Source organism: Rattus norvegicus, chromosome 2, assembly GCF_036323735.1.
Source record: "Rattus norvegicus strain BN/NHsdMcwi chromosome 2, GRCr8, whole genome shotgun sequence".
Lineage (NCBI taxonomy): Eukaryota > Metazoa > Chordata > Mammalia > Rodentia > Muridae > Rattus > Rattus norvegicus.
This window is the reverse complement of record NC_086020.1, coordinates 204028463-204100551: the sequence shown is the minus strand read 5'-3', so window position 1 is coordinate 204100551 and position 72089 is coordinate 204028463. Positions and strand designations below refer to the sequence as shown.

General features: G+C 36.7%; 2 protein-coding genes across 2 annotated transcripts; both read left to right on the top strand.

Moving 5' to 3' along the window:
- Window positions 1-14641: 14641 nt before the first annotated feature.
- On the top strand, window positions 14642-29451 carry Amy1 (amylase alpha 1). The gene is made up of 11 exons (NM_001010970.1): window positions 14642-14690; window positions 19348-19542; window positions 19867-20013; window positions 21693-21890; window positions 23083-23313; window positions 24018-24151; window positions 24788-24910; window positions 25004-25103; window positions 27158-27276; window positions 27379-27504; window positions 29235-29451. The coding sequence occupies exons 1-11, from the start codon at window positions 14688-14690 to the stop codon at window positions 29422-29424; spliced, it is 1566 nt and encodes a 521-aa protein (NP_001010970.1). The 5' UTR covers window positions 14642-14687; the 3' UTR covers window positions 29425-29451.
- A 29177-nt stretch (window positions 29452-58628) lies between these two features.
- LOC103689940 (pancreatic alpha-amylase-like) lies at window positions 58629-67219 on the top strand. The gene is made up of 10 exons (NM_001402073.1): window positions 58629-58813; window positions 59146-59292; window positions 60047-60235; window positions 60930-61160; window positions 62783-62916; window positions 63557-63679; window positions 63772-63871; window positions 65008-65126; window positions 65234-65359; window positions 66998-67219. The coding sequence occupies exons 1-10, from the start codon at window positions 58646-58648 to the stop codon at window positions 67185-67187; spliced, it is 1527 nt and encodes a 508-aa protein (NP_001389002.1). The 5' UTR covers window positions 58629-58645; the 3' UTR covers window positions 67188-67219.
- Window positions 67220-72089: the final 4870 nt, after the last annotated feature.

Below are 72089 nucleotides of genomic sequence, written 5' to 3'. Positions count from 1 at the left end.
CAGGGCTTCAGTCCTTTTCCACAACCCAATACCAGATCATGTTCCCCTCTTCACCCATCCCCATCCCCTTTCCTTCTCCTGTCCTTCCCTTCCTCCCCCCATGTGGTTGTTTTCTTCTCCCTCCCAGGTGGGACTGAGACATCCTCACTTGTCTATCTTTTAGAGTTCTGTGGATTATATCTTGGGTATTCCGGACTTTTTGAGGGGAGGGGGGCTAATATCCATTTATTATTGAGAACATACCATGCATGTCCTTTTGGGTCTGAGTTACCACAATCAGGATGATATTCTCTAGTTTCATCCATTTGCCTGGGAAACTGAAGGTATCCTTGTTCTTAATAGCTGAGTAGTACTCTATTGTTCAAATGAACCACAGGTTTTGAGTCCATTTGTCTGTTGTGGGACACCTGGGTTGTTTCCAGCTTCTGGCTATCACAAATAAGACTGCTATGAACATAGTGGACTATGTGTGCCTGTGGCATGGTGGGACATCTTTTGGGTATATTCCCAAGGGTGGTATTGCTGGGTCTTTAGATAGGTCATTAGATAGATAATTTCCAGTTTTCTGAGGAACCCCCAAATTGATTTCCAGAGTGGTTGTACCAGTTTGCAATCCCACCACAATGGAGGAGTGTTCCTCTTTCTCCACATCCTTGACAACATGTGTTGTTACCTGAAGTTTTGATCTTAGCCATTCTGTTTGTTGTAAGATAGAAACTCGGGGTTATTTTGATTTGCATTTCTCTGATCACTAAGGACTTTGAACATTTCTTTAGGTGCTTCTCAGTCATTTGAGATTCCTCTGTTCTTCCTCCTCTTCTACTTCTCCTTCCTCCCCCTCCTCCTTCTTTCTTTTTCTTAGCTTGACATGTCCTCATAAGGACATGGGTGAGGGGTTGTTTCTTTTTGTTTCTTTTAAAAATTTGAAAATCTCATATAATATTAATATAATTATGTCAATTATGCCCTCCTCCATGCTCCCACCTTTTTCTTCTAACATTCATGGCCTCTTATTTAATTATTGTTACACTCCTGCATGCGTATGCATGCACATGTGCACACACATTTGTTCATGTGAGTGTGACTTAAAACTAAGCACTTGGCATTGGATAACCTATCGGGACCCTTGTCACAAGAGAAGACATATTCTTTTTCTCTCAGTAATCATTAATTGCCTGTAGCTCTTCATCTAAGGGTGACCTTATGCAAATTTCCCCATCCATATTGAGCCTGTACAGTAAACAAAGAGATGCCTTTGGAAACTGTGTGGTTTCTAAAATAGATGGTGAGCATTTATCACTCAAACAATGAGTGAATTACTCATATAAAGTACAGACTTTGATTATTTTAATTTAATGAATAAATATGAGACATCAACTACATTAGAGTTTTCTTGCTAAACTTTTATTTCTTTAAAATTATTCCCAGGTGCATATTGCCTTGTGGTGTTTCCTGTTATAAGTGTCCTAAAGTAGTAACATATTAAATAATAAGTGTGTGCTAAAGATGGTGCTCAACTACAACTCTCTGTTACTTAGAGAATAACAAAATACATGTCCTCTTGATTGATCCATGAGGAGGAAGAATCATTAATTTACTCTAGTCTCCAAATAGATCCCAAACTTTAAATAGCTGTGGGCTTATGCTTTGGGTAATGTGCTAATTATTTTTGTTGTTGTTGTTGTTGATATTTTTTCATCTTTATTAACTTGAGTATTTCTTATTTACAATTCAATTGTTATTCCCCTTCCCGGTTTCCGGGCAAACATCCCCCTCCCCCCTCCCCTTCCTTATGGGTGTTCCCCTCCCAACCCTCTCCCCATTGCCGCCCTCCCCCCATAGTCTAGTTCACTGGGGGTTCAGTCTTAGCAGGACCCAGGGCTTCCCCTTCCACTGGTGCTCTTACTAGGATATTCATTGCTACCTATGAGGTCAGAGTCCAGGGTCAGTCCATGTATAGTCTTTAGGTAGTGGCTTAGTCCCTGGAAGCTCTGGTTGCTTGGCATTGTTGTACATATGGGGTCTCGAGCCCCTTCAAGCTCTTCCAGTTCTTTCTCTGATTCCTTCAATAGGGGACCTATTCTCAGTTCAGTGGTTTGCTGCTGGCATTCGCCTCTGTATTTGCTGTATTCTGGCTGTGTCTCTCAGGAGCGATCTACATCCGGCTCCTGTCGGCCTGCACTTCTTTGCTTCATCCATCTTGTCTAATTGGGTGGCTGTATATGTATGGGCCACATGTGGGGCAGGCTCTGAATGGGTGTTCCTTCTGTGTCTGTTTTAATCTTTGCCTCCCTATATTTTTAACCAGAAACATCTTTACCTACTGAATGAGAAGATCATGATTTTCCCCCATCCACACCTCTATTCCATTAGGAAGCCAAGGTTTGGCAAAATGATGTGCTGCTTAGTATTTTGTGCTGCATTAGTTCTGTTTCTCCGTACTTCTCTGATGTCTTATTATCCCATTTCTGAATTCTGGTGCTCTTTCAACCTTTGTCCCTTTAGAATAAAATCTCTATTCACCCTTTTTTAAAAATATCATCCATCCCGTGTGCTGGCGCTCGTCTTCCATCTTCATCCACTATAATAGTGATCGCTAAAACCAGCGACATATCCTCCCCCTCAGGAGAATATGATATGCCAGTCACAGAACAGGCAAACGTGGTGGAGGCTGAAGAATGTTAAGACTTAATGTTCAAAACCAAACACAGTAGATACCGATGCAAAAAGGTGACACATGAACCAATGAAGAGTTAAAAACACAGATACAGAACTGCCAAGGAGTAGAACTTCCAGGCACAAATCCAGCTGGCAGGAAGCTTTGAATGTCAGTTTGCAGTATCGTCGTGAAGTGGACCATGTATCCTGGTCAGGAGAAATTATGCTTGACTTGAGACCCAGGGACAATCAGAAGTTCACCCTCAGGTGACCTTCCTGAAAACGCTCCCTAACTAATGACAGTTTAACCATGTGACATGAAATCTACTGGAGGCCAATTATTCTTTTATAGTATTATGTTCACATTCTAGAGTTTCAGATATGACTTGAAGTATTCAGAGCCAGACTTTTTATGGAAATGATATTACTCCTGTGGTATACTGGCAAATTATGGTTATAACTTTTATATAAAATGCAGTAGAATCCACAAATGGGACTACATTTAAATGGGACTAAATTTAAAAATTTTATATACAGGAAAAAAATTTCCAGTAGATAAAAAAGATCAAGAAAGTCAAAAAACTTTATTAGCTCTATTTCAGATAGGGAACTAACATTCAGAATTTATAAATAATAGGGATAATTAAGCGCCAAGGAAATGAAATTGACAATGGGCAAAGGGGCTGAGGAAATGTAGCAGAGCATATACAGAAAAGACGACCTTGTTTGCTCTTTGCAGAATTGTAAATTAATAAAGCTAGTGTGGAAATTAACTTGGAAATACTTCAAAAATTAAAAATAGAAATGCTATGCAATAGAGCTATGCTACTTATGGGCATGTAATTAATAGTCCACGAAGTTACCCCATCAACAGCTGAATGGATAATAAAAATGCAGGGCAATATACATCATGGAGTATTATTCAACTATAAAAAAGTACAACACTGAAATGCACAGGAAAATGAATGGGCATAGAAAGCATAATCTTAAAAGATATGCTCCAAACTTGAAAGAAATAAAACCCAACATATTCTCTCTTAAGTGTATTCCTAGCCCAGAATGTATATATCCATATATGTAACAGGGCATACACATAGATAATGCCTAAAAATTTAGAAAGCATATATGGATAGGTGATGAGAAAGGATAGAATATATTCAAAATCATATATGAATTATAAAAGAGTATAAAGGTATTTGCTCCTAAGTTCAATTCCATTGCAGTCACCCTCCATGGTGGATTGTGAGTTTAACTTTCTGTGTACTTATGAAGTAACTATTTTTCACATTCTAAAGAATGCAGCATGAGTTATTATTTTGAGAAAGTGGTTGAAAGCTGGGTTTTCTTTTTAATTCCATTGTTGATTAATGCAATAATCAACTAGACACACAAGACATAAAAGTATATAAAGTTATTTTCCCTAATTTCAATTCCATTGTAGTCACCCCCTCTCCATGATGGATATGGGAATTCAGCTTCACTGAGTTACTGAGTATATTTGTCACTTTGCTCCATTAGAACAAATGATTGTTTTTTTCAAAATGTTGCAAGGTGAGGATTTTTAAAATTTTCCCATTTTGAGTTCTGTTTAAAACCATATCAAGTCATTCTATTACCATGTTATTTAATATGTAAGTTTTATTGCTCTACATAAAATATGGCTAAAAGATTCCAGTAATTTTTGAACATGTCTCAGTTTACTTTCTGTGTTGTGTTTAAGATGCATACAAAGAAACTTCTGGTTTATTCATTAGAAAAAAACAAGGCAGCACTTAGTTTGAAAGCTGCTATTCAATACATAGTACTTCAGGACATAATAGTGCTCCCTGTCAGTCTAGGTAGCAGGAGCTGAAAGGTTCCCTGGTGAGAAAAGAACACCCATTATTCTTTCTACATGATGCACTGCAGAGGGTGGTGCCACATGTCTTACGGATATAGAATCCAAATACAATTTCCATTAAGAAAGGTGTATTAGTAATTTTCCATCTCTGTGACAAAAATACCAGAGACAATGGGAGGAAGGATTTACTTGTCTCATGGTTTGAGAGATTTCATCACATATCAGCTTTCTTCTTTACTTGTAAGCTGTGGTGAAGCAGAACGTCATGACAGGGATCACAAGTTGGAACAAAACTTTTCATCTCATGTTCAGGAAATAGAAAAAGACAGGAGGGAGCTGGGGACAAAACATTCCTTCAAAGGCATGCTCCCAAGTGACTTTCTTCTCCAACAACATACTTCCTTCTGATATCTCTGTCAATAATAACTTATGAATAGATAATTCATGAATTCAGTTCTTGAGATGAATGCAGTAAGCATCCTAATTATCCTCTCACTTTTTACTATGTTCATAAATTGGGGATCAAACGTTCACTATATGAGTATATTTTTGACGATGCTGGCCCCACAAATTCGTGTATATATCAAAATCAAAGTACATTTAGTCATTAATTATGAATTAAAAATTAATTATGAAATTAAAAGCTATGAGCTTTTACTGTAAAAAGTGCCTTGGGGCAAAAGGCTCACTATCAAGATAAAGAACAGAAAGATAGTGAGAGTAAGATCAATAAAAGAACAGAACCCCATAAGAAAATATCAGATTTGGTGTGTCCATACTCAGCAATCTGACCACATTGCATTGTGATGTGAACTTGAGTTCTGGAAATTCCCTTCTTGATCTCCTTGGCAGCTGCAACAGGTATGATCTATTTCTTATTCTGGCTCTGTTCATGACCTGCGGCTCTCCTCAATAGATATTCCACATCTATTATATCTTAAAACTCTTGTATAACAACTTAGCATTAGCTTCATTTTCACTGTTTCCTGAATCATACTTTGGAATCATGATTTTGGTCCTACTGGCCTCCCGCATTTTGTAAAATATGGCAGAAGCTTGCATGACTCTAAAAACCTCCATCCTTACTTCTGAAAACTACCATTAGGGCATGAATGTCTACTAATGGTGTCTACTGTGCCCTCTTCAATCATTGCCGCGGTAGTCACTGAGAACCAGGATAGCTAATTGTGCAAATGTATAGTTGTTTGTTCCAGGCACTCTGGAGATATCTTCTTTAAAAATCAGCATATTTCCAATAATTCTACGTATCTTCATAGTTTAGCTTCCATGGATATGATCTGGTCAAGTCCTGAGATACCCTCAAGGCAGGCACATTTATTATTATTTTAAGATGAATTTCTTTGTGAGTTTGTATGTTGCTTTCTTTCTTTTCCTTCCTTCTTTTCTTCTCTACTCCCTCTGTCTTCCCCCCTCTTTCTTTTTCCTTCCTTCCTTCTTTCCTTTCCCTCTCCTTGTACTTCTCCTCCTTCCTCCTTGTGTAATCAGGAAAGAAAATAGCTAGTGTAAATAAAATTAACATATGTGTCATTAAAATGTACACATATACCCTTTCCATATATGTGTATATGTACATATATATATGTATATATTTATACTTTAAAATAATTTAAATTATATTTAATATAGTATGCCAGTGACCATTTTATTTATTCTATTCCTTATTTAATGAATAAACTCCTTCAAACTCTACCAATCATCAGGAGGGAGTATGTTAACTTAAATGAATATTTTTTATAAACTGTGTTGCCAGTTATTGAATTAAAGCTATTCTTATCTCAGCTTCAGCATCTTTAGTCTTCCTGTACGCTTGAATTGTTTGACAATAAGTACTATAGCAATCAAAAGTTCTGTATCATTGAATTTTAATAACTAAATTCAGTAATAATAATCTCACGTTATACTTCACAAAATAATACATGTATTAGATGTATGATATGCACATAACATAAATGCTACATAATAACTAAGAAAGTTTTTGAAGAGACCATGGAGTAATAGTTTGTTCTGAAATCATATGTAGTGAAAGTTACTGGAACAGAAGGCTGATGATTGTTACAAGATGAAAGATAAATTCAGCCACAAAGATGCTAAGGCACAAATCAATCAGCCACGGGTCTACAAAACAGGTACTTTTCAGTGACAGTTTAGACTGTCTTCCTGAAGCTGGTCATATACCATTGACAAGAGACTTCATGCTTGAGGTGAAACCTGGAAAACGTAAGTTCTATCTCTAGTGCTCCCCCCAGGAGAATTCCCTGAGCCGTGACCGGGTGGAATGCTGCCGTGTCATCATTTAGTACTACTTCCTTTATGATCTTATGGAGGAAAGCTAGATGTGTCTGGTATTTTGAACAATCCCAAATAGAATTTTATATTATCATGAATAATTAATCAGTTTGTCTTCTGACTTGCAGGTGGGTAGATGGTAGCTTGTTTCTTGTTTAAACATGATATAGGACTGTACTACTTTATTCCTTGTGCCCGTAATGGAGTAGCTCTTTAAAAACTCCCTTTTCCTCAAGTAGAGAACTCAGAGTAGTGCATAACTTGAAAGCTGCTATTTTGTTCAGCATTGAACAACTCATGTCATAGCACAGCCTGTTCTCCCCAATCTACCTTGTGACTCTGACAGCAGAAGTGCAATGGCTCTCGGTCCAGAGGAAACACACATTGTTCTTCCTACATGATGCATTACAGAGATTACCGGTTAAAGACTCATGGAAATATATTCCCAACCTAATGGCCAAAAATAAGAACAATGTTTTTCTTAGATGAAAATAAATTGCTCAGGTTAGAGCAGTCATTCTCAATCCAAATCAGAAGATTCCACCCTCAGTGGGAGGCAGCACATGGTATGTAGTCTTAAAGGATATGCTAGTTTGAGTATGGATTTTATGTGCATGTCTTCATGTTATTTTGTCAATGAAACTGAGTTTATTTTTCACATTACGGCTGCATGTTTGTTGAAATCCATAGATATGTTTGCTTATTGTTAGTGGAAGACATTGAGTGTTATTTTGAATGGAATTAGATGATATTCAGAAATTACTTGGCAGCATGTGAAAATAGCTAAACTTGCTCATATCTGAATATATCTGAGTATCTATATCATGTCACCAAGTAATTAGTTAAGGAAAATGTATCAATGACTGTTGCATGAGCTATGAAATTGTTACTAAATTTTAAAATTCTCTCTCAAAAATTTACATATAAATATATATCATCAGTAAACCAGAAGCCTGCAAGATGAGTAAAATGATGTTACAGTTAAAACAGATGCTTTTTATGAAAATAAGGCTACATCCATGGTCTGATGTATGATTCTTTTCTTAAAGATGCTTAGAGTATGTCCTTTAATAATCATGAGAATAACACTCTTCCCTTTGAAAGTGTGTGACTACTAAGCTCATTCAGCATGAGCTCTAGAGCTTTATTGGTTGACATTATGCTGCTTTGCAGCACTGTGGTCAAGTATAACAAAGAAGGATATAGTGTTACATTGCAGTCATTGGGTTACCAGAGTGAACTTTTAGTCATTGATTACTAATCTCTATAGGCCTTTGCTTGTATTACGGTAGGGTTAATTTGTTTGAAAAATTGGATGACTTCATATATTCTTCACTAGTAATTTTGATTTTATTTGTTGAATTTCAGTGAAATCATGATAAATACTAAATTTCTCATTAGTGTAATCAGATATATTGACCTCTTTTCACCAACTTTAAGCTGCCAAAATACTTTTGAGTTAATTGGGTAAACATGACTATGGCAACCATAGTGCTTTATTCCCTACAATTTTTTTTTTTGTTTTTGGTTTTTTTTTTTGTTTGTTTGTTTGCTTGTTTTTGGAGCTGAGGACCGAACCCAGGGCCTTGCACTTGCTAGGCAAGCGCTCTACCACTGAGCTAAATCCCCAACCCCTCCCTATGAATTTTGATTGCTAAATAACTTGTCACACATTACAGATCACACAATGACATATGGGTTACAGACCAGCAAGAAAATATAAGAAGAAGCATGGGATACAAAGTATCAGTACTGAAAGCAAACTCAGAGAGCAAATCCTGGTGTGGAACCTTGATGTTACTGGCTGAGTGAATGATTATAAATCCATCTCAGCCCTGCCAAAACACAGAGTAATTATGCACTGGATTACAGGGCAGGTAGTTTTGAGTGTTAGTTGATGTCTTACCCTGAGGTGGACCACACAGCATTGGAAGGCAAACCTACACTTAAACTGAAATCAGAGAAGGACTATAAATTTTCTTGTGGATTCACCTGAATAATTCCCTGACAAATGACTGCATGATACGTAGGCAGTTGTCATTGTCTTGGACTGCCTTTGCTTATAGTCTTTAGTTATGGGACACAGAACTGGTGTTCTATTAGCTCATGTTTCTGATACTCCTGAAATATCCATGGGTGGGAATTTTTATATTTTCTCTGTGTATATTTAACGAGATTCCATAAAATCTAAATTTGATAGTTTAAAAAATGAAAAAAAAAATGGGCCACATGTAAATGATTTATCAGAAGTTTTAGTAGAAATGATAACTTTTATATACTTCATTTAAGTAATAAAATGTGTGAAGAAAGTACCCAAAACAAAGCTCTAGTGTGTCAAGCATAGGTGAAGGTTCCAACTTTTATGGCTTACATTTCTGATAAATATACCAGACCATACTAAAAAAATAAGCAGGATTTACTCATTTTCATGTATGCATGTGGCTGAATGTATGTGTATGCACCATGTGTGTTGTGGAGCCCATGAAAGTCAGATAAGGGCACTGGATTCCCTGACTGGGAATTGGAATTACAGGCAAATGTAAACTATCACGTGGGTGCTGAAAACTAAACCTGGGTCCTCTTCAAGAGCAGCTATCACTTTTGGCCACTGAGTTATCTCTTCAGCTTCATAAATATACATTTAAAAAATCATTCATTTGATACATACTCGTAATTGCATCTAGTTATAATGACAAAATATTTTACAGTAAAATATTTATATGGAGAATAATTCTGTGGAAGACATTTTTGCACAGAATAGTTATGAAATAGAAGAGAAATATATCCAGCTGTCCCCAGGATATATTAAACTGCTGAAAAAAATTACTTTGAAAATTCTATTTTTGTAAAATATTTTAAACAGTGAAAGTAAAGAACAAATAGAGTTCCCTTTAGATAACCAAGTAACAGAGTAACACAATTTGTCTGAAGAAACAGTCACCAAGGAATACTTTACAGTGTTTTAAATGTGTAAAGAAATTGTAGATAGAATTTCTGAACTATAATATACATAAGTAGAAAGCAAAGAAAGAACTGGAAGAGCTTGAAGGGGCTCGAGACCCCATAGGTACAACAATGCCAAGCAACCAGAGCTACCAGGGACTAAGCCACTACCTAAAGACTATACATGGACTGACCCTGGAATCTGACCTCATAGGTAGCAATGAATATCCTAGTAAGAGCACCAGTGGAAGGGGAAGCCCTGGGTCCTGCTAAGACTGAACCCCCAGTGAACTAGACTGTTGGGGGGAGGGGGACAATGGGGGGAGGGTGGGGAGGGGAACACCGATAAGAAAGGGGAGGGGGGAGGGGGATGTTTGCCCGGAAACTGGGAAAGGGAATAACACTCGAAATGTATATAAGAAATACTCAAGTTAATAATAATAAAAAAAAAAAAGAAAAAAAAAAAGAAAGCAAAGTGTCAGGCTTCTGGACAAACCTACATTATTTTTCCCTATTTCAAAAGATACTGCCTTCCAGATTTAAATGTGAGGATGATTTGAGAATGAACAAAGTGACTATAAACTTAGAAGAAATGTTCATTTGTTCTAATGTCATGTTAATTTCTCTGGCAAATAGCCTCAATGCTTCTTTGAACTTTGAAATCTGCATGACTTAATTTCCATTAACAGAAAAGAAACAGAGTACATAATTTCTACTATGGCAAAGAAGAAATTATACTGATGAAAAGAAAATGTGTAGGTAGGCAAGACATTAAACAAATTAACAATTCAGTAAGAACATGTATTGAAATGGAATTATATATTAACAGTTTAACCCATTATAAGAAAATTGTTTATATTAAAAGCACAAGCAGAGGGGTTGGGGATTTAGCTCAGTGGTAGAGCGCTTGCCTAGGAAGCGCAAGGCCCTGGGTTCGGTCCCCAGCTCTGAAAAAAAAAAAAAACCAAAAAAAAAAAAAAAAAAAAAGCACAAGCATTTTCAGGAATGATTAAAAACATTAATAAAAATAATTGATAAAAATAAAAGGCTATAACAAAAATTACTCATGCAAACTGTAACCCCCAAAATGATAAAAATATGTATATAATATGCAATTTTTACACAAAATAATTAGATACCAAGTAAATAGCCATGGTAAATATTATATACTTCAAAATATTTTACATTGCCTCTAAACTTGGGAGTGGAGAGATGACTCATAGCCTTAGATCACTGGTTGTTTTTCTAGAGGTCCTGAGTTCAATTCCTAGCACCCACATGTCAGTTCGTAACTTTCTATAATGTGATCTGACACCCTCTTCTGATGTGCAGGTGTACATACAGACAAAGCACTCATATGAACTAATAAAGGAAAACCACAAAGTACCCATAGAAACTCAACAATTTCAGAATCTTTGTACAATTTTTATGTTTTAATAGACTAAGATTAAGAGGAGAAAAAGGGAATTAAGAATATTAAGAAAAAGGCAAATTGGGAGATATTTAAAGTACTGCCATAAGTAATAAAGGTCAAATGGACGTATACATAAATGTTCATGTACTTTTCCTAGTTGTCTACATGTGAGTCTTCTAAAGAATTTGAACAAGACAGCATTCTACTCTCTGTGGGACTGAGATCACATAAGAGATAGTTACTTTTGTATTTGGTTCATTTCTTGTACAGCGGACAATTGTTACTAGAGTATACTGTTACAAGAAGTATCCTAATAAACATGTGTGCACGTGTTCCTCTTTATGCATAGGTCAGTTATATCTGCAACACAAATATACATGGAGAACATTTAGGAAATTTTGAACTATAATGTACAAATTTTTCTTTAAAAACATAGTGCTTTGTATTATCTTTTTCCAGTATAGTGTATAATTGAAAATATTTTCACACTCTAACAGAAAATGTAGACTATAGTCTGTAACTTTAATTTTGCCTTTTTGATTGAAAAATAAACATTTTGTGTTAGTTAAGCTGTGTGCCTTCTGACCACTGCTACTTTGGTAACAAATTCTTTTCTATTTTCCCCTTCTATTTAGGACTCTTATATCTTCAATACTTTTCTAATATATTGCTAAAACACTCTCCTAGTTTATTGCTTATTTTTCAATATTTATTTAGGTGCAAATTTAAGTAATCATAAAGTTGTAATTAAAGTAGTACCATCGATATTCTAGAATTATTTTTTCAAGCATTTATTTTGTAAAATTGTTAAATTTAAAATTTGCTATTTAAGCATATGCTATTTGTCTATTTCTACATCTTATCTTCTATAGATGTTAAATAACATCTTTAAATAACAAAACAAAGACAAAAACAAACCCAAAATTTAAGGTAAAGTAATGCACTAAAGGTAGTTTTATTAATGTGGAAAATATTTTTTCAAATTTTTTAAAAATGGGCTAGAGATGTATTTCAATCCTAGCATTCAAAAAGTCCTAGGAAAAACTCCAGGACGATAAAGACAGGGAGGAGGGGCAGTTTAATAAATGTGGACAATTGCATTGGTTCTCTATTTCAGCCTGGAAATAAATGATTGAATTTATTTATTCCAAGACTTTCTTTCATAATTAAAATTTTACAACAATGATTTATTCTCATTTGAGCACCATACAGCTCATAAAAAATGAATGCTATAAGAACACGTGAATTGAATTATGCACAGAAACAAGATATCTTTGTAAATCAGTAGAGAAAATATGTTTTAGTCATTTAAAAAAGTCCTGAAAATAATCCAGTGACTTACAAATGTCAAATTTGATTTTCATGTTCATTTAAGATCAAAAGTCTCTCTGTAATAATAATGAAACGATCATTTTGTATCTCTGCTCTGGCAAATCCAGTCCTATTGGCTAGCACTACAATGGAACACCACCTTCAGCCTTCCTCCCTCCTGCCCACATCTGTGGATATCACATACTATCACCTCCTAATTCCCTCCCCCCTCACTCACTGCTATGACAGCAAGTCCAGCAGGCACTACCTGCTAAGCTAAGGCACTCTCCACTAAGGAAAAGTAGTTTGAAGGCAGATTTACGCCTCTCCTATTCCTGAAATCCAATGCCGCAAGTCTCCTCTTCAGGTCTGTAGCTGGAAACCTGCTAAAATCTCCTCCCTCACTCCATGCCCAGGATCCCAAAGACCTTAGCCTTCAACTTTTCTTCCTCCAACTCATTCCAATTACCCAGTCTCCAGGATTAGCACATGTTCCTTGTGAACACACCAGCTAAATAGGCCAGGAGAACAGACCACCATGCAGCCATCAGATTCTCTGAAAAGCCAGAGAGGAAACAGAAACTACAGAACAAAACATGCACCCAAGAAAGACAAATCTAGATATTAACACCTAGGCGTACATAATCATCCCAAACCCACGTATCTAGATGCCAGCATCAAAGCACAATCAACAATAACAAAGGGCCATATGTCTCCACTAGAGCCCAGCTATCTTACCATAGTAGACCCTGAATATTCCACCATAACTGAAGCAGAAGGAAAAGATCTTAAAATAACCTTTATGAATATGATACAGATCCTTAAAGAGGAAACAAATACATTCCTTGACAAAATCCAGGAAAACACAGAAAAACAGCATAAGGAAATAAGTATAATTTTTCAAATCATTGTAAATAGAATCAATAAAGAAACAAAAGTGAGGGAATTCTGCCAGTGAAAAATTTAGGAATTTGAACAGGAACTACAGAGGCAAGTTTCACCAACAGAACACAAGGAAAAGCTAGTAAGATTACATTTCAATTTTTAGCATCTGTGCTCCAAACACACAGCTCAACTAAGTTTATATTTAAAAAAAAACCACAACCACAGCTTAAATCACATATTGCCCTTCACACACTGAGAGTGAGGAGGCTATAATGCCACACTCTCATCAATGAACAAGTCATCCAGACAAAGTCTAAACAGAGAAATACTGGAGCTCACAGATATTGTAAACCAAATGAGCCTTACAAATATTTATAGGACATTTTACTGAAATACAAAAGAATATGCTTTCTGCTCTCACCTTATGGAAATTTCTCCAAAATTGACCATGGATACAAAGCAAGCCTCAGTAGGTACAAGAGTTTTGAAATCACTCCCTGCACCCTATCTGAAAACCACTTATTGAAGCAACAGAACCAGCAGAAATGTTACAAAGTCATGGAAACTGAATATCTCTCTATTGACTGGAAACTGGGTCAAGACTTAAAAAAAGAAATGGAGAACTTTTTAGAACCCAGTGAATACACAGCATACCAAAAATTGTGGGACACAATGAAAGTGTTGCTAGGAGGAAAGTTCATAGCACTAAGTGCCTACATAAAATCCCATACTAGCAACTTAAGAGCACACCTGAAAGTTATATAACAAAACAAGAAATTACCCTGAACAGAAGTAGCAGATGACAAACTCAGACCTAACAGCAGACCTTTGATTCAGTGAATCTGTTCCCATTATGCTCTCATTTATTTTATTGATTCAATTTGGCTCAATGATAAACTAGTGTGACCTTTAAACTTATTCTGCCAGACTTTTACCCCTATATTGTATATCAGTGATTTGGAGGAATAGTTGAAGGTAGGAGAAGACGGTGTGTATGGAGAAAGCAGACTGGTGAATTGTGCTGTAATAGAGGTGGTGATAGCAGCAGCGGAGGGAAGGCAGTGGCTTCTAAGGACACGAGGGTGAGGATGCCCGGTCCATCATAGGTCACCGTGGAGCTCAGATCACAGTGCTGACAGAATGCATATTTGGAGAATTACATAAGATTTGAAAGAGAGAATAGTGAAAGGAAACAACTTTATAAATTTCTAATCAGGCCTTTTGTTTGAACTGAAGAGTAGTTGAAATGAAAATAGTGAGATTTCTATAGTTTTCTATTTGACAAAAGCTATACTCTAGATTTGGATGGTTGCTGGTTGATACAAGTTGATGGTAAGTTACTCTTAAATTATGTTTGTCTGTTTGTTTTTACTTTCCTCCCGTTTTGTACTTAATTAGAGATTTATTTTTATTTCTTTATGGGTTGATCGCTGTCATTTAGGGTTTCAGGGTTTCATGGTCATGTTTCGGTTTGTTGACAGTTCGTGTTTGCTTGCCCAGCAGTACAGCCTGGACTATTTGTTTTGGAAATGCTACTGAGCCTTGGCTCCAAACTTACCTTTATTTTTAGAGATGTGGTAGGCAGACTTGCTCAACTTTGTCTTTCTCTAACCTTCATGTGCAACTTATGCTAAGCCTGTCTGTATTTTTTTTCTTGTGGATGTTATTGTTGGGTAAATGACTACTGTTGTGAGACAGAATGTAAAGTAAAACATTAATACATTGAAGGAATTATGAATTCTTGTAAGCAAAGCAACCACAACTTGATCACCTTTATGTAAAGTATCTTCCTAATACTTTAGAATTGTAAAAACTAAAACTAAAAGCTTTCAACACTAGAGAGAATGTTAATAGATGATCATGTTAATACAGATGATAAAACTGTTTGTGAGGATGTGTCATTAAAGAAACCCTAATATTTTAATGACATTGCCATTACATTTTTCTCTACAAAGACACCTAACTGTGAGTTCTCTGGGCTACTAACTACAAATGGCAAGAATATGTAAGCTGCCTTTTATTGACCATCGTTAATTTATTTGTATTTTATAATGTCTCGGTTTGTCATAAATTTCACAAGAATATAATAAGGAAATTAATTTTGTAAATAATGAGTATTTGTATATGCAAACAGGGAGATTAGAGAAATAATTTAGAATTAACCGTGTTCTTTCTTAACATTTAAATAGTGCCTTTAAATTATCTGACTTTGATAACCACAAGAAGTTTTAGCTAAGTGCCTAAACTTATGAGAGCTGAAGCATAAAGAGGAAACTTGAATCTATATTAGAGGCTTCTCTCTGTAATACTAATACTGAAGTAATAAGACACCTATTTTATAACATTGCTAAACTGCTTTTGAGAATATTATGTATGATTTTAGTCTTATTTCTTAATGTTACATAGGATTATTAATTTTTCTTCTTTTAAATTTTAATTCACAATTTGCATATTTGTGGAATGTTATTTGGCAATTCAATAGTGTTCAAACACTAACCACATTAGGGTTATCTAGAGTTTTTGATAATCTTGTAATTTTTATCCATAATACATATGTGACTATGGTTGAGTTCTTTATGTATATTGGCTATTAGTCCTCTATTAGATGTGGAATTGGTAAAAATCTTTTCTCATTCTGTAGGCAGCCACTTTATCCAATTTACATAAACTTTTCAATTTCATGAAATCTCACTTATTAATTATTGATATAACTCCCTGTGCTAATAGTTTTCTGTGCAGAAAGGCATCTTTTATGCCAATGAGTTCAAGGCTATTCCTCACCTGAGTTCTCTGATCTTCAGGGAGTGGAATTACATGCATTCTTCTAATGGAGACATCCAGTTTGATCAACACCAGTTTTAAGAATGGTGTCATTTTTCATTTGGTATTTTTGGCTTCTTTATCAAAAATCATGTTTCACATGTGTGTTCATCCTTGTTTCAGTCTTTAATTTGATTACAACGATCTACCTGTCTCTTTTCCTGCCAATATCATGTAGTTCTTATTATTACAGCTGTGTAACACGACCTGAAATTGGGAATGGTGAATTATTTACCAGTTCTTTTATTGTTCATGATTGTTTTCCCTATCATGGGTTTTTGTTTTTCTACGTGAAGTTGTGAATTCTCCTTTTAAAGTCTAGTGAGTATTGTGTTGGAATTTTGATAGGAAATGCACTGAATCTGTAGACTGTTTTTACTGTCAATCCTACCAATCCAGGCAGATGGCAGATCTTTCCATCTTCTGGTACCTTCTTTAATTTACATTATCAAAAACTTGAAGTGTTTGCTATATAAGTCTTTCACTTGCGTGGCTTGAGGAATATCAACATATTTTGCATTATTTAATGCTATGGTGAGAAGTGCCCCTTCCATGATTGTTTTCTCAGTCCATTTGTCAATTGTATATCATAAGACTACTGATTTTTATTTATTTATTTTTTTGAGTTAAACTTGTATCTGACCAATTTTGCTGAGATTTTTAAAAAAATCAGCTATAGAAGTTCCTTAGTGAAATTTTTGGTTCACTTATACATAACAAGATATCATTTACAAAATAATGATTCTTTGACTTCTTCCATTCCAATTTTTATGATCTTGATTTCCCTCAGTTTTGTTATTAAACTAGCTATAACTTGAAATGCCATATTGAATAGCTATGGACAGAGGGGATAAACTTTCTTTCTCCTGATTTTAGTGGAATTGCTTTGAGTTTCTTTTCATTTAATGTGATTCAATGGATATAATATTATAAAGTAGAGCTTTAGAAATTTTGATGAAACAAAGAAAATACTGATTTTTAGTTAGATGTATTTCTAAATTTTGGTCACTGTCAATAATTACATAAGCCTATTTGACTTTGTTTACCTGGTTAATTATGTGTGTGTGTGTGTGTGTGTGTGTGTGTGTGTGTGTGTGTGTATTGCATGTATGAGAATTGAGTACTGTATATGTTTTCTGATATAGTGATTATCTACTATAAATGAGGATATAATTCATGTCTTTTACACTCTACTTGGAACTTATTACATGCATGTCATAGCCATTTGCTGAGTCCAGAAGAGTGTTTACTATTCATTTGTTGGGTCTAGGAATATTAGAAATGAAGTACATCTTTAATAAGTATGTTTCAGAAAGATGAATGTGTAAAGGTAAATATATCTATAATATAAACCAAACAGACTTCAATAATCTAACCTCTAAAAGCTGTCACACATCAAAGTTATTCATTACACCTGGGACTATAAGCTTAGGCTAAAAAATTTTTTTTTGTTGAATATGTATTGAGTAAACATGGATGGTAGGTAGGTCCATAGAATATCATGGAAGCTTGAAATCGTATGTCAAATATGAACAAAAATCTAGTTCTTTAAAGGATTTGTTTATGCAGTTTGTTGTTGAAGGAGCAAAGGAGAGAATTGTAATTGAAAAAGAAATGTTGCAGTAAAAGAATAAAAAAGGCACGCACAGGGTGCCTGGTTCCCGCATGTACCACTCCGCACTTTCTTTCCCCAACTCCCTCTGTCCTGGATGGCAGCACAGCACCCTGTCACTCTGCCCTGCCCTCATTCATAGTTTCCTTTATGGGTTGCCACAAGGCCAGGCATACATATCCCAAATAAACATCCCAATTCCACGGCGGACCCAGTGCATTCCACCACCGCACGCTCTCTTTAACTCAATTAAGTCGCCACGTGAAAGAACATACCACACAATACCTCTGATCCAATTGATAAGATATAGCTTGCCCATCTAGAAAGCACAAAATCCTGTACATACCCATTCCTTAAGAATAGTCATAACAACCTGTATCTATGCGCAGAGACGAATGTATCTATGCGCAGAGACGAATCTTAACATCGCGTGGCCGTGTTCTCCCAGTCCCTCCTCTCTCACTCTGTCTCCTTCTCTTCTGCTTCTCCCTCCCTTCTAAAACCTCTGTTCCTGCCTCCCTTCCTTCTTGTCCAATGACAGGCCTCGTTTATCTTGTCTGCCTTCACCTCCATAATGACATCAACTTACAAAGAAATAATTAAAATCTTTAACAGTCTTGACAAACTTCTCAGACCTGGTATTTTCTCATTTCATCATCATCATAATTGATATCACCTTCAAATACCTTCATGTTTAGCATTTCTATCCTACTTGCTATTAGGCTCCACTTAACCCACACAGCTACTGTTTTTCTAACAGTAACCTGCTCTGTTTATGTGCCAAGTCACTTACCTCATTCAGGCACAATTATAAAATCTTCCCAAAGACCTGCTATTTCCATCTTTACATATCTATAACCTGGTTTCTTTCCACTGACAGGAGTGAACCTCAATTAATTTTTTCATCCTCAGTTTCTACTCTTGTAACTTTGGTATTTTTTCCTTCATTTTCTGGAAGGTCTGGGGCTATTTGATCCTCTGACATAATCTCATTGTACCTTTCCATTTTCTGATAAGCTTTAGTCTTGCTGATATTTTTGTTCTCATTATTAATGTTTCTTACATATTTTAAGTGTCCTATATGTGTAGGTGTTCTTGATAGCAACACAAAATTCTTTAGGAGAATAAAGTGGAGATTCATTGATTACTCTGTTTATATTTAAAAAGGAAAAATAATTTTATTATTATTATTATTATTATTATATTGTTATATATGAAAAGTCTATAAGGCTCAACTCCAATTCTCCTGAATGGATGATGTCATAAATCTTATCTAATATAAATCAAATAACACAGAAAGACTCATATAAAAAACACCCAAACCTACGTCTACATGCATGCACAAACATTCATGTATTTCTGGAAAGGGCTAACGTTTCTCCATTGGGATAAACCACTAAGATTTATTAAGAATTCATGGGGCATTGAGATAGCTTTCATGAGAAAGTTTTTGAATGTTTTTCACATTTGGCATTATTATTGGTAATTGCTTATAGTATATAAATAGCTAGCATAGATTTCTGCTAATATTTTTCATTATGTATTTTTTCTTGTTAGAGAGAATACTGCCAACATCATAGCAGAATGAAATTCTTCCTGCTGCTTTCCCTCATTGGGCTCTGCTGGGCCCAATATGACCCACATACTTTTTATGGACGGTCTTCTATTGTCCATTTGTTCGAGTGGCGCTGGGTTGATATTGCTAAGGAGTGTGAGCGATATTTAGCTCCTAATGGATTTGGAGGCGTGCAGGTAAGATTTATTCCCAATTCAAATGTGGAGTTTACTGTGCTTATATAAAATTGTTTTCTAATGAATTTTTATTATTCTTAAGCATTATTTAACTTCCCACATAACTTTCATGAGGAAGAAAAAATGGCAGGGATGGCAACTTTATATTTTTTCCTCAGACACCAGGAGACCCTCTTAATTGTGTTGCCAGTGTTTTCAGTGGTTCTGAAGCAATGGGAATGAATTTATACCAGTTAAGAACTGCAAGATCATTGATAGTTTTCTCCAGGATTTATTTATGTAAAGTAAGCTGTTAGCTAATTATCTTAACTTGATTATTCGTAGGTTTCTCCACCCAATGAAAATATTGTGGTCAACAGTCCTTTTAGACCATGGTGGGAAAGATATCAACCAATTAGCTACAAAATATGCTCCAGGTCTGGAAATGAGGATGAATTCAGAGACATGGTGAACAGATGCAACAACGTTGGTGTACGTGAGTTATATGTCTTTCGAAGTCAGTTTATGCAAAACCACGCATGCTCTGTTTGTCTCTTACTCTTTCTGAGCAAAACGCTTGATACTTTTAAATTTCTTTCTTTACATTTTGGCTATAACTCAAAATTAACTACTGTTTATTGGGTACCTTTAAAAATTCTTTCATACGAACAATTTAAAGAAGAGAACTTATAAAGCAAAACTTTGGCTTTTAATCTTTATAACCATACTCATTTTTAGCAAACCTATTCTGATTAGAAATTACAAACATCAGATGCAAACTTACTGCCATTTTAGGTAATTTATTAGTCCACTTACAAATCCTGTATTATATCTTCTTTTAATAAAAAGACCCTTTTTTTCAGAGACTAAGATTCAGATAAACTCCTGTCAAAATCAATAATGTCTGCTTTTTTAAAAAGTATTTATTTCTTTATTTTTTTATACACTCCAGATTGTATTCCAGCTCTGGTCCACCACCCCTGCGACTATTCCATGTCCCCTAACCCCCCCCCCGCCCCCACTTCACCACAACTATAAACTTCCTGGGGCCTCCAGTCTCAGGAGTCCAGATTAATTGAAACTGCTTGGTTCGCCTACAGCGTTGCCCTCCTCTTTAGCTTTCTCCAGCTTTCCCTTAATTCAATCAGAGGGGTCAGCAGCTGTTCATTGGTTGAGTACACATATCTGCATTTGACTCTTTCAGCTGCTTGTTGGGTCTTTTGGCAGGCAGTCATGATAGGTCCCTTTTTGTGGATTCCCCATAGGTTCAATAATGGTGTCAGTTCTTGGGGCCTCCCCTTGAGCTAGATCCCACTTTGGGCCTGTCACTGGATCTTGTTTTCCTCAATCTCTTCTCCATTTCCATCCCTGCATTTCTTTCAGACAGGAAGAATTATAGCTCAGAGAATTGACTGTGGAATAGCAACCCCATCCCTCAGTTGATGCCCTGTCTTTCTGCTGGAGGTGAGCTAGACAAGTTCACTCTCCCCACTGTAGGGCATTTTGTCTAGCGCCCCCCCCCCCCCCACACACACCCGCTTTGAGTCCTGAGGATTTCTCACTTCCCAGGTCTCTGGTTCATTCTAGAGTGTCCTCCCAACCTCCTTCTTCCGGAGGTCACCTGTAAATCCTCAACCAAATATTGACTATTGTTGATCTTCATTTCACATTGACTCTTTGTCCTGTTAAAAACGAAGCTACAAAATATCTATTTATCTATCAATCGATCGATCTATCAGTCTATCGTCAATCATCTATTTATCTATCATCTACCTATCATCGACTTATATGTAGTTTTGTTAGCATGCTAGTACTTTAGTGGTGGAAATGTAGAATATAAGTGTGGAAGCATGAGGACTACAATAATGGTGCTCAGAGGAGAAAAAGGTTGAGAATTAAAAAATCTGGATGTCATTAAGCACATGGTAGTTTTGGGAAGGTGTTTGACATGTGGTTTATTTTCTTTAGTTACTTGAGTATAGGAGTTTGAAACTGAAATCAATATTCAAAAACCTTCACTAGTAATTTGGTGGCTCAAGGAAGTTGTTAAAAATATTAATATTTAATGTATATAATATGTTAATATATATTTTTTATTAGCATGCTTCAGAGTTTAACCGACTTAATTTTAGGTCTCTAAGCTGTACTGAAGTACACATTCTTCTCTGCAGGTCCGTATTTATGTGGATGCGGTCATTAATCACATGTGTGGGGTTGGGGCTGAAGCTGGACAAAGCAGTACATGCGGAAGTTATTTCAACCCAAATAACAGGGACTTTCCTGGAGTTCCGTATTCTGGTTTCGACTTTAATGATGGGAAATGTAAAACTGGAAGTGGAGGCATTGAGAACTACAATGATGCTGCTCAGGTGAGGAAAAGATCAGAATTAAGAGAAAGTATCAGGGTCATATGCACATGAATCTTTTGGAATACCATTTGACATATGGATTAGAATCCTTATGAAATATATTACTAGGAGTTAGAAACTCAAATCAATATTCAAAAACCTTCTCCTAGTCTCTTGATGGCTCAATTAAGATGCTATTAAAAGTTTTATGTTTTATTCCTGTACCACTTAAGAGAAGGGGTAAAAGGAAAAAGAAAGGACACAGAGGGTTTTCTCAAACAACTATTAATATTATCTACTTTATCCCCCCTCATCCAGTGATTATATTAGAAAATATCCATAGTGGAATGTAAATATTCCCAGTTTTCCTAAAAAACTTTATGAAACTTACTTTCTTGTATTGGTTACTTTATTTATTTACGTTCCAAATGTTATTCCCCCTTCCCTGTTTCCTCTCTGCAAACCCCCATCCCATTACCCCTCTTTCTATGAGGGAGCTCCCCTTCCCTCCCACTCACTCCCACTTCACTCTCCTAGCATTCTCCCAAGCTGGGGCATCTGAGCCTCCACAGGACCAAAGGCTTGCCCTCCTATTGATGCCAGATGAGACAATCCTCTGCTACACATGCAGCTGCAGCTATGGGTACCTCCAGGTGTACTCTTTGGTTGGTGGTTTGTTCCCTGGAAGCTCTGCTGGATTGATATTGTTGTTCTTCCTATGAGTTTGCAAACCCAAACCTGTTCAGCTGCTTCAGTCCTTCCCCGAACTTCTCTGTTTGAGCCTCCATGCTCAGTTTAATGCTTGGCTGAGAGCATCCATATCAGTATTGGTCAGGCTCTGGCAGAGGCTCTCAGGGAACAGCTATACCAGGCTTCTGTCAGCAAGCACTTCTTGGCATCAGCAATAGTGTCTGGGTTTGGTGTCTGCAGATGGGATGGATCCCTAAGTGGGGCAGTCTCTGGATGGCCTTTCTTTCAGACTCTGCTCCACTCTTTGTCCCTGCATTTCCTTTAGAAAGAAACAATCCTGGGTTAATATTCTTGAGATCGATGGGTAGCCCCATCCCTCAACTGGTGGCCATGTCTAACTTCTTTATATGGTTTCGACAGGTTCTCTAAGCCAATCAGTGAATATTTGTTTAGTTGAAGGAAATCTCAGGTAACAGTTGACATTTATTTGTTGAACACAGTTTTGTTTTATTTGTCTTAACAGGTCAGAGATTGTCGTCTGTCTGGCCTTCTGGATCTTGCACTTGAGAAAGATTATGTTCGTACCAAGGTGGCTGATTACATGAACCATCTCATTGATATTGGTGTAGCAGGGTTCAGACTTGATGCTTCTAAACACATGTGGCCTGGAGACATAAAGGCAGTTTTGGACAAACTACATAATCTAAATACAAAATGGTTCTCCGAAGGAAGCAAACCTTTCATTTATCAAGAGGTAATGTAATACATATATGTACATATAAATTGACATTGTTTTATTAAACAGAAGATAGATGGAAGATTGTTTTAAATGTAATTTAATAGGTTAATGCCTGAGTGCTTTGTAAACATGCAATTTCTTTAATTACCATTTATTTAGATATTATGGACTTAATTCTTTATCAGAATAAAGGTCTAAAGGAGTGTGGAGAATTTATTTAGCCTGTGATATTATTGTGCCATTTAGTGTATATTCAGGGACCATTATGCAAAGAAATAAAATCTTAATTGCTGACTCGTCAGTATTTCTAGATTTAAATCTTGTCTTAAGTATTATGAAATGCATAAATTTTGGATAAATTGATTAACATTTCTGTGGGCAGTTTTCATGTGAAGAAGGTTAATGATGCTTGTATTTGTTTTCTTTGGAGATTCAAATGAATTTGTAAGTGCTGAAATTATTTATCTGACAGTAAGTACTTTGTTAATATAAATATCTGAATTTTCAATTATATGTTAAGTAAAATATATCAACCATTTTTACTGGATAAGAAATGATATTTTCATTAAATTTCTTTTAGTATTAATGCATATACTTAATAAAGAAATGAGGAAAACCACTTTGAACATGAATAGAATATGACATTGATAGGATATTACTTTTACATTAAATATTTTGATATTTTATTCAATGACAGTATCCTCCTCTTTTTCCACTAGGTCATTGATCTGGGTGGTGAAGCAGTGTCAAGTAATGAGTATTTTGGAAATGGCCGTGTGACAGAATTCAAATATGGAGCAAAACTGGGCAAAGTTTTGCGCAAGTGGGATGGAGAAAAGATGGCCTACTTAAAGTAAATACATCACACTTTGCCATTTTGTCTGCCACAGATCTGTTGTCATATTATCCCAATACATAATCATCATATAACCTCCTAATTTATTAAATATTTATCAAGACATTAGCTATTAAGCAGGTTGATTGCTCTCTAAGCAATAAAAAAATCATCTGGAAATAATAAATTTCATTTTACATATCAATAACAAGGAGGCTTTCTAGTAACACAATCTGCTAATGTCAAGATATTACTTGCAAAATTGTACTACTTCCAAATTAACTGCAATGTGGTTTTATTGCTGCACTTACACATGTACTGCAGTAAATTAATTTACAATGTTAAACTGCTCATAAGAGGGAATGCTATAGCCAATCTTTTTTTGGGTGGGTGGCTTTTCATTGTATATATTGCGATTTGAATATTTACCCTTCCTGAGTCAATCTACATTGCTGTCTTACATGAGTAATGTGGATGAAATGCAAATAAATCTTATATAAAATTTTACCTAGAAGAAAATTTTCCTGTGGAATAATCATCTGGTTAGAGAATCGTGAGTTAAATGAAAATGGATTATAGAAAGAGGTACAGATTTAGGATAGTCTCAATGTTTTTATTCAAGGAATAATATATGCACATATTTTTAAAATCTAGGAACTGGGGAGAAGGTTGGGGTTTCATGCCTTCTGACAGAGCCCTTGTCTTTGTGGACAACCATGACAACCAGCGAGGACATGGTGCTGGAGGATCATCCATCCTGACTTTCTGGGATGCTCGGTGGGTTAAGCTGTTCTTTACTTTTTGTTACATGTCCTTTAGTGATAGTCACATTTCTAATTTTCTATTGTGATGTTGTTTTGTAAATTTCAGACTCTATAAAATGGCTGTCGGATTTATGTTGGCTCATCCTTATGGTTTCACTCGGGTAATGTCAAGTTTCCATTGGCCAAGATATTTCGAGAATGGCAAAGTAAGTTTAAATGTACTTTTGAAGAAAGAGAAAGCAGTCTTGTTATAATTTCACATGAAGTTGTTACACAAGAGACACGCCATGAAAACTATTTAATACACTTTTAGCATTGTGAGTATATTATAGAACCACATACTTGTTCATCACATTGAAACAATAACGTGAAAACTGGAGAACAAGAACACAAAGTAAAACATAGGGGTCTAGTAGTACTTAACCTTGTCCATGTAATATGAGGATTGTGTATAGTACACCTGAGAGGAGGAAATCAGCTCTTGTTTATTAAACAAAGACAAATATTTCCTAAATACTTTTGGATTTTTCTACGAAATGTAAAGAAACTTTTCAATTTATCTGTGGTTACCTTGAAAAAATACATGAAGAAAAATTATGTTAAACTAAGCACATAAATTTGAAGACTTATTCAAGAATAAGAAATGTTACAAAATATTTTGCAATACATTAATCTGAACAATTTTACAAACCAGCTAAGGGTCTGGAGAGATGATTTAGAGAGTAAAGCTCTTGTAGGAGTCATAGGAGTTCAGGGCCCTGGGACCATGTAATGCTGAGCTGATTCGGTGTCTTGTAACACAAGTGCCCAGCAAGTGGAAACAGCAGATTTCTCAGGTATCAAGTTAGGGGAGAAACTTTGCCTCTATAGAATGCAGAGAGAATATTTATTTTAGAAAGATATTTAAATGTGTTGACAATCAGGAAATGCATATTAAATTTTTAGAAAACATTAAAGAATATCAGAACATATTTATTAGCACCTTTTTTCAAAAGGTGGCATAAAACCAATTGATATCATATATAAATACTTTACAGGCATTAATATTTTATATAATCAAACTGTATTTCTATTTTCTAAATAATGACACCCAGCCATAAAGAAATTATGTATATTGAATCAAATTTTAAAATCCATTGGTAATAAACCCTTTACAAAAAACCTTGATTTGTTGTGATTTTCACATCACGTCTTCTAATCCCATTCATCTCCCCATTGCTTCATATCTGCCTACTCCCTTGCAACTTCCTCCCAAATTAAAAAAAAATACAAGACAAACAAACAAAAAACACCTTGTTGTGTTCCATAGTATATCCTTTTGTCCACATACGTTTATTTGCAAATATTTAGTCATTGGTTTGGTTCGAGGCTTCTGGCTTCTGTTACACCATAGATACTGGAGGCTCTCCAGTTTGCTGGGGAGAAAGGGAAGGCATATGCCCCTGAACAGCAGACGAGGGATGGGGCTAGCACTGCTTTCCTGAACTTCTGCCATCAAGACCAGCTCTATTATGCTATACAGGTTTGGTGCAGGGTGTGTTCTCCAGAGTAGGACAGCCAGTGAGGGGCAGGGCCTTCTTTTCTTAGTCTGTGGACAACTACATGCTTCCAGGTGGCAGTCCATTCCAGGGATGCCCTAGTGGACTTTAGTGTCAATATGAGTCATGGGCATCATCAACACAGACCCAGACACTGCCCACAGCAGCAGTATGGGCTGATACTTTACCTTGGCCTCAAGTGGGACAAGCTACTCACATAAGGTTATCCCTCTCTACCCTCACGTGTCCTGTTCTGGCTCTTTATAGTGCTCAAACAAAGCCACTTCTCTTTCTCTCACATCATCCCATCACATACTTGCACATCATAGTAGCTCCCATTGTGGCTGGGCCACGAACCATGCAGACCTCTGCTTTCTTTCTGCCTGGCAGCACCACTGAGCCTGATCCTTAAACCTCATATCTCTGATGCTAAAACTCTTGCCATTTTAGTGAGATTAAAGCAGGAAGAGAGATATTAAGAAACCATTGCATGGAAGACACTGAGTGAATAAAATTGTATAATTCTGTGAAATATGACCTGAGAGAGCTACGGTATATACACCGAAATAGTAAATACTCTGTAGTGGTCTGTATAAATACTGAAGGAGTTAGTACCTAAATAGTAGATACTATAAAGACTCAAGTAACAGAGCACTTTGAGTTCAGTGCATTGGAAATGCAACATGCATGTTAAAAACCTAAGGCTTTTCCCTTTAATTAAGGATGTCAATGACTGGGTTGGACCACCTAATAACAATGGAGCAACCAAAGAAGTGACCATTAACTCAGACAGCACTTGTGGCAATGACTGGGTCTGTGAACATCGATGGCGTCAAATAAGGTGGGATGTCCCCTACAGATCTTGTGTAATAAAGTTGTTTAACATTTTATTTTAAGTAGATGTTTAAGAGTACCAACAATTCACCTGATCCTGTGCTTTTAGGAACATGGTTGCCTTCAGGAATGTGGTCAATGGTCAGCCTTTTGCAAACTGGTGGGATAATGGCAGCAACCAAGTAGCTTTTGGCAGAGGAAACAAAGGCTTCATTGTCTTTAACAATGATGACTGGTAAGTGGATATCACCTAAGTAGGATTATATACTATTATACTCTTAGAACCTTCTATTCACTTTCTGTTCACTTATAGCTTAACATCTTTTTACTAATGGACTTAAGAAATATAATACAGAGTGACCTCAAAAATGTAGAAAAAAATCCTTGCTCTTAATGTGTTTTTCAATTTTGTAAAGTTTAAGTAGAGTTATGGTATTGCTGTTGTTGTTGATGCATTTTTACACTGCCATGTGTAGATATTCTCATTCATATACTCATGTGACACCTGTACAAAAGACATAAACATTCAATAAAAATCTTAAAACAGTGAAATGATGGGCAGTATTAGTTTCAAATTATCACACCCTAGCTCTGTATCTCAACTATTTATTTTTATGTTTTTTGTGGTATACAATCCAAAAATGTCTGCTTCTGTTTAATAATTCTCTTTTCCTCTGAAATTAATCTTGTCAACACATTTGTATACTTGTCCATGTCTGATGGTTTTTCTCAAGAAATGGAAGTGGATTGGTTCTACAATCTCCAATATTTGGCCTTCCATTTGAGACACATGCTTCTTTTCCTTCTCCTTTAATAATTTCCTCCTATATAAAACTACACTTAGAGAATCTCTTTGTATAAATCAGAGTTATCTTTTGCCCAGGTTTTCTTTTCTTTGCTCATTTAGATGATTGTATGAGTTTTTTAATGCTGTGATAAAGCAGCATGTGCAAAGGAACTTATACAAGAAAGAATTTATTTGTGCTTATAGTTACAGATGTTTGACTCCATGAAGAAAAGATATGAGGGCAAAAACCAGAAGATGATGGCTCACATTTTGAACCACAAACACAATACAGAAAGAGCTGATTAGAAAACATACAAGTGTTTTTATTCTCAAAGCTGCCTCCAGTAACAAAATTTCTCAAAATAGTCCACATCACCCACTTCCCCAAACTGTGCCACTACCTAGAAACCAAGTTTTAAACTAACCATGTACTTTTTTATATGCTAACATCATACATATTATATATAACTATAACTATATAAGCATGTATTAGATTAGACCATTAATTCATAATTTCTATTTATACAACACAAATTCTAGATAAGTATTTATTTTTTCTTTTTTCAATGTCAATGTTTACTGAATAAAAATAAATCAATAAGATTTGTTGGTTTTATTGCTTTTAGTGTATCAGGTAGAACTGATTTCCCTTGAGAGTTAACCAAGGCAAAGAGACTTTACACTTCCAGCTGATCTACTAACATGAACTGTCAAGTCACACATTACGCAACAAATCACTCTCTGCATATGTTGTTTATAGAATAGTTATGAAGGGTTAAACAGGCCTCAGGTAGGTTTAAGCAGTTTCAAGAGACATTGAGAAGGCCTTACTGGAGACAAGCAGAAGACTGCTAGATAAACAAGAACGGCTCTTTAGGCATTAGATAAGAAAGCCTGCTGGACTTTTGCTGAAGGCACTTCTGCAGAGCTGAGGTACAAGTTGAGCATCAGGGAGAGTTTGGAATTTTAGAAGTGAGAAGGTGGATCAGGACTAAGGAGATGCTAGAGAAAAAGGGTATCAATGTCTCCAGGAATATAAATGGATGAAGAAACAGACAGCAAGTGCAATTGGTTAGCGCGCACTACTTTGAGGACAAGTATTCATTTTGGAGATAGTTTGCTTTCTTACATTTGTTTATGTTGAATTTGATTTCACAATTAACTTTTTACTTTTTCAGGGACTTGTCAACAACTCTACAGACTGGTCTTCCTGCTGGCACATACTGTGATGTCATTTCTGGAGACAAAGTCGATGGCAATTGCACTGGAATAAAAGTCTATGTTGGCAGTGATGGCAATGCTTACTTCTCTATTAGTAACTCTGCTGAAGACCCATTCATTGCAATCCATGTAGAGTCAAAAATCTAAAATTTAAAATAAACATAAATTGAGAGCATTAATCATTTGAATTTCCTGTCTTTTATGTAATTTAATATTCATATTTCAATCATATTTAGTAAAATCTATAGGTGATAAACGTGAAAAGGTAAAAAAAGAAGCTCATTAGAATCGTATATAATTATGAGAAAATTATATTCAGGATTTTGATACATTTTAGAAGATTATCATTAAATTAGCTGTCAAAAGAAATTCTCAGATTTATGAAGTCATCCTGACAAATATATTGTTTTATCACTTATACCATTCGTTTCATGGTATCCTAATTTCTCATTACTTTGATCATATTTACTCCTTTATCTTCTACTATTTCCTATTTTCACTAGATCCCCACTTCTTCCCAACAAATCCCTCCAACCTACATTTTCATGTCATTTTGCGTTGACTTTCATGGTGCTGGTTTCTAGTTCACTTACCAGATCTGTAAATCCTCTACAAAATATTGACTATTATTGATCTTCATTTCACATTGACTTTTTGGCATGTTGAACTTGAAGCTATAAATTACCTATCATCTATCTATCTATCTATCTATCTATCTATCTATCTATCTACCTACCTACCTACCTATCTAGCTATTTATATTTCTTAAGTAGGGTTGCTTACATGACCATGACTTGAAAGTCACTACTTGAGTAAAGGCAGTTTACCAGGGGATAAACACTAAAATTTATAATTTCCCCACCCTAGCATCCATAAATTATTTATAGCTCCTTAGGAAGGGATTGAGGCTTCTGGCATCTTCCCCAATCTCTGGTGGAATCTTTATATGTCAGGTTTCAAGCAGAACTTGAATAGTTTACCACTGTTGTATGAGTTCATGGATGCAACAGTCATTTCATGTACAAAAGATAACAACTAAGAGCATTTCTATCCATCTCTGATTTTGCAGTCTTTCCATCACCTCTTTCATGATACTATCTGATGACTGAATAAAGCTTATAGATATCCCCTTTGGTGATGAAGACTCAATTTTAACACTTTGACAAGTTATGAGTCTCTGCTTTGTTGTCACCTACAGAAAATAAAACCTAAAATCAATGGGTATAAGCATAACCCTGTAGAAAATAAATGGATACCATGATGTCTAGCTAGTAAACGAACCATAGGAATTGTCTCCTAAGTTCATTGGCTGTTCAAAAACTCACTATGTAAATCAGGTTGGTTTCAATCTCATAGAGAACCACCTGTCTCTACCTCCCTAGTACTGAGATTACTGGAATTAAATGCCTGTGTCACCATGCCTGGCTATATTTTTAATTAGGATAAATCCCCCTAATTCTTCATCTTTCCCATTTCTCAACCACATCACTTTTAAAAGTTTTGTATTCATGTTTTTGTGATATGGGTATATGCCCAAGTGTGGCATCTTCACGGACCATGTCTTTGGGTCAAACTAGTCTCAATTTTCTGAGAAACTGCCAGATTGATTTCAAAGTAGTTGTACACGTTTTCAATACCACCAGAAATGGAGGAGTGTTCCCCTTGTTTCCCATCCTCACTAGCTTGTGCTGTCACTTGAGTTTTTGATCTTAGCTATTCTGATTGGTATAAAATGGGTCTGGGTTGTTTGGGTTTGCATTTCCCTGATAAGAAGGATGTTGAACATTTCTTTAAGTGCATCTCGCCCATTTGAGATTTCTCTTTTGAGACATGTGTTCTATTATGTTCATAGCAGCTTTATTGGTAATAGACAGAAACAAAATAACCCAGATGCTCCTCAACTGAAGAATGGATACAGAAAATGTGGTTAATTCACACGGTGGAATACTACTCAGGTATTAAAGATCAGAATATCATGGGTTTCTCTTGCAAATGGATGGAAGAAGAAATTATCATCCTGTGTGAGGGGTAACACAGATCCAAAAGAATGTACACCATATGAACTCACTTCTAAGTGCAGATTAACCAAAAAGTACAGGGTACCCATGTTTGAATTTTATTTAGAAGGGGGAATAAAACAGTTATAGGAGGCAGATGGAGGGAGGAAACTTTGTGGGAGATGGCATGGGGAGAGGAATGGGAGGGTCACGATCAAGATCAAGAGTGGAGAGAGACAAGAGAGATGGCCAGAGGGCCAGAGGGCCAGGAGAATGAATGGAAATCAGTAGCTTGTAGGTTCGGAGAATGGGGCATTGCCGGCATCTCTAGAATGTGCCAGAGACCTGGGATGGGGGAGGTTCTCAGGAGTCTCTGAGAGTGACTTTAGCTGAAACTCCTAGCAGTGAGTATTGTACCTCCTTTAGCCAGGCAGAAACTGTGGTAGCAAGATGAGGACATCAATCTAAACATAAAACCATTGACCCAAAATTTTTCCTGTCTACAAGAAATGCAGGGACGAAGATGGAGCAGAGACTGAGGGAAAGGCTAATCAATTACTGGCCCAACTTGAGACCCATCCCAAGAGCAATCACTAATCCCTGACATTATTAATGATCCTCTATTATGCTTGCAGACAGGATCTCAGCATAGTTATCCTCTGAGAGGCTCCACCCAGCATCTGGCTGAAACAGATGCAGAAGCCCACAGGCAAACACTGGATTAAGTTTGGGAGTCTTATAGAACAGTTTGGGGGAAGGATCAAGGGCCATGGATAGAATAGATAGGAACTCCACTGTAAGACCAATGGAAAAAGCTGGTCTGAACCCTGGATCGATCTCAGATACTTTACACCAACCTAAGAGCATATACAGCCTAGACGTAGACTCCTTGCACATATGTAGTGGATGTGCAGCTCAGTCCTCATGTGGGTACCTCAATAACTGGAGTGAGAGCTGTCCCTAAAGATATTGTTTATCTGTGGATCCTATTTCCCTAGCTGGGATGCTTTGTCTGGCCTTAGAGAGAGAGGATATGCCTAGTCCTGCAGATTCTTGATATGCCAGGGTTGAGGGATACCCCAAGAGTCCTTCACCTTCTCAGAGGAGAATGGGGGGGATAAGTGAGAGATTTCATGAGGGGAGTGGGGCAACAATCTTGATGTAAAGTGAATAAATGAATATACTAATGAACAAAAATAGTTTTCCATTTATATCATTCTCTCGCCCTTATTCTACATTCATATATCTTTTCTTGTTTGTGCTACTCTTTTATGTCCTCTTATCTGGTGCTATTTGATTGCCCCTTTCTAGTTTTCAGGCTGACTGTGTTAAAGAAACAAATTTAAACATTTGCAACTGGGATTCCTCTATGAGAGATCATATGCAACATTTATTTGTCTTTCTGAGTATAGGTTGACTCACTATAATATTTTCTAGTTCATGTCATCTAACTGCAAATTTCCTAAATTCAGTTATGTGGTATTTACCACAGTTTCATCATCCATTCCTCAGTTGATGGGCATCTAGGTTGATTCTATTCCCTAGCTATTATGGACAGAACAATATTGAACATAGGCATCTGAGTGTCTTTGCAGAAGAATATAGGGTCCTTTGACAATGCCATGAGCCACATGGAAACTTTGTTTTTGAAAAATCTCACTAATACCTATACTGCCAATGCCAGCTTAAATTCTCCCCAGAAATGAATACTTTCCTCCTTTCTGAAAACTGTTATAATTTGATTTCATGATAGGCTTTCTGAATGGGGTAAACCAATTGTCCAAATTAGTTTTAATTTGCATTGCGTTCATGACTAAGGATATTGAACACTTAAAAAATAATTTATTTACTTTACATCTTGACTACAAGTTTCCTCCCTCTTCTTCTTCTGGTCCCCATCCCCAACCTACTCCCACTTTGACTTCTCCTCCCTTTCTCCTCAAAAAAGGAAGGGGCCTCCTAAGGATATCAACCAACATTGGCATATCAAATTGCAGTAAGACTGGGTCGTCTTCTCCTACTGGATCCAGAAGAGGCAGCCCAGTAGGAGGAAAGGGTCCTAAAGACAGGCAAAAGAGTCAGGGACAGCCCCCAACTGTTGGTGATGCTTTCCAGGAACTTGAAAGGAAGGGGTTTGGATGGTTACTGGGTGTGGTAGTCCTCAAGGAAAGGAGACAGAGTTGTGGGGTCAGAAAAGGATCGCAGTATATGGGATGCAGGTTACTTCTCTTGGACGTGCTTGAAGGGAAGTTGGCAGACAGAGGGTTAAAGCCAAGAGGGGCTTATCAGTGATGTCTCTGTTTCTGTCATGCCTCTGTGAAGGTATTCAGAGTTGTGGGGCAGGAATGATGCACAGGGTATAGGGAAATTTACCTCTGTTTAGGGTGCTTTCAAGGACCTTGGGTTGAGAGAGGCTTATATAGTCATTGCCCTTGGTTTGACAGGCCTCAATAAAAGCAGGCAGAGTTGTGGTGAGGGAAATGGAGAGCAGGGTATGGGGTGCACTTACTGCTATTAGGGGTGCACTCAGAAGAATTAACAGGCAAGTGCTTGGGCAATTTTTCTTTCTTTCTATCTTTCTTTCTTTTCTTCTTTTTTGCTTTCTTTCTTTCTTTCTCTCTTTCTCTTTTGGCATGAATAGAAAATTATTCAACATAAAAATACTGGAAAGATAAATAAAAATAAATTATCATGCTCACAGGGATGCTTGTAAAATTTGATCTGCTTACTTCTTCCTCTTAAACGACTCTCTGCTTTTGCTTTTCTCTAGAGTTAGTGATTCCCACAAGTTTCTTGACTTTTTGACTTTTGCTTCAATTTTCTGTTAACCATAACTGTCATCTGTTCTGAGCATTAAAGGTATTAAGATAATATTTGTCTCAATAATGTTTTTTTAACAAAATACAACGCAATAATATAAAACAAAACTGTTACATGAAAGTTGGACAAGACAAACCAGCAGAAATAAAAGAACCCCAAGAAGAAGGCACAAAAGTCAAAGACGCACTGTTCAAACATTCAGGAGTACCATAAAAGTACAAAGTTGGTTTACTAGTTTTCTCAGTTTTCTAGTTTTTCTCAGTTGTCTCTGCATTCTAATCCATTAGGACAATTCAAAAGTAATAAAATCTCAAATATAATGGATAGATTCTTTTTCGAATGTTTCTTTAAAGGATTTATTAATTAATTAATTAATTTATTTATTTGTTCATTATAAGTGCACTGTAGCTGTCTTCAGACACCCAGAAGAGGGCATCAGAGTCTACTATAGATGGTTGTGAGCCACCACGTAGTTGCTGTGATTTGAACTCAGGACCTCTGGAAAAGCAGTCAATGTTCTTAACCATTGAGCCATCTCTCGAGTTCAACAGAAAGGTTGTAAAGTATCTGAGAAAAAGGTGTGCTTTCTCTTTCCTGACTTGGAGCATATCCAATGCACCTTTCCTACTTCACAATACCAGCTCTTTACACTTACTGTGTCTCTCAAGCACTGGTTGTACTTCTTACCATTTATACTGAGATCACTTCAGTTCCATACCTTACTATACTCTGATTACTTTTAGCTGGTCTTGATAGGACTGCTGGTTTTCATTCTTTAAGTCAGAGCCAAGGTTACTTCATCAGAGAGGTGTTCTTTGATGAACAAGTATGAAAGACCCTGATCCCGAACTCAAAAATGTTATCATATTTTTTTTATCTGAAAGAAACATCTAGATTGGGAATCTGTTTCTCTTGTTCATGATTGTATTCCTAATATTCCCAGTGCCTGGCATACTCACTCAACACTAGCTGATTATATGGGGAAGGTTGTTTTCTCACTTGTTCTGTCATTATCTCTCATTAGCATTTCATTAATAGAAAATAACAAAGAGAATTTTAATATTTTTTGGTCTAAAAGATATTTTGGTGTGTGTGTGTGTGTGTGTGTGTGTGTGTGTGTGTGTGTGTGTGTGTCTGAACTATCACTACTAATCTACTGTCATAGATACTGAGTAAGGCCAGAATTTTATTACTGATGTTATAAATACATTAATGAAAATGGTCAAATATTAAAAAAATTGAGTAAAAAGATGCAAAACCTAAAATAAATTGAATATCCTGTTTCTACTTTGAATTGGAATATTCCATATATTTTCAAATAGATAATTATAGTTCTATTGGGATTTAATTGTAATTTCTTTGTCTTAGGAGACAGCATCTGAAATAAGACTTAATACCATTCAAGTAACACAAGTCCTCAAAGGAGATTTTGTTTTCCTGTGAGATTTTTCTGAGTGTGTTTCACCTGTTAACATTATTATTGGCAATCTGTCTCATACTATGAATGATCAGTTTGTACTTTAAATATTTATTCATTTGCATTATGTATGTTCATTGTATGATTCATTGCTAGAACAGATGCTGACAGCTTCTGGGCAAAATAACACTTTGTTCTTCTGTGTTCTGCTAATGGGTTTTTCTGGGTTCAGTATTTGGGTTAAAGCAGGACTCCTGGGAGGAGCAAGTGCTGTTTCTAGTTGGGCAGGGCCTCCTAGGATCCTGTTTAAAAGAGGGCTCCTATGTCCCTTGTTAAGGCAGTTCTTCCATGACCCATGTCCCTGGTTGTGCCAGATCTCCTGGAAGATCTGCAGGTTGTGGGGGGGGGGGGCAAACATATTGATCTGCCCCAGTGGAGGTGCAGACAGGAAGGACGTTGAGGTTTTGGAAGAAGAGAGGGGCTTCCACTTCTGCTGGGCTTTGTGAGATTCCCAGTTGGGGTGGTTATTTGGGCAGGGTCTTACCTGTGTCTCAGACTAGGGCAGATCTCCTAGGAGACCTATAGACTGTGTTTCTAGTTGTAGCAGTTCTCCTGGGAGACCTGAAGTTTGTGTCCCTGGTTATGGCAGATCTCCTGGGAGACCTGCAGGATTTGGGACTAGGAGAGTGGCAGACAGGCTAATTTGCCACATGGGAGGTGTGGAGTCTTGGGATCACTCTTAATCACTTATCTCTTTACTTTCTTCAGATATCAGTCTCTCCATTGACTTTTATCTACTCCGCAAACAAGATTCTCCAATGAGTTGTCAGAATAGTAGCAATCTATGGGTAAAAGGCTTTAAATGTACTACTAGCAAAGCAATTATTCTCATCAGGCTTAAGGAGATATGGCTATGGCTACAACAGTGGCATAAATGTTGTGAGTGTAAACAGTTTCCTATTTCATTGTCAAACTGTCTTGTTCAATGTTTTGTGTATCCTTAGTCACAGAGCACTGATGGGTGCCTAGGAAGAAGCATAAGGCAGGGACCTGGAGATAAGAAATGAAGTAGAGACCATGGAGGAATGATGTTTACTTTTTTTACTCTCCCTGACTTTCCTTTTAATAGTACCCTGGAATGGGAATGCCCCCCGTGTGCTGGCCTTCCTTCATAAGTCATTGAAGAAAATTCCCTACAAATTTGCCTACAGGGAATCTGATGAAGGATTTTCTTTTCAGACGAGATTTCCTCTTGCTGGTAGCAACAGCCTGTTGATGAAAAACTAACAATTAATTTGTCTAATATGCTTGTAAATCAAATAACTCACTATCTTGCTAACAAAAAACAGATATTTGATATGCCAATGTTGGGAATAACCTGGTAGCATATACAGCCAGAACTACCAGAATTGCACCCAGCTTCTCAACATAGATTCTAACAGCTAAAGGGGTTTGTACATATGTCTTGCATATCCTAAGAGACTAGAGATGCCAACTTACATAACTATACCCAGCAAAACTCTTAATCATCATAGATGGAGAAAAGATGGAGAAAAGAAGATATTTCAGGACAAACCAAATTTAAATGATATCTATCCACAAATCCAGCACTACAGAATATTCTAAAAGGAGTAGATTAAAGCTGGACTTAAACAACAACAGAAACAGCAGAAAGCATAAAACTCATGAAACTGAACAACTCTCTCCTCAGTGATCACTGCATTAGGCAAGAAAATAAAGAAATTAAAGGCTTTCTAGAATTCAATGAGAACAAATGCCCAATATACCCAAAGTGTCTTTATAATGGAATTGGAGAGTTCTCATACTTGCAATTTAAAAGCACACCTGTACACTCAAGAAAGAAAAAGACAGCAGGAAATAAACTCAGGGCTAAAATCAATAAATTACAAAGAAGGAGAACTATACAAAGAATCAATGAAACCAAGAACTGGTTCTTTTAAGAAAATCAACAAGATAAACAAACCTGTCACCAAATTAACTAAACAGCAGAGAGACAGAAAAATCAGAAATGAAAAGGGAGATATAACAACAGACTCTAAGGAAATTCAAAGAATCATTAGGTCTTTGTAGGGAGCGGCTAAAGATGGCGCCGACATCTGGTGGTCGTTTGTGGTAAACACCTACAGCGCATGTGTTGGCAGACCCCCAGCACCTACAAGGCCAGGGTGATATTCATGCTAAATAGGTATTTCATGCTCCACCAATCCCCAGTGGACAAATTTACAGCCACAGTCTGTCTTGTATTTAAGGCGAGTGCCTTTGTTCCCCGGGGTCCCCGTACTATCAATTAGGTGTTCCTGCAATAAAGGCTGATTGAGAAGGATTCAACGGTGTTGCGTCTTCCTTGCCGGTCGAGGTGGGCGCGACAGGTCTTACTTCAAAAGCCTATAGTCCACAAAACTGGAAAATCTAAATGAAATGGATGATTTTATAGATCATTACCACTTATCAGAGTTAAATAAAGATCAGGCAACCTAAACGATACTATAACCCTAAGGAAATAGAAGCAGTCATTATAAGGCTTCTAACCAACAAAAAGACCGAGGCCATATTTTTTAATTTAACTTAATTTTTTATTTTTTTACTCATTCACTTTACATCCCACTCACTGTCATCCCATCCCACAATCCCTCCCTCCTACCCCATTACCTTCTCCTTTGGGTGGTAAATATTATTTTCATGTTTCTACTCCACCTTTGATCATTTAGTTCCCAAATAAAGGACACAAAACCTTTATATTTGTAATGAGTCTTTTTTTTTCCTCCAGATTTTTATTTACTCTTCTCTCATACGATGCATTCTAATCAGAGCTTCCCCTCCTTCCAGTCCTCCCTATGGTCCCCCCACATCTCCTGTCCCCCAGATAAACTCTCTCCCTGTCTCCTTCCAGAAAAGAGCAGGACTATCAGGGACATCAACCAAACAGGACAAAACAAGACACAATATAATATTGTAAAGACCCTCCCATCAAGACTGGGCAAGGTAACACAGTAGGAGAAGAAGGGTTACAAAAGCAGGCAAAAGAGTCATAGATACCCCAACTCCCACTATTAGAAGTCTGTTTTACAAAATATTTTCTTACCCTCTTTACCCCTATTTTATTTTTTTGTTTTTTTTATTATTATTATTTTTATTAACTTGAGTATTTCTTTTTTTTAATTTTTTTTTATTAACTTGAGTATTTCTTATATACATTTCAAGTGTTATTCCCTTTCCCGGTTTCCGGGCAAACATCCCCCTCCCCCCTCCCCTTCCTTATGGGTGTCCCCCTCCCAACCCTCCCCCCCCATTGCCGCCCTCCCCCCATAGTCTAGTTCACTGGGGGTTCAGTCTTAGCAGGACCCAGGGCTTCCCCTTACACTGGTGATCTTACTAGGATATTCATTGCTACCTATGGGGTCAGAGTCCAGGGTCAGTCCATGTATAGTATTTAGGTAGTGGCTTAGTCCCTGGAAGCTCTGGTTGCTTGACATTGTTGTACATATGGGGTCTCGAGCCCCTTCAAGCTCTTCCAGTTCTTTCTCTGATTCCTTCAACAGGAGTCCTATTCTCAGTTCAGTGGTTTGCTGCTGGCATTCGCCTCTGTATTTGCTGTATTCTGGCTGTGTCTCTCAGGAGCGATCTACATCCGGCTCCTGTCGGTCTGCACTTCTTTGCTTCATCCATCTTGTCCAATTGGGTGGCTGTATAAGTATGGGCCAACTGTGGGGCAGGCTCTGAATGGGTGTTCCTTCAGTCTCTGTTTTAATCTTTGCCTCTCCCTTCCCAGCCAAGGGTATTCTTTTTCCTCATTTAAAGAAGGAGTGAAGCATTCACATTTTGATCATCCGTCTTGAGTTTCGTTTGTTCTAGGGATCTAGGGTAATTCAAGCATTTGGGCTAATAGCCACTTATCAATGAGTGCATACCATGTATGTCTTTCTGTGATTGGGTTAGCTCACTAAATGATGATATTTTCCAGTTCCAACCATTTGCCTACGAATTTCATAAACTCGTTGTTTTGATAGCTGAGTAATATTCCATTGTGTAGATGTACCACATTTTCTGTATCCATTCCTCTGTTGAAGGGCATCTGGGTTCTTTCCAGTTTCTGGCTATTATAAATAAGGCTGCGATGAACATAGTGGAGCACGTGTCTCTTTTATATGTTGAGGCATCTTTTGGGTATATGCCCAAGAGAGGTATAGCTGGATCCTCGGGCAGTTCAATGTCCAATTTTCTGAGGAACCTCCAGACTGATTTCCAGAATGGTTTTACCAGTCTGCAATCCCACCAACAATGGAGGAGTGTTCCTTTTTCTCCACATCCTCGCCAGCATCTGCTGTCACCTGAGTTTTTGATCTTAGCCATTCTCACTGGTGTGAGGTGAAATCTCAGGGTTGTTTTGATTTGCATTTCCCTTATGACTAAAGATGTTGAACATTTCTTTAGGTGTTTCTCAGCCATTCAGCATTCATCAGCTGTGAATACTTTGTTTAGCTCTGAACCCCATTTTTTAATAGGGTTATTTGTTTCCCTGCGGTCTAACTTCTGGAGTTCTTTGTATATTTTGGATATAAGGCCTCTATCTGTTGTAGGATTGGTAAAGATCTTTTCCCAATCTGTTGGTTGCCGTTTTGTCCTAACCACTGTGTCCTTTGCCTTACAGAAGCTTTGCAGTTTTATGAGATCCCATTTGTCGATTCTTGATCTTAGAGCATAAGCCATTGGTGTTTTGTTCAGGAAATTTTTTCCAGTGCCCATGTGTTCCAGATGCTTCCCTAGTTTTTCTTCTATTAGTTTGAGTGTGTCTGGTTTGATGTGGAGGTCCTTGATCCACTTGGACTTAAGCTTTGTACAGGGTGATAAGGATGGATCGATCTGCATTCTTCTACATGTTGCCCTCCAGTTGAACCAGCACCATTTGCTGAAAATGCTATCTTTTTTCCATTGGATGGTTTTGGCTCCTTTGTCAAAAATCAAGTGACCATAGGTGTGTGGGTTCATTTCTGGGTCTTCAATTCTATTCCGTTGGTCTATCTGTCTGTCTCTGTACCAATACCATGCAGTTTTTATCACTATTGCTCTGTAATACTGCTTGAGTTCAGGGATAGTGATTCCCCCTGAAGTCCTTTTATTGTTGAGGATAGCTTTAGCTATCCTGGGTGTTTTGTTATTCCAGATGAATTTGCAAATTGTTCTGTCTAACTCTTTGAAGAATTGGATTGGTATTTTGATGGGGATTGCATTGAATCTGTAGATTGCTTTTGGTAAAATGGCCATTTTTACTAAATTAATCCTGCCAATCCATGAGCATGGGAGATCTTTCCATCTTCTGAGGTCTTCTTCAATTTCCTTCTTCAGTGTTTTGAAGTTCTTATTGTACAGACCTTTTACTTGCTTGGTTAAAGTCACACCGAGGTACTTTATATTATTTGGGTCTATTATGAAGGGTGTCGTTTCCCTAATTTCTTTCTCGGCTTGTTTCTCTTTTGTATAGAGGAAGGCAACTGATTTATTTGAGTTAATTTTATACCCAGCCACTTTGCTGAAGTTGTTTATCAGCTTTAGTAGTTCTCTGGTGGAACTTCTGGGATCACTTAAATATACTATCATGTCATCTGCAAATAGTGATATTTTGACCTCTTCTTTTCCGATCTGTATCCCCTTGATCTCCTTTTGTTGTCTGATTGCTCTGGCTAGAACTTCAAGAACTATATTGAATAAGTAGGGAGAGAGTGGGCAGCCTTGTCTAGTCCCTGATTTTAGTGGGATTGCTTCAAGTTTCTCTCCATTTAGTTTAATGTTAGCAACTGGTTTGCTGTATATGGCTTTTACTATGTTTAGGTATGGGCCTTGAATTCCTATTCTTTCCAGGACTTTTATCATGAAGGGGTGTTGAATTTTGTCAAATGCTTTCTCAGCATCTAATGAAATGATCATGTGGTTCTGTTCTTTCAGTTTGTTTATATAATGGATCACATTGATGGTTTTCTGTATATTAAACCATCCCTGCATGCCTGGGATGAAGCCTACTTGATCATGGTGGATGATTGTTTTGATGTGCTCTTGAATTCGGTTTGCCAGAATTTTATTGAGTATTTTTGCGTCGATATTCATAAGGGAAATTGGTCTGAAGTTCTCTTTCTTTGTTGTGTCTTTGTGTGGTTTAGGTATAAGAGTAATTGTGGCTTCGTAGAAGGAATTCGGTAGTGCTCCATCTGTTTCAATTTTGTGGAATAGTTTGGATAATATTGGTATGAGGTCTTCTATGAAGGTTTGATAGAATTCTGCACTAAACCCGTCTGGACCTGGGCTCTTTTTGGTTGGGAGACCTTTAATGACTGCTTCTATTTCCTTAGGAGTTATGGGGTTGTTTAACTGGTTTATCTGTTCCTGATTTAACTTCGATACCTGGTATCTGTCTAGGAATTTGTCCATTTCCTGCAGATTTTCAAGTTTTGTTGAATATAGGTTTTTATAGTAAGATCTGATGATTCTTTGAATTTCCTCTGAATCTGTAGTTATGTCTCCCTTTTCATTTCTGATTTTGTTAATTTGAACGCACTCTCTGTGTCCTCTCGTTAGTCTGGCTAAGGGTTTATCTATCTTGTTGATTTTCTCAAAGAACCAACTTTTGGTTCTGTTGATTCTTTCTATGGTCCTTTTTGTTTCTACTTGGTTGATTTCAGCTCTGAGTTTGATTATTTCCTGCCTTCTACTCCTCCTGGGTGTATTTGCTTCTTTTTGTTCTAGAGCTTTTAGGTGTGCTGTCAAGCTGCTGACATATGCTCTTTCCTGTTTCTTTCTGCAGGCATTCAGCGCTATGAATTTTCCTCTTAGCACAGCTTTCATTGTGTCCCATAAGTTTGGGTATGTTGTATCTTCATTTTCATTAAATTCTAAAAAGTTTTTAATTTCTTTCTTTATTTCTTCCTTGACCAGGTTATCATTGAGTAGAGCATTGTTCAATTTCCACGTATATGTGGGCATTCTTCCCTTATTGTTATTGAAGACCATTTTTAGGCCGTGGTGGTCCGATAGCACGCATGGGATTATTTCTATCTTTCTGTACCTGTTGAGGCCCGTTTTTTGACCAATTATATGGTCAATTTTGGGGAAAGTACCATGAGGAGCTGAGAAGAAGGTATATCCTTTTGCTTTAGGATAGAATGTTCTATAAATATCCGTTAAGTCCATTTGGCTCATGACTTCTCTTAGTCTGTTGACATCACTGTTTAATTTCTGTTTCCATGATCTGTCCATTGATGAGAGTGGGGTGTTGAAATCTCCCACTATTATTGTGTGAGGTGCAATGTGTGCTTTGAGCTTTAGTAAGGTTTCTTTTACGTATGTAGGTGCCCTTGTATTTGGGGCATAGATATTTAGGATTGAGAGTTCATCTTGGTGGATTTTTCCTTTGATGAATATGAAGTGTCCTTCCTTATCTTTTTTGATGACTTTTAGTTGGAAATTGATTTTATTTGATATTAGAATGGCTACTCCAGCTTGCTTCTTCTGACCATTTGCTTGGAAAGTTGTTTTCCAGCCTTTCACTCTGAGGTAGTGTCTGTCTTTGTCTCTGAGGTGTGTTTCCTGTAGGCAGCAGAATGCAGGGTCCTAGTTGTGTATCCAGTTTGTTAATCTATGTCTTTTTATTGAGGAGTTGAGGCCATTGATATTGAGAGATATTAAGGAATAGTGATTATTGCTTCCCGTTATATTCATATTTGGATGTGATGTTATGTTTGTGTGCTTTCATTCTCTTTGTTTTGTTGCCAAGACGATTAGTTTCTTGCTTCTTCTAGGGTATAGCTTGCCTCCTTATGTTGGGCTTTACCATTTATTATCCTTTGTAGTGCTGGATTTGTGGAAAGATATTGTGTAAATTTGGTTTTGTCATGGAATGTCTTGGTTTCTCCATCAATGTTAATTGAGAGTTTTGCTGGATACAGTAACCTGGGCTGGCATTTGTGTTCTCTTAGGGTCTGTATAACATCAGTCCAGGATCTTCTGGCCTTCATAGTTTCTGGCGAGAAGTCTGGTGTGATTCTGATAGGTCTCCCTTTATATGTTACTTGACCTTTTTCCCTTACTGCTTTTAATATTCTTTCTTTATTTAGTGCGTTTGGTGTTTTGACAATTATGTGATGGGAGGTGTTTCTTTTCTGGTCCAATCTATTTGGAGTTCTGTAGGCTTCTTGTATGTCTATGGGTATCTCTTTTTTTAGGTTAGGGAAGTTTTCTTCTATGATTTTGTTGAAGATATTTACTGGTCCTTTGAGCTGGGAGTCTTCACTCTCTTCTATACCTATTATCCTTAGGTTTGATCTTCTCATTGAGTCCTGGATTTCCTGTATGTTTTGGACCAGTAGCTTTTTCTGCTTTACATTATCTTTGACAGTTGAGTCAATGATTTCTATGGAATCTTCTGCTCCTAAGATTCTCTCTTCCATCTCTTGTATTCTGTTGGTGAAGCTTGTATCTACAGCTCCTTGTCTCTTCTTTTGGTTTTCTATATCCAGGGTTGTTTCCATGTGTTCTTTCTTGATTGCTTCTATTTCCATTTTTAATTCCTTCAACTGTTTGATTGTGTTTTCCTGGAATTCTTTCAGGGATTTTTGTGTCTCCTCTTTATGGGCTTCTACTTGTTTATTTATGTTTTCCTGGAATTCTTTCAGGGATTTTTGTGTCTCCTCTCTATGGGCTTCTACTTGTTTATTTATGTTTTCCTGGAATTCTTTCAGGGATTTTTGTGATTCTTTCAGGCATTTTTGCGATTCCTCTCTGTAGGCTTCTACTTGTTCTCTAAGGGAGTTCTTCACGTCTTTCTTGAAGTCCTCCAGCATCATGATCAAAAATGATTTTGGAACTAGATCTTGCTTTTCTGGTGTGTTTGGATATTCCATGTTTGTTTTGATGGGAGAATTGGGCTCCGATGGTGCCATGTAGTCTTGGTTTCTGTTGCTTGGTTCCTGCGCTTGCCTCTCGCCATCAGATTATCTCTAGTGTTACTTTGTTCTGCTATTTCTGACAGTGGCTAGACTGTCCTATAAGCCTGTGTGTCAGGAGTGCTGTAGACCTGTTTTCCTCTCTTTCAGTCCGTTATGGGGACAGATTGTTCTGCTTTCCGGCGTGTGGTTTTTCCTCTCTACAGGTCTTCAGCTGTTCCTGTGGTCCTGTGTCTTGAGTTCACCAGGCAGCTTTCTTGCAGCAGAAAAGTTGGTCTTACCTGTGGTCCCGAGGCTCAAGTTCGCTCGTGGGGTGCTACCCACGGGCTCTCTGCAGCAGCAGCAAACAGGAAGACCTGTGCTGCCGTTTCCGGGAGCTTCAGTGCACCAGGGTTCCAGATGGTCTTTGGCTTTTTCCTCTGGCGTCCGAGATGTGTGTGCAGAGAGCAGTCTCTTCTGGTTTCCCAGGCTTGTCTGCCTCTCTGAAGGTTCAGCTCTCCCTCCCATGGGATTTGGGTGCAGAGAACTGTTTATCCAGTCTGTTTCCTTCTGGTTCTGGTGGTGTCTCAGGCACAGGGGTCCTGCCGCTCCTGGCCCCTCCCCCACGGGAGCCCAGAGGCCTTATACAGTTTCCTCTTGGGCCAGGGATGTGGGCAGGGGTGAGCAGTGTTGGTGGTCTCTTCTGCTCTGCAGCCTCAGGAGTGCCCACCTGATCAGGCGGTTGGGTCTCTCTCTCACAGTGTCTCTGTAATGAGTCTTAAAACACTAGAGCTGGGCAGTTATCAACGTTCTATGCTATTTTAATGTCCCTGTCAGTAACCCGAGATATCACTTGCTATGTTCTGCCTGGGCTGTTCCTACTCCAACTGGTTGGCTCTCATGGCTCTGAGTTCATAATCCACCTACCCCGTGGTGTCTTCTTCCCTTGTGTTCTTTCTTCTATCTTCCTGGTACCCGCCTGATACTCCAAGCCAGGGAATTTGGCTGCCTCTCTTCTGCCGAGCTCAGGCTGTTGACATCTATATTAACCAACTAGGTATAATGTGGGAAGCAAAGATTACACATCAATAGCATCTATATTTAAAGATCGACTCATCTTGGAGCAACTAGATATTAGGGTACAGAATTTAGTATTTAAATATATAGTAGCACTAGACAATCCCACTACAAATATTTGTGAAAAATACACAATAAAATATTTCAAACTGAATCCAAGCATGCATCGAAAACAAATCCACCATGATCAAGTAAGTTTCATCCCAGAGATGCAGAAATGGTTCAATATAAAAAAAATCTATTAATAAACAAAAGAACAACAAAACAGATTAAGGGCATGACAATTTGAAGGGGAGAAGTAAAAGTATCTCTACTTGCAGATATGATATGATTGTATATTTAAGTAATCCCCAAAATTCTACCAGAGAACTTATACAACTTCAGCAATGTGGCTGAATACAACATTAACTAAAAAATTCAATATCCCTCTTTTATACAAATGATAAATGGTCTGGGAGAAAATTAGAGAAACAACACTATTTTTAGTCACCACAAATAATACAAATTATCTTGGTGCAACTTTAACAAAGCAAGTATAAAAGCCTGTATGATAAGAACTTCAAGTCCCTGAACAAAGAAATTGAAGAGAACCTCAGAAGATTGAAAGATCCCCTATATTCATGGATCGGTAGGATTAACATTGTAAAAATGGCCACCTTTCAAAAGTAATCTACAGGTTCAATGCAGTTCTGATCAAAAATCCAGGCCTTGAAAGAGCAATTCTAAACCTCATAAATAAAAGAAAAAATCAGGATAGCTAAAACAATCCTATATAATAAAAAAGCTTCTGGAGGGTTTCTGACTTCAGGCTACTCTACAGAGCAATAGCAATAAAAACTGCATGGTGCTGGCTTAAAAAGAGACAGTTTATTGATGAAATAGAAACAAAACCAAGAAATAAACCCACACACCGAGGGACACTTGACTTTTTACAAAAAAGTCAAAACTATACCATGGAAAAAATTAAAGCATCTTCAATAATTGGCTCTTGACTAACTTGATGTCTGCATGTAGAAGAATGCAAGATATATTGATCCATATATATCATGCTGAACAAAACTCATATTCAAATGAATCAAAGACCTCAAAATATAATACAGACACACTAGATCTAATAGACAAGAAAGTAGGGAACAGTCTTGAACACATTGACGCAGGAGAAAAATTACTTGACAGGACACCAATAGCTCAGCCACTAAGTTTAACAATAAATGGGACTTCATGAAACTAAAACGCTTTTCCTAGGTTAAGGACACCATCAATAGGACAAAACAGCAGCTTACAGAATGGGAAATGATCTTAACATATGGCAGAGGACTAGTATCCAAAATATATAAAAACCTCAATAAATTATATAGCAACAAACTTAATAACCCAATTAAAAATGGGGTGCAGTGTAGGTTGATGTCATTATGCAGGTGAAGGCAGACAAGATAAAATGAGGCCTGTCATTGGTCGAGAAGGAAGGGAGGTGGAACAGAGGCTTTAGAAGAAGGAGAAGCAGGAGTGGAGGAGCGAGGAGAATCAAGATGGAGATGGAGAAGTGTGACCCAGATTCTAGTGGTCTTGAATCTAGGTGGAGGTTTATATCCTTATCAATTGGTTGTGAGTTTATTGTGTGGATGTATTGTGGATTAAGAATTTAATATATAAACCTGATTGTTGAGTTACAGTTGTTGAATCTTGATTTCACTGGGTTATTGGGAGTATGAGCAGAATTGGTGGTAAGAAGCTGTGATAGGCCAGCCCATGCTGGACTTGTAGAGTCCTGATTTTATGGGAGAGCTGGAACCAGAGATTTCAAGGCTAGCAGAGAACCACTGGGAGACATACTAATTAGAGATAAAGAATGGTTAGTTCCATTTGGCCCCATCGGTGCCGAAACTAACTTTAGAGACCAGTGTGGCAAGGGGCCACATTGGAATAGCTTGCATACCACCCAGGTTAGAGAGTACCATGGAGGGCAGCATGTAGCTGCTGATATAAATTATTGCTAGTTCCTATGGCCTGCCAGAGCTGGAACTAGGAAGAGAAGGACCTTGGGTATGCTCGGAACTGGTCTCAGAGATTTTTTGCTTGTTTGTTTGTTTTTACTGCAACAGTACAAAGCTAAACAGAGAATTCTCAGTAGAAGAATCTCCAAAGTTCAAAAAACAGGAGAGATGATGAATAGGACCTCATGAAACCGGAAAGCTTTCATAAGGCAAAGAAGACAGTCAGTAGAACAAATCGGCAACCTACAAATTAGAAACAAATCTTCACTAACCCCACATCTGATAGAGGGCTAATATCTAAAATAAAGAATTCAAGAAGTAACCTCCAAAACACCAAACAGTTCAATGAAAAAAATGGGGTATAGAGCTAAACAGAGAATTCACAACAGAATAATCTCAAATGGCCAAGAAGTACTTAAAGAAATGTTCAATGTCCTCAGTGAACAGGGAAATGAAGATAAAAACAACCCTGAGATTCCACCTTACACCAATCAGAATGGCTAAGATCAAAACCTCAGGTGACAACACATGTTGCCAAGGATATGGAAAAAGAAGAACACTCCTCCATTGTTGGTGGAATTGAAAACTGGTACAACCACTCTGGAAATCATTCTGGAGGTTCCTCAGAAAAGTGGAAATAGATTTACCTGTTATACCCACTCTCTGGGCATATAATCAAAGATGCTCTACCATACCACAGGGACATGTGGTCTACTATGTTCTTAGCGGCCTTATCTGTGATTTCCAGAAGCTGGAAACAACACAGATGTCCCACAAGAGAAGAGTGGATCAGAAAATGTGGTTCATTTACACAATGGAATACTATTACTACTCAGCTATTAAGAACAAAGACAGCATGAATTTTGCAGGCAAAAGGATGGAACTAGAAAATATCATCCTGAGTGAGGTAACTCAGACCAAAAAGAACATGCATGGTATGCACTTACTAATAAATTGATATTAGTCAAAAATGTACAGAATACCCAGAATACATTCCACAGAACTCAAGAAGGTTAACAGGCCGAGGGGCCTAATCGAAGATGCTTCAATTCCACATGGGAGGGAGAAGAAAGCAATCACTGAGACAGACAGAGGGAAGGACCTGGGTGTAAGAGGGAGAGGGCAGGGGAAAAGGGGAACATGATCATGATGCAGCGTGTGTGTGTGTGTGTGTGTGTGTGTGTGTGTGTGTTTGTGTAGTCCTGAGTACCAGCAGAATGAATAAAAATATGCAACCTCGGGGGTGGGGGTGGGGGACCCCCTAGATCAGGTGAAAGAGAGACCCCCAGGATTCAAAGGAGAGACCTTAGATGAAATACCCAACAGTGGGGAGAGGGAACTTGTAGAATCCACCTCCAATAGTAAAACAGGGCATCAACTGGAGGGATGGGGTTGCCACCCACAGTCAAAAACTCTGACCCAGAATTGTTTCTGTCTAAAAGAACTGCAGGGACAAAAATGGAGAAAGGACTAAGGGAAAGGAGGTCCAGTGATTGGCCCAACTTGGGATCCACCTCAAGAGGAGGCTCCAAGGCCTGACACTATTACTGATTCTATGGTGTGCTTACAGACAGAAGCCAAGCAAGGCTGTTTTCTGAGAGGCCCAAAAAGCAGCAGACTATGACAGAAACAGAAATTTATACCAATCCATTGAACTGAAATCTGGGACTTCTGTGGTTGACTTAGGGAAAGGCTGGAAGAAGCTGAAGGGGAGGGTTACTCCATAGGAATACCAGCAGTCTCAACTCTCTGGGAACCTTGAGATCTCTCAGACACTGAACCACAAACCAGCATACAAGAGCTGGTTAGAGGCCCATGACATTAATACAGCAGAGCACTGCCTGGTCTAAATTCAGTGAGAGAAGAATCAAATAACCCTTGAGAGACATGAGGCTCCAGGGAGTAGGAAGGGCTGGTTGTGGTCAGGGTGTTGGGTGTGGGGAGATTCTCTTGGAGACAGATGTGGAGGAGGAATGGGATGAGGAACTATGGAAGGGCAGATCGGGAGGGAGGTAACTCCAATATGACTTAATTGAAATTCCAGACAAATAATTTGAAAGAAAATAATTTCTATGCTCAAATAAATGAAAAAAATATTGAACAAATTCAAAGAGAATACAGAACAAAAAGTTTAATAAGCTATGTGTATCACTGGAGAGTAGCAAAACAGAATTCAATACTGAAGAATACACAAACTGAAGTCATACTACAAAGAAAATTATTAATAAGTCAAATAAACAGCTCATTGGGTTGTCCCAATTATAGAAAACATATTAGCATGAGATAAACTCATATCCTATAGATAAGGTATATGAAATGTCATATTCATCTGTGGACAAAAATAAACTTAACAAACTAATGAATGTGTCATGTAAGATCTCTGGGACAATTTGAACTGACCAACTTTATGAACTAATGACAAAGAAGGAGAAGAATGACATGCAAAAAAACAAAAGCAGAAAATACTTTTAATACGATCATAGCAAAATCTCCCCAAATCTAGGAGACTATCCAAGTAAAAGAGATACATAATATATAAAATAGGTCATTTCAGAGAATTTCCCCATTTTACCTTAAAATTAAAATATTATGTACACAGAACAAAAAGTATTAAGAGTTGTAAGAGAGAAAAATCAAGTCACAGATAAGGCAAACCACTCATAATGACAACTAGCCTCTCAACAGAAATTGACTTTTAATCTTAGTCATTCTGACTGGTAGAAAATTGAATCTCAAAGTTGTTTTCATTTGCATTTTCCTGATGACTAAAACTTTGTACATTTCTTTCTTTTATTAGTATTTTTAATATTCATAACCTATAACACTGCTTGGCATAAGAGGTAATGAGTTATCCACACTGTGTGATATGGATTTGTCTCTAAAACAGCATCTGAGAGGAGGCCCCTGAAAAAGACTTAATTTGAATATCTTTCCTTGAGGACTAGCATTTGTGGACCAGAGGAGACATACCAGTTTCCAAAGGAAGGAAACAACAGTTTACTTAGGTATGATGCCCGTGAACCACAACAGTGCCCTTCATGGCACAGTAACACTAAAAATGCTGTAGTGGCATCTATAAACTCTAATGGGACTCTGGTGGCAATCCCCAGCTCTCTAATTGGACTGATGGATTACTCAACAATATGGAAGTCATGCCAGGTACTAGAAACGTAGACAATAACACAGGCCTAGTAAAGTGATGGATCTTTGAGAAAAGTCTACATCTATCACTTTCCTAAACTGATCCAATCCATAATTACACGCTAAATAATCAGTTCTTACACACTAGTATAAGTGTACTCCTCTTCTCACACCAAGAACATTCTATATAAATGATAGTTGACCAATATAGAAAACCACAACCAATTAAAATGGAGAGTTCTGGAGACAATTCTGAAAGAATATATCTTCAGAACAGTACTTGCATCTAAGAATCAGGGAATATTGCAGAAAATAGTATAGGAAGATCAAAGAGGACCGAAGAGTTTGCCATAAAATTGTGTCTCTTGTAATTTTAGAAGCTACACCCATAAGTTCTCAGCAACATGGCTGCCTGATCATGAGATGAATGAGAATACCAACAATACACAACACAGTAGAACGGGGAGAGTCCACAAGGCCTCAAGCTTGCACGAAGAGCTATAGACAAGAAAACATTTTGAGGGAAGGTGAAAAATTTTTACTCAACGAGAAGCATGTCAACTGGACCTTCAATACCATGATTAGCTCTGAAAACATACACAGAATTAACACTTTGTAGACTCTGTGTATGTGTGTGTGTGTGTGTGTGTGTGTGTGTGTGTGACAGTGATGACAATCCCATTTCTCACTGAGCTGTATCCCCAAGTCTTCATACCTACTTTAAATATTTTTTAAATTTTCATTTAAGTTTAATTTGATACTTCAAACTCAGGATAGCTCATAAAAGTTTGCTTTTTGTTACCCAGCATTCTTCTATAAGCACTAGACATGTAAGAGACATCCCACTTACCAAATCCTTAAGTCACAGAGCGTTCTTCATTTTTTCTAAAACTGTTCCCTTGAATTTTACCTAGCTCTCTATTCTGTAGGCAGTCTTCACTAAGTCTTTAAAACTTTTCCTCTCCTCTGCATTCCTCTCTCCTCTTTCTTCCTTTTCTCTTCCCTTATTTTAGTAAGACATATGTCTTATAAAGATAATTAACTATGAGTCTTCTCGGGAAATAAATGCAATGGGAAGAACAGTGTTCTTCATTGGTCAATGTTAGTTAACTCATTTGCATTTTAAGGCCTTAGTATACAACAAAGGAAATGTCTACACACAGAGAAACAAGTGTGTAAGCAATTTACACACACATATGCAAATAGGAAGCTACAAATACAAATAGTATTAAAGGTTACTATGTTTTACTTAAGTGTAATTAAATTTTTGTGATTTAACTGTGAGTTAAATGTTTAAATCATGGTGCTTGATATGTTAAGACAAATACTGTAGGGTTAGGGTTAGGGTTAGGGTTAGGGTTAGGGTTAGGGTTAGGGTTAGGGTTAGGGTTAGGGTTAGGGTTAGGGTTAGGGTTAGAAATGAAAAAAGAAAGACAAATACTGATTTATTTAAGAGTCCTTCCTCTGTAATATTAATTAATTAATTAATTATTTATTTATTTATATTGTATATTTTTATGTATTTACATTTCAAATATTATCCCCTTTCCTGGTTTTTCTCTGGAGCCTCCCTATCCCATTCCTCTTCACCTTGCTTCTATGAGAGTGTTCTCCCTCCCTCCCTCCCTCCCACTCCCACCTTACTGCCATGGCATTACCCTACACTGGGGTATCAAGTCTTCATAGGACCAAGGGCCTGACAATTCATTAATTACAAAATAAGTAAACACCAAGCCAACATAATTAGTTTTTTATTAATATTATAAAAATGTAATTATTGTTTACATTTTCTATCAAATAATTTATGAATTATTACATGAAGAAAGGGCAAAGGCTCTAATCATAAACACATGATGTAATCTGTATTAATAAGAATGTGCTCTATATGACTACTGTCAAATGATATAGTGGACATAAATATTGGATATGCATATTTATGTGTGAATTCACATGAATATATATATATATATATATATATATATATATATATATTCTGGGATATATATATATATCCCAGAAGAGAATTATTTCCTGATAAAATCTTTTTTTTGATTTAGTAGTATGTTTATTTAAAGTACTTTTTAAAATTAATTTATAATCTCTCACAAACATGCATAGCTTGTTTTATAGGTAATCACATTTTCTGATGAAATACCAACATAATTTTTGAGTACTTTAATTAACAGCATAAATATCAAATGTTAAGGATGAATATTTAAAAAGAAGCCAATTTTATCCCATTTTTAAAGGTCCAGACCTTTAAATTTTCTTATTAAAAATGTTACTGTAAGTTGGATTATTAAGGCAAACAGTTCCAATTTCTATGCATTACACACATAGCAAGGATTTTAATATATTAATAGGTAGAGGTCATGGTTTTATTTAATATATCTAATGCTATCTAATCATATTATACGTTCTTTTTTTAAAATTTATTTAATACTTAATAATAATTCTTTGGTTTCCGGGCAAACATCCCCCTCCCCCCTCCCCTTCCTTATGGGTGTTCCCCTCCCAACCCTCCCCCCATTGCCGCCCCCCCAACAGTCTAGTTCACTGGGGGTTCAGTCTTAGCAGGACCCAGGGCTTCCCTTCCACTGGTGCTCTTACTAGGATATTCATTGCTAACTATGAATATCAAATAAAATCAATTTTCAATTAAAAGTCATCAAAAAAGATAAGGAAGGACACTTCATATTCATCAAAGGAAAAATCCACCAAGATGAACTCTCAATCCTAAATATCTATGCCCCAAATACAAGGGCACCTACATACGTAAGAGAAACCTTACTAAAGCTCAAAACACACATTGCACCTCACACAATAATAGTGGGAGATTTCAACACCCCACTCTCATCAATGGACAGATCATGGAAACAGAAATTAAACAGAGACGTAGACAGACTAAGAGAAGTCATGAGCCAAATGGACTTAACGGATATTTATAGAACATTCTATGCTAAAGCAAAAGGATATACCTTCTTCTCAGCTCCTCATGGTACTTTCTCCAAAATTGACCATATAGTTGGTCAAAAAATGGGCCTCAACAGGTACAGAAAGATAGAAATAATCCCATGTGTGCTATCAGACCACCACGGCCTAAAACTGGTCTTCAATAACAATAAGGGAAGAATGCCCACATATACGTGGAAATTGAACAATGCTCTACTTAATGATAACCTAGTCAAGGAAGAAATAAAGAAATTAAAAACTTTTAGAATTTAATGAAAATGAAGGTACAACATACCCTGATAAAATCTTATCAAATGTCCCATTATATGTCTGTTTCTAGTAAGTGCACCTAAAACCCCATAAATGCTAAGAAGACGTTTTACCACTGACTTACATGCCTAGTGCTATTTTCCACTTTGAAAATTTTGACCAACGCTATATACAATATTGTGTCACACTTCCTTTCTTCTCATACATGTTGACTCAAGCTTTTACTGTCTTCTATTTTTACCTGTTTCTACATGAGTCTCAGCTGATATATATTTATGCTTGCAAAAGCATGCAGACGGCAGTATTATATATATAGCTCCTTCCCATTGGTTAGCTGTCACATTTTCATTATTCCTCTTCCACTATGTCCCAAAGAACCTTGGTACGAGATGGATAGATGTATGTTTATGGATGAACACTTATTATTCTCTTATTCTCAGTAGTTTGATGACTGATAAGTCTCTGATTTGATTGTCACCCACTTCTCTATGAGACTTCTCTAAAAACGAGAATTTCTCCAGCCTATGAGTATAAATATAAATATTTACAAGACACATCAACATCTCCCTCTAGCAAAAATATTGGCAGTATATTCTAGCCAGTGACCTAGAGAGTCATGTGGTTTTGGGAAGGTTTACAGTGCCAAGCAAACATTGCCGCCCATGGAGCAAATATCAGATACAACTGGCAAGTGGCAACTGTCATAGCACTTTTGTACTTGTTGACACACCATGGGTAGCAGGTGTTAATTGTAGCACACAAAGATCAAAACTGGATAAGGTCATTGCTAACTGCTTAGAACTTCATTTTGGTACCCAGTAAACTGTCTAGATCAGGGACTGAAGGCTTGATAAGACAGCCATGTTCATTGGCTTGTATATAGCAAATGCCATAGATGGTGTCTGTTATGTTCAAACAACTGATAAATTAATACTACATTATTTTGTATGCAATTCCTCAAATTATCATTGCTATGTTAAAAATTCACTACTGTATCTGCTTTATTCATTGTATCTAAATTATTTGGGGCTACATACTGGTGTGATGTTATATGCATGCAAGTGTAGGATCAGCCATTATGAATACCAGAGAAGAAGTAATTATTCTGATCTACCACTCTCCAACTTATTCATCACTGGGTCTATGAATGATCTTGAAACTTACCATTCTGGACAGTCTTGCAAACCAGGATCTCCTAGGGTCTATCATTCAGCCACAGGTTCTTAATGGTTGTCTTACAGACATATGAGTATGGGAACAATTATGTGAAAGCTAAACAGACAATTCATGTCCTCATGCTTTATAGCAAGTGCTACTTCTTTGGAAGCATTTCATATGTCTTCATATTCACCTTTGAATATAGTATTTATACTTTCCATGGGTTAGCACTGAACCTGAATATCAGGATATGCCATAGTAGCTTTTCCCAGTTTTTCCTGGGTTCATTTGTGATATAATGTCAGTGTCATTCTTTTGTTCAGAAAATACTTAAGTAGCAGAATCCTTTTTGAACTTCTGTTTTTATACTCTTCCTCAGAATCTAATTAGATACTATTTCTGTACTCAGCCTTCACCAAACTTGTAAGCACTCTCCTCTTCTCTAGTCTCTTTCACTTTTCTTACCCATCACCACCTCTCTACTGTCTCCCCAATATACCTCCTCTCATTATGAGTTATTCAGGTTTTTCTAGAGCAAAGAAGTGACTTAACCAAAATTTTTATCAAGGAAATAGATCTTTGTTAGCTTATCCTTCATGATTGAGTCTGGGTATTGGACCAGTGGTTGCCTTCACACTGGAGATTCAGTAGTTTATTAGTATGCATGGAATTGCCTGAGCAGTTTTACTTGAACACCAAGTTTCTGGAGAGCCAATTGTCTTCAATCTACAGTGATTGTAGATTTTAATGTTACTGTAGAATAACTACAGCTAGAGAAGCAGCACAAGTGACATTGCCAGAAATATGGAAAATAAAAATTTGAACAAGATACAGTGGTCAGCAGGTAGAACTTCATCTCCACAATGTTCTACCTTCCTAAAAGGCAAAATCATCTTGGGACCAAGTGCTCAAACACATGAGCCTGTTAAGGACACTTCATAATTTTTATTTAGAACATAACATCTTAACTGCCATCCCATTTTCAGCACTGCTCTACCTTTCTTTCTTTGCACAATATTTAGTTTTTGATGCAAGTATTACTTCTACTGAGCTAGCCTGGACATGAGACACAATGGCAGGTAACTGCTCAGCTAACACAAATTTTCACATGAAGAGGGACAACGAGATCTCTTCTTGTTGCCTGAAGTACAAGTTTTGCTTGTGATATAGCAGTTTCACAGATTCAAGAGATAAATCTCCCTACATCCCTGGAAAAACACTGATGAAAGTTCTACTTACTTTCCATTGACTGATAAAGCACTGTGCAGAGCAAGTTCAAACCCCATCTTGTAGAGTATGTAGGAAGAATCTCCCCATAGATATGGACACTAGAAAGCGTTATTCTCTTGGCATAATAATTTAATTCACTCTCATAATTTCCATCTTTACTGCAAAACTCCATTATTGTTTGGTTTACTAATATGCAGGATTTCTAATGTTTGTTCTCCATTGTCTGTGACTTTAAATCATTCACATGCTCTTCTAAAATGAAAAAAGAATGTAGTTTCTGAAGGGACTCTCATAAGAACTCACATGTAGGAGAAGTACCACAGCTAATAAATGACTGCTAAGAGAGGGACAATCACACTTCTCCTTGAACAAGCTCCCTGATAGATTATCAAATGGTAAGTGTTTAGCACTAAATATTTATACACATGCAGACCAGTATAATGCACACACACGTTCACAGTAAATAAGAAAGTAAACATCATGAATTAGAGAGATGGAACAGGGAGAAAGGGGTTGGAGGAGGGACAGGGTGGACTTGAAACGATGTAAATGAAGTATCCAAGACCTGGGTTCTCAAATGAAAGAAATAAATGTAAAAATAAATAAAATTACATTGTCGAAAAATTCTTAAGTCATTAACAATGTTTTCATTTTTTTTATTTACTGTTAGGTGTAGCCATTCAACATTTTAAACTTGACACCCTTTGTTCCTTTACATATCCCAACATCTAATGTACTATTTTGATTCCTTACAGTTTCGCCTACCCTGTTACATCTTTTTATATTTTTTCTTACTAAAAAGTAATGTCATCTTATATATTACTGAAATTTAAACCCATTATTAAAATAAATTATTTTATCAATTATCCCTATCAATCATATTTGTTTTTGAGTTATAAAGATTCTGAAGCAGTCTACTCATCATTTTCTCACAATAGTGACACTCTCCTGCACTTGGGTGCTGTTTCTTTCTGGGTATGAACTGTGTCTCCTCAGACTTAATAGTGCCTATAGAGCAGTTCTGATATATTATAGTACAAACCATGTATACAAATGAACATTTATAATGGACAATTAAAATGTAGCAAAAATCCAAGGTCAATGCTAATAAAATAGTCTTATTACACCTAATGTGTGAAATATAATATGGTTTTTGCAGGTTCAAACAGTATGAAATAATTATTCCCTTCTATTATTATACTAATATTAAGGCAAAATGTAGCATGGGATAACAGGGACTTCTGTTTAAGCTAACACTTCACAACTAATTATTACTGCTGGCTCTTCTACTGGAAAGTCCAACTTCAGAACTGCAGTGTAATAAATAGACAACTGTAACAAAGAGACACCACAGTGTAAGCATGCATCCTTGGTTATTTACTACAAGAGCATGGTTGATTTCCTAAGTTCTTCTGGTCCATAGGATTTTTTATGTGTATGGATTTTTTACAAGGATTAGATTTGATTGTATCATGCAATTTCTCCTTTACTGTTCATTTCTGTAATAATGACAGCATTATTCATTTCACCATCTTGGCATAACTGGATTTTAGAACAGACTTTTGATTCCTTTAAATTTGCTCACAGAACATATTATTGTAATTGTAATATTATTGTCTACTCCTCATAGATTCTGGGCAGATTTCTGTTCTGGAAGGCTGCGTGTTGACCTTACTTACTGACATCAACTGACTTTGTCTTCCCCTCTTTTTATGCATGCTTTAGCTCTATTAACATCTCTGTTGTTATTAATGTCTCTCCAATATTCTAAGGTCATATAATTTGTAGGCTTTTCTTTGCCATGGTTTTGCTTTTTTCATCTTCATAGCATCTTTTGCCCTGTGTATAATTGTTTATCTATTTATCTATTTATTTATAGTACTTTCTATAAATTGGGGACTTGCACAAAATCTTAACTTTTTAATTCTCTTGTTACTGAAATAGTAGGTTCATGCCATAATACTTTTCAGCTTAATAAAATTCAATGAAAATATTGAAACAAAAATTCTTAAGTGGGAGAACAAAAAGAAATGAATTGATAATCCCATTTCTATCTGATATGGTGCAGTACAAAGTTTTAGAAATGAAAATTCTCAGATACATTTTTTATTTCAGTTGAAATTCTCATTGTACTTGTTGGTAAAGATCATAAACAAATACTATCTAATATCACTCAATTAATTATTGATATTTGAAAGAATCAAGTTTATTTTCCATGAGAGTTTCTGAAGAACCTTCAGCTGTGCACATCAATATTCCTAATCTCTTTCAAATGAGAGATTGCACTTTAAATATTTACTCATGAAAATTTACGTTGGAGAATGTACTTTTTGCAGAAATATAAATAGTTGCTAGAGAGAACACTGACAACTTCAAAGCAAAATGAAGTTTGTTCTGCTGCTTTCCCTCATTGGGTTCTGCTGGGCTCAATATGACCCACACACTGCGGATGGGAGGACTGCTATTGTCCACCTGTTCGAGTGGCGCTGGGCTGATATTGCCAAGGAATGTGAGCGGTACTTAGCACCTAAGGGATTTGGAGGGGTGCAGGTAAGATAATCTCACAAATTAAATGCAGAGCTTACTATGCCCATATAATATTCTAATCAAGACTAGTGACATTAGAGCACAACTTCATCTCACACATAACTTTGCTGAGAAAGGAAAAATTTTGGTAGTTCTGGAACCTTTAGACTTATTGTAGAATATCAGGAGGACCTCTGCAATGTCCGTCCATTATTTCTGGTGATTGTTAATCAACAAATGTGAGTGCTTATAGGTTGAGAAGTAATGTCTGATTAATTACAGCTTTCTACAAGATTTAGGTATGGTACATAAAGTGAGCCATAATCTGATACTAATTATAACTGTTATATTTGTAGGTCTCTCCACCCAATGAAAATATTATAATTAATAATCCATCAAGGCCTTGGTGGGAAAGATATCAACCAATCAGCTACAAAATTTGCTCAAGGTCTGGAAATGAAAATGAATTCAAAGACATGGTGACGAGGTGCAACAATGTTGGTGTAAGTGAAGACACATTTTCTTTAAAATGATTTCATACGAAATATTTCTATTTTGTGTCTAGTTATTTCTGTTAGATCAGGTTTTACATTTTTAAATTTTTCTTTATATATTATGTGTTATTGAGAATTCAGTTCTATCTTATTTGTCAGCTTTTGAAATCCTTGAATACATATGATTTGAAGTTGAAATAATAGTACTTATAAAGTAAAACTTTGACTTTTAAAAGCAAAGCTATTAGAATGTCCTAAACTCTTTCTATGGGCATTGATTCATATGTGAGGATTAAGTAATTTTTATGTGATTTCTCTTTCTAGCCACAATTCTTAGGCTTTCTTCCTCCATCATTATTTTAGGTGGTAAATCCTAGCTTTGTTCTATAATGAAGAGACATGTAACTTCCCTCTGGTTTTTAGTGACGTAGTGTATAGATGAAGCTAAGTTCTTTCTCTTTGTAACCCTGTAAAATGTCAAACACAATAGCGTTTCAAATTTATAACATTTCCTAGATCCTCAAAAATTGAACTTTTGTTTGTAGTTATGGTTGTTTCTGTTTCTTTCTCCTTGAGATCTCTATATTCTTTTTTACATAGTATGACTCTAGTTGGTTTTATTTCACAGAAGTTTTTCAATTGACTCACTATTCTAAAGTGAATCTACAAAGCAGTAAAGAAGTGTTTTAGAGCTTTGCTGTGAAAACTGTAAGGACACTATAGAGTTTTGAGTCTAACTGAAGTATGCACTTTTCTTCGTTAGGTCCGGATTTATGTGGATGCTGTCATTAATCACATGTGTGGCTCGGGCAATAGTGCAGGAACACACAGTACCTGTGGAAGTTACTTCAATCCTAATAACAGGGAATTCTCAGCAGTTCCATACTCTGCTTGGGATTTTAACGATAATAAATGTAATGGAGAAATTAATAACTACAATGATGCCAATCAGGTAATAAGAGATAGTGATGGAAATAAAGAACTGTCTATGCTTCTACATATGCACAGAAATTTATAAAATGCCACTGCACATAGAAAGAAAAGAATATTACTAAGGCAGAATGATGAAAAATAGAAAAGAAAAAAGTCCTATTTTTATATTTTTTGTAAGGATACACTCAAGTCAATGATAAAGGTAGGAGTGTTCTCTCAATTTTTTTTTTAAATTAAAAACTTGGTTTTATCAATTATATAAACATGATAAAATGGAAAACATAAGAAGTACAAATATATGTAGAAACATCCTTCAAACACTGAACAGTTTCAATTTTGTAGCAGTGTACTTAATATGAGCAACTTCTTGGCTTTGATTTTTGACCTATGTAAAATAAAGAGAAAAGAGGGAAGAGTAAAAGAGAAATGGAGAAGAAGATGTGGAGAGAAGGAGAGACAGAGAAAGAGAGGAATAAAAAGGCGGATCAGGAACAAGAATGAACCAACTAAAATGCTCACTTATTTAAATCTCTGATGTTTTCTATAGTTACAAAAAATTTAGTCTGGTCCACATTAGATCATCAACACATTTCATATCCCAATCAAAACCCATATAAAATTTGCTATTGATAAATGTGTGAATGACTGAATGAAGAAATGCACCCTCAGACAGAAATGACTTTTTATAAATCAACCCTGCTTTGCTCCAACAGGTCAGAAATTGTCGTCTGTCTGGCCTTCTGGATCTTGCACTCGATAAAGATTATGTTCGAACCAAGGTGGCTGACTATATGAACAATCTCATTGACATTGGTGTAGCAGGGTTCAGACTTGATGCTGCTAAGCACATGTGGCCTGGAGACATAAAGGCAGTTTTGGACAAACTACATAATCTAAATACAAAATGGTTCTCCCAAGGAAGCAGACCTTTCATTTTCCAAGAGGTACAACTTTATATAGGATTTTTTTTAAGTTTTGATATTATACTTTAATTACAACATTTCTTCCCTCCATTTCCTACCTCTAAATACTTTCATGTACATTTCCAGACTTTCCTTCAGGATCAAGGTCTCTGTGTTTTTACTTACTCTTATTATATATGTATATGTTTACAAGTGTGTGTATATGTTTATATGTATGTATGTATGAATATGAACACACACATATATATTATATATATATATAATGTCAGACACATAATACTGATAAAGTTCACAGTATTTCATATGTAAGTAATTCAGCTCCAATATTCCTCCCCATATGTTCATTTTCAAGGTTGACATGTTGGTATTGCACAAACAATTGTGTTCTTTCCTCAGGAAGACTCCATGTACCCAGCTTTCCTTGGATTTCTATAGATCTTTGCATAGGATTTAAAGTCCCATGGGATTTTCATAAATGTATTCATTTTGTAAGCCAGATAGCATATTTTTCTATGCTTATAGTTAATAATGTATGTTAAGAACTCAGTCATGTTTAGTCTTATCATTACAAATGTTGTTAATCAGAAAGAACATATTAAATTCTTCATTTTAAATTTTATTTATTTACATTCAAATGTTGTCTCCCTTCCAGCTCTTACCTCCACAAACCCCTCATCCTATCTTCATCCTCTTTGCTCCTATGAGGGTGCTTCCCCACCTGCCCATCCTCTCAGCCTCACCACTCTAGCATCTCTGTACACTGGTACATGAAACCCCCACAGAATCAAAGACCTTCCCTTCCATTAAGTGTAGATAAATCAGTCCTCTGCTACATATGCGTCTGGAGCCATGGTCATTCCATGTGTACTCTTTGCTTGATGGTTTAGTCCCTGGGAGATCTGGGTGGGTCTGTTAAATGATATTGTTTTTCCTATAGGATTGCAATCCCCTTTAACGCCTTCAGTCCTTCCCTTAACTCTTCCTTTGGGGTCCCTGGGCTCAGTGTGATGGTGGGCTGTATTTGCATCTGTCTTAGTCAGGTGCTAGCAGAGCCTCTCAGAGGACAGCTATGCCTGGCTCCTGCCATCAAGCACTTGTTAAATCAGTAATAGTATTTCAAGGCAGTGCTAACTTCATTAACCTATCTCTTATATTCAAAGATATCATTTATAAGACAGAGAATTCATAATGCTTTTTGTCTAAAGCCAATCTTTCTGATTTCGAGTTTTGTCTCATGTTATCAGCATTGTAAGTGTTTAAGGCAAACAGATGTAGTCTTTTCTTTAGCAATAATATCACTTGAAGTATACTGAGGATGATGCCTTAGTATCTCTATTCCTAGGAAAAGATGATGAGTTTATAAGCGCTTCTAATGTTGAGAAGACAGCAAGTGTTACTAGTGAATTTTCCCTTCTGGCAGTCATCCTGAAGCATAAAAATGTGCCCTTTGTAATATCATTTGTAGTTTGGTTTCCTTCAAAATTTGATGTAAGGTTTATTAATAAAATCAGAATGTAAGTATATCAAAAGCCATTAGTAACATTTAAATAACAGAACTATTTTAAATAATTCTAAATGACATTATCTTTCAATAATGTGACAAAGATATATTTAAAATGACACTTGCCCCAATTCTCTCATAGGTCATTGATCTTGGTGGTGAAGCAATTAAAGGTAGTGAGTACTTTGGAAATGGCCGCGTGACAGAATTCAAGTATGGTGCAAAACTTGGCACAGTTATTCGCAAATGGAATGGAGAGAAGATGTCTTACTTAAAGTAAATTTATACCACTGCATCACCTGTTCTATCATATGTCTGTTGTCATTTGGCATCAATACGGCATATCTCCAAATATTCTAATTTAAGTTGTTGTTTATTAGTTAGGCTTAGTGTTCATTAACCCTCAATGAATCATATTTTTCATTTGAGACATCATCACCTGGTAGCTGCAGAAATCCAAAGTATCACTTAGTTAGTTTTGTCTGGTTGTGATGAGTACATTAGCTTCTAAGAAAACCCTACTAAAGATAGACTCATATCCCAGAAATAGTTAAACGCTGGAACAATCCCTATAATGTGGCCACAGTATGGAATATCATTTTGCTATATTAAAGCACTGAAAATTTTGAAAGTTTGTAATTTAAATGCAAGCTTTCATCCTATAATAAGTAACATGGATGTCTCAATTCTCAAGTGCATAAACTTACAATACAAAAAAATCTAAAGGATAAATTTAGAACAAAATGTTATGTACTAAGACCTAAAAGTGGGTAAAATCCCGTGTATATTATCGTAGAAAATTATTTATATGCATATCATATAAAATACTTCTTATGAAATTATCATTGATTTAGATAGTTGTGGATGCCATGTTTAATGTTATTGTGAAAAACATAATGTGTTTTTTAAAATGCAGGAACTGGGGAGAAGGTTGGGGTTTTGTGCCTACTGACAGAGCCCTTGTGTTTGTGGACAACCATGACAATCAGCGAGGACATGGTGCTGGAGGAGCATCCATCCTGACATTCTGGGATGCTAGGTAGGACTATGTTCACTGCTGCTGTGGGGGCTGCATTTAGTGAGAATGATGTATTATTTACTTCTGCTGTAATATTATTTTGAAACTTTCAGAATGTATAAAATGGCAGTTGGATTTATGTTGGCTCATCCTTATGGATTCACCAGAGTAATGTCAAGTTACCGATGGGCAAGAAATTTCCAGAATGGAAAAGTAAGTCTTAGAGTTACTCAAAGCATTTTATAATCTAGAAGAGGGAGTGATTTTATTTTAAATTCATATGAAGCTACAGCATATGAAAATTATTATTAAGTGTTTATTCACTAGAGCTTTCTGAAGGAAGGATGATGAAGTACTAGGTAGTCAAAGTGAAATGTTGACATACTAACATATGCAGAATGAAAATAGTTACTCCTAATAAAGCCCTGACTCACAGATTTAAAAAAGAATTGTGACTGTTAACAACATCTGAAAATACTTTTATTTTTTCCTGTGCAATTAGAAATCATCTGATTTGAGGGTGATTAAGAAAATTATAATGGATAGGCACTTATGACAATCACAGTACAGTGATTTGATGAAGAGTATCATGGATGCCTCGAATTATATCCAGTATGTATTTGTTCATTAGCTGCATGCATTTAAACAATTTCAGAATTCAAGTAAGTAATGAGACTATCAGGCATCTTATAGGCTATGTGAAATATCATATCTAAGTGGAAATTATTAGCCTTATAGTGACACATCAAATATATACAAAAATTTTACTTTTGTATAAATTATGAAATACTTTTTTATTTTCTTTGAATGTAATCCCTTTGTTGTGTAGTGAAATTTATTGTCTTTTTGAAGTGCTTTCATGAGTAGAATTGTCTTTTCTCGAGGTATATTCAAATACTTAGACATCATAAGAAGCTCACTTATACTTTGATTCACTTAATGAAGTTTATATTATATATTATATAAGGCAAATTTTATAAGCTATTAGTAAGAAATCAACAAACATTAACTTAAAAATTGTTATATTAAAAGCATTTTCATAGATGATTTTAATTTTATAGTAGTAAAGAACTGTTTCTCTTTTATGCATACACTGAAGCAGATTCTTGTAACATATAGTGATGGAAATATTTCAGGGAATAACTGGAGTCTGTTCTAATATGGTTGTAGAGAACCTCAATTTGCACAGAAGAACTCAGTGAAGATCTCTGAAAACAATGAAGTACTTAGATAATAATTACCCACTTCAGAGACAGAATTAGCATGGTGGGCTTGGTTTTGACTTTCTGTAGTGGCAAGAATCAGGGAGCTACAGGCATTCAAATGATGTTATGCTTTTAATAATTAAGGATGTGAATGACTGGATTGGACCACCTAATAACAATGGAGTAACAAAAGAAGTGACCATTAATCCAGACACTACTTGTGGCAATGACTGGGTCTGTGAACATCGATGGCGTCAAATCAGGTGGGATGTCTCCTACAGATCTTGTCTAATAAAGAATTTGTTTAACCTTTCATTTTAAACTGTTGAATTAAAGGGTACCAGCATTTCATGAGATACTCTGTTTTTAGGAACATGGTTGCCTTCAGGAATGTAGTCAACGGTCAGCCTTTTGCAAACTGGTGGGATAATGGCAGCAACCAAGTGGCTTTTAGCAGAGGAAACAGAGGATTCATTGTCTTTAACAATGATGACTGGTAAGTGGATATTAATTTAAAAAGGATTGTATAATTTTGCACTCCAGGATGCTTTTTTTTTTTAAAAAAGAAGATTCATTTATTTTATGTGAGTACACTGTAGATGTCGGACACGTCAGAAGAGGGCATCAGATGGTTGTGAGCCACCATGTGGTTGCTGGGAATTGAACTCAAGACCTCTGGAAGATCAGTCAGTGCTCTTACCACTGAGCCATCTCTCTAGCCCTCCAGGATGGTTCTTTTCTTTCCCTGTTCATTTATATTTTTCATATGTGAAAAATCTTTCAGACAAAGATATTAAGCCACAAATAAATGTTCAGTGTACATAAGAAAAATGATATATGAATTCTTGTTTTTCCTCTGTGTTAATAAAATTTTATTTTTGTGATCTTTAACTACAGCTTACATGGCTTAACATGCATTCATATTTACAAGCTCTTTTGAAACATTTCACAAAGCATATCAAGAGTAAGCAACTTACATCTTAACATCATAAAACAATGTGTCATATTTGTATTGGAATACTTTCTCCAGTACCTTTGGTTATTACTTCTATATTTATCCATTCTACAGAGTCTGAATTCTGTACGTGTTTTAATTTATTTAAGGCATTGTGTACTTGCATGTGGTATATGAGTTTCTTCAAAAGTTTGCTTACTCTGCCTTTAAAAACTCAGTATTGTCTACTCACCTGTAAAACCTTGGAGTCTTCTCTTATGGCTTCTTCACCTGTAGAACACTAGGTCAGATACCAAGAGTGGTGCTCACAGCCTTTCATCTGAGAATAGAAAAAGCAGAAGTACCCATTTTGCTGCATATTTGAGTCCACCTTGATCTGCATAGTGAGTTTCAGTACAGCCATGACTATATATAGAGACCCTGTCTCACAAACAAAACAAAACAAAACACACAAACAAACAAACAAACAAAAATCAACGACAACAAAAATAATTCTAGCTTAGAGAATCTCTTTGGGAGCCAGTGAACTGTTTCAATTTAAAATCATCTTTCTATCTGGTTGATAATACTTTTCCAAAAAGCTCACTTCATTGACTACAAGAAAATTATTAAAGTATGTAAAACATTTTTCTGAAAGAGCACATGGTTGATAATTTAGTAGGAGAACTTGAATTATGTCATGTAGACAATTTCCTACTACACACTTATATGTATCCATAGAAATGTTAGATTATGTTTAATTCTAGGAAAAAAAATTGAGTCATCATGTAACAGAAGAAGTTTTGAAGAATTAATGCTATTGAAATTAAAATGAATTATCAGAGTGTTAGTCCAGCAGAGGACAGACTGGAAACAGTGACAGGCCTCATAGGAAGGCTTTAGTGTTGAGTTTCACTGTGTTCTCTGTGTTTCTCTGCATGGTCATTACAGGCCATAAAGCTAGCATACATTTAAAACAATGCCTTTGGTGTAGAGAATTGACTTATTCCCACTAGCACATATTTTTATATTTGGATTCTCTAACTGAGCTCTGAGTAGTCCTTGTTCTATAGGAAAAGACTGGGGCATTTATTATTTTGTGGATATATATATATATATATATATATATACATATATATATGTATATATTTATATATGTAATCTCTCTGCTTGAATATAAATTAAATACTATTTTTTCAGGGCTTTGTCAAGCACTCTACAGACTGGTCTTCCTGCTGGCACATACTGTGATGTCATTTCAGGAGATAAAGTCAATGGCAATTGCACTGGACTTAAAGTAAATGTTGGCAGTGATGGCAAAGCTCACTTCTCTATTAGTAACTCTGCTGAAGACCCATTCATTGCAATCCATGCCGACTCAAAGTTGTAAGAGTCAAATTAAAGAGATTTAGATTGAGCACCTATTGCGTGTGTTTCTTTTTCATATTACGTACTATATTTTTAATTTCTATTTTGTTGCTTTATTATCATGTGTGCTTGTGTGCTGTGTCTTCTGAGCACTGGAACGTATGTAGGATGTTTGAACAACCCTGTGCCATGGCATAACCTCTCTGCCTTTTCCCCTGAGCTGTGCTGATCGAACTGAATTCATCAGTTTTCCCTGGAAGGTCTGTTTATCTGCTGTCCTAAGTTGCTATCTCACATGTCCCTTAATTCTTGGTGTTTATTTCCTTGTGGTAATAATCATAAACAATAAACTTTAATAGGCACAAATCTTAAAAGAACACACATGGTATGCATTCAATGATAAGTGGATATTAGCCCAAAAGTTTGAATTACCCAAGATGCATTCCAAAGACCACAGGAAGCTCAAGAAGAAGGAAGACCAAATGCAGATGCTTCCACTCCTTCTTACAAGGGGAACAAAAATATTCATTGGCGGGGCTATGGAGGCAAAGTTTAGAGAGGAGACTGAAGGAATGGCCACTCAGTGCCTTCCTCACATGTGGCCCATATATATATATAGACACCAAAACTAGATAAGGTTGATGAAGCTAAGAAGTGCACACTGAAAGGGAACAGATATAGATCTCTCCCAAGAGACATAACCAGAGCATGTCAAATACAGAGGCGAATGCTAGCAGCAAATCACTGAACTGAGAATGGGATCCTCTTTGGGGGAATTAGAGGAAGGTTTGAAAGTGCTGAAGGGGCTTGCAGCCCCTTAAAAACAACAATGCTAACCAAACAGAGCTTCCAGGGACTAAGCCATACCGAAAGACTGTACATGAGCTGACCCAGGGCTCCAACTGCATATGTAGTAGAGAATACCCTTGTTGGGGCACCAGTGGAAGGGAAAGCCCTTGGTCGTGCCAAGGTTGGACCGTCAGTGCAGGGGAATGTTGGGGTAGTGGTTAGGGTGGGTGGAGAGGGGGTATCCTTATAAGGGATGTCACGGGGATAGGGGGCTTATGAACAGGAAACTAGGAAAGGGAATAATATTTGAGGAATAAATAAAGAAATATATACAATAAAATCACATATATTCATCAAATAATAACATTCTAGATATCCTAAGCATTAGGAGAAAGTTAAAATATTTTTCCTAATAAATTCTCAGATCCCTTAATCACCACTGACAAAGGTTTTACTTTATTATTAGTACACATTACTTCATGTATTCTTTTTCAAGTATGAATAATTACTTTTTTTATTAACTTGAGTATTTCTTATTTACATTTCGAATGTTATTCCCTTTCCTGGTTTCTGGCAAACATCACCCTAATCCCTCCCCCTCCCCTTCTTGATGGGTGTTCCCCTCCCCACATCCCCCTATTGCCGCCCTCCCCCCAACAATCACATTCACTGGGGGTTCAGTCTTAGCAGGACTCAGGGCTTTCTCTAACACTGGTGATCTTACTAGGATAATGAATAATTACTTTTAATACATTTACTTGACAATCTAATTTATTCATTAAACATGCCTTTGGCTACTTGTATATCCATCATTGTTCAATTTCATCCCATGACTCTTTTCTTTAAATTTATTTCATAATTAATTATCCCAGAAAAAAATTCCTCATTCCACAATACTTACCTGTGCTTCTTTGTTGGTCTGCTGCTATGAGTGGCCTGTGGCTCTTGTGACCTGGGAGTCCTCTTGTTCAGTAGGGTGCCTCTGCTGGGAATTTGGCAGTTTGCATGACCTCTGATGTTTCGGATACTGCTTTTGCCTTTGGGATACTGGGGTTTTAGGAACTGGCATGGCCTCTGGGATTCTGGGTAACTCATGATCTCTGGTAGAGCAAGGATATTCTTCCAGAGTTGTGGTCTGGGACATGGAGATGAGTGAAGGGTGTACTGTTGGGGCAAGTTGAAGGGACTCTGAGGAAATTTGTGGTCTGCCCTAGGACCTGCCTGGTGGTTCTCGATACCAGCATGTCCACTGGTAGAGCAGGGCGATTCTACTGGAATCATGGGTCAGGATATGAAGAACTGGAATGCTCTTACTTGTGCTGTGCTGTTACTGGATGTACTATGTTGCTGGCTCATATATACCTTATTTTTTAAAGTTTATTTTTCTTTTACTAATAGTCTTAAGTAATGAACTTGAATTGGTTGAAATAATAAAATGCATATGTAATTACATACATAAATCCAAAATTTACTATGCATTAGCAGAAATCAAATTTTTTTCCCAAGGAAATACTCAGAATTTTGGATGGCATCCTAGGAAACATTTTTTTTTACCATTAATATGTTTTCCTTCATGTTTGTAGGACAAAATATTTTCAATACAAATTCACTCAGTTATTAAACATGCTTTTGTTACTTTTAAACTTGTCATTGTTCAATTTCATCTGGTGGCCATTTTCTTTCTTTTTTAAAAAAAATATTATTTATTTCCTCTCTCTCTTTTTTAAAGATTTATTTATTTATTATATTTATATTACACTGTAGCTGTTCAGACACACCAGAAAAGGGCATCTGATCCCATTATAGATGGGAATAAGCCACCATGTGGTTGGATCCCATTACAAATGGTAAGAAGCCACCATGTAGTTGCTGGGATTTGAACTCAGGACCTTTGGAAGAGGAGTCAGTGCTCTCTTAACCACTGAGCCATCTCTCTAGCCACCTCTCTTCCTTTTTTTTTCTTTTGACATTCCAGATTTTATTCTCCTCCTGGTCCATCCTCTGAATGATCCACATCCCATACCCTTTCCCACAACCCCCGCTTTCCCGCCTCTCTCCATGAGGATGTCCCCATTCCACCTACCTTACTATACTTCTAAACTCCCTGGGCCGTCCAGTCTCTTATAGGTTAGTTGTATCTTCTCTGACTGAACACAGCGTCAGCATCCTCTGTTTTATTTGTGTTGGGCTCCTCATCTCAGCTGATGTATGCTGCCTGGGTGGGAATCTATTGTCTGAGGCATCCTGGGGTTCAGGTTAATTGAGACTTCTGGTCCTCCTACAGGATTGTCCTCCTCTCCAACTTCCTCCAGCTTTTTTTCTAATTCAACCAGAGGGGTTAGCAGCTTCTTTTCATTGGTTGGGTGCACATATCTGCTTCTGACTCTTTCACTTGCTCTTTTGGAGGGCAGTCTTGATAGGTCCCTTTTTGTGAATACACCATGGCCTGTAATGGTGTCAAGTCTTCGGGCCTCCTCTTCAGCTGGATCTTGCTTTGGGCTTATTGCTGAATCTTCTTTTCCAAGGCTTTTCTAGATTTCCCTCCTGCAGTTCTCTCAGACAGGAACAACAATGAGTCAGAGCTTTGACTGTGGGATGGCAACCCCATTCCTTACCTGATGCCCTGTCTTTCGCTTGAGGTGGGCTCTACAAGTTCTCTCTCATCACTGCAGTGCACTTCATCTAGGGTCCTTTGAGACCTGAGAGTCTCTCACCTTCCAGGTCTTTGGTATATTCTGGAGGGTGTTCCTAAACTCCTACCTCCCTAGGTTGCCTATTTCTATTCTTTCTGCTTGTCCTCAGGGCTTCAGCCTTTTTACCTCACCCATTATCCCATTTTCTTACAATTTGTCTTATAAATAGTTATTTCAAGAAAAAATAACTTTTTATTCAACAATACTAACAATACTAAAATATATTATATTTTGTAACCTATCTCATTACTCACTTCTTGGCATTTTTCGTTGGTATATAGAAGCATTTTAGTGTCATGAATTCCTGTTCTTACAGTATGAACAATTGCGACCACATTCAGAACACTTCCTTTTGTAAATAAGTTTAAGCATGTGTCCTGTCTATATACTGACACATTACTTGCCTGATTTGCCCCTCTCTGATGTCTTTTAGATTATCACTTTATAATTGCAATGCTTTATAGGCAGAGTATCTTATCTGTATACCTTCCTAAACATTCCTTCTGTTCACCAGCCTAAAATACTGCCTCTGGTCCTTGCATCTCTTGATCGCATTATAGTCAATACTCACACTATATGCCACTTTCAGGGTAAATTTTTCCCTATTTTCAGCTAGTTTAATACTGTTCACCTCTCTGATTCAAAAATTTGTTTTCTACAATCTCACAGAGTACTACCGGTGGCTGATTTTAGTGTATAATTTTTGTATTCACCAGGTTTTATTTCCTAAATGTGTGTTTTATGGAGGATCTAGAGCAGCAACCCCAGAACATTAATAGATGCCCTTTTGTGTTTTCCTTTTTATTGTAATATATTTTGTTTATAAAATATATTTTGTCACTATATATGTCCTCCCTGCCCAGATACTTCTCATCACTACACACCTATCTTTCTGTTTCTCCATTATTAGAAATAAATAATGATAATAATAATAATAAAATAATAATGATGATGATAATAATAGTAGTAGTAAGGAAAACAGAAAGGGAGAAAGGGGACCAAACAACCAAAAAACATAAGCAGTAAAAATAAGATAAAAACACCCAGCACAGGAAAGACATAGTGAAATAGATACATATACATTTATACACAAACAAGACCTATAATAGCAAAATTGGAAACCAATATATATATTATATCTATATATAATCTTTAAAGTAACAAAAGAAGCTTAAATAACCAGACCAGGCAGAACAAGACAAAAAGTACTCCAGAAGTGTTCTCCTTCTAGTGCTCTTATGATTCCATTATCTTTTTTATTCTTTTCTTTTTTCTTTTTTTCGGAGCTGGGGACAGAACCCAGGGAATTGTGCTCGCTAGGCAAGCGCTCTACTGCTGAGCTAAATCCCCAACCCTCCATTATCTTTTTAAACATATTGTTAGAGTCCTCTTCTAGTTTATCAGTTTCTTTTAAAGGAGTATTTATGTACTAGTTTTAGTAA

Excerpts from the sequence above, each read along its gene's own strand:
- Amy1 (NM_001010970.1), top strand. Across the intron at positions 24,152-24,787 it reads GAAAAGATGGCCTACTTAAA|GAACTGGGGAGAAGGTTGGG; the intron begins GTAAATACATCA and ends TTTAAAATCTAG. Across the intron at positions 27,505-29,234 it reads GTCTTTAACAATGATGACTG|GGACTTGTCAACAACTCTAC; the intron begins GTAAGTGGATAT and ends TTACTTTTTCAG.
- LOC103689940 (NM_001402073.1), top strand. The coding sequence starts at position 58,646 with ATGAAGTTTGTTCTGCTGCTTTCCCTCATTGGGTTCTGCTGGGCTCAA. Across the intron at positions 59,293-60,046 it reads CGAGGTGCAACAATGTTGGT|GTCCGGATTTATGTGGATGC; the intron begins GTAAGTGAAGAC and ends TTTCTTCGTTAG. Across the intron at positions 63,872-65,007 it reads GAAATTTCCAGAATGGAAAA|GATGTGAATGACTGGATTGG; the intron begins GTAAGTCTTAGA and ends TTAATAATTAAG.